The 72,089-nt window shown below is 36.1% G+C and overlaps 1 protein-coding gene and 1 long non-coding RNA gene across 8 annotated transcripts in view; both read right to left on the bottom strand.

Moving 5' to 3' along the window:
* Positions 1–39,158: 39,158 nt before the first annotated feature.
* On the bottom strand, positions 39,159–62,262 carry LOC117197133 (uncharacterized). 2 transcript variants are annotated; one of them, XR_004477658.2, is made up of 3 exons: positions 53,946–62,262; positions 53,050–53,267; positions 39,159–48,038 (listed from the first exon to the last, which is right to left on the bottom strand). It is a non-coding gene; the product is annotated as an uncharacterized LOC117197133 (long non-coding RNA). The 2 variants fall into 2 exon arrangements; XR_007470635.1 differs by having other exon boundaries at positions 39,159–53,267.
* A 494-nt stretch (positions 62,263–62,756) lies between these two features.
* TBC1D32 (TBC1 domain family member 32) overlaps positions 62,757–72,089 on the bottom strand; it is a 182,739-nt gene continuing 173,406 nt past the window's right edge. For all 6 annotated transcript variants that reach the window (XM_049695495.1, XM_033408076.2, XM_049695493.1 and 3 more), the window contains one exon: positions 62,757–63,116. In XM_049695495.1, the coding sequence (XP_049551452.1) occupies positions 62,997–63,116 (120 nt within the window). In that variant the 3' untranslated portion in view covers positions 62,757–62,996. The remainder of the gene's footprint in view (positions 63,117–72,089) is intronic.

The raw sequence follows: 72,089 nt of genomic DNA, 5'->3' as shown, positions 1-72,089 counted from the left end.
TGTGTTCACTCTTGAGGCCCCCGACTGCATTTGCATCTGTACATCTTAATATTGATTATATAATTTAACCGACACTCAACAAGACATCATTTTGCTTCTTGACACTCTCATTTAATACACATGTGTTGTTTATTATAAATATGTACTTTGGCAAGTTATAAAGAAAATTTGAGGTTGAGTAAAAAGAAATCCATCTACCAAAAGCATAGCCTTACATTCATTCCACTACTAAAATTGGATTAAATGTAAATAAAAATGAAATACATGTATTTGAGCTTCTTTATAAAAGAAGAAGAGCACATGTTCTGGTTTTACAATTTCTATCTTGCGTGACCCCTTTGCATCACTAAAGACTGTTGATAAGTCCTTTCTTAAATCTCCTCTCTGAGTTTCAATGACACAAAGCTTTTCCTCCTAATTCCCCTCCTTTTTCTCTTATTGTTCCCCATCACTCCATTTTCTGGCTTCTCTTCAACTATATGTTCCTTAATCAAGCATATATTAAAAGGTCATTATGTATCTCGTGCTGAGATTCATGCTGGAAATATGATGATGAGGAAGACAAATACGGTCCTTATCCTCATAAATCTTACTCTCTTTTCATCTCACTAAATTACTTGAAGAGTATCAACACAATTTTTGCAAACATCTCTATGTTGATAACTCCAAAATCTGTATCTAGCAAACTGCTCTCCTAAGCTCAAGGTTCACGTAACTACCTGTGTAATGGGTATAACTACCTATATGTCTCACAGGCACTTCAGACTCAGCATGCTCAAACTGAACTTGTCATTCTCCTCCTAAAACATATTCATACTCTAATTTCTAACTGCATAATGCTTCCTGTCTCCCAGTCTCCCAAACAAGGAACATGGAATTCATTTTGACTTTCCCTCTCCTTTATTCTTCAAATGCAACTGGTCCTCAAGCCCTATCTGTTTAACCTTTCCTTATAGCCTTTCTCACTGTCACTGTCCTAATCTAAACTCTCTTCACTTCTCTTCTGTATTACAATATTTACCTAATAGCTGGTCTTCTCTTTTTCATTTCTTTTTATCTCTAGTCCATTTATCACACTGCCACCTAAGTGGTATTTCTAAAAATTGAAATACAGCCCATGCTTAAACCAACTGATCACTTTTCATTCACTAAGCTTTGTAGCATGATATGTGTCCTTATCTGATCACAAGTTGCCTCTCCAGCTTCCAACTCTTTATCCATTATATCATATAAAGGTCTCTCAATGAGACATATTATTTTAGATTTCTGTACTTTTATAATGCCTTCCCTCTGTCAGAAATACCTTTCCCACCTTGTCCATCAGTCAAACTTAACCACTAGAATTCATATTAGACACCTTTTCTATGAAGCCTTCACTGAGCTCTTCAGAAAATGCTCTGCCACCAAAAATTTTTACAAATCGAGAACATAGTATTTTCTTCTGCAATTATACATTTACATATTTAGCTCCTCTAACTGTAAACATATTTAGACTTTAGGACCTAGCACCATGAACCATAGCACATAATGGCTTCTTAACAAATGGTTGTGAAATGAGTCAATTAATGACCATAAATAAAGTAATAAAAGAGTAGAGTTCTCCTCTGACAAAAAGTCCCTGCAAATGAAAAGTCAACTAGGGAAGTAAAATTGGTATCACTAAACCATATTTATGGTAATTCAATCTAATATTTTATTAACTATTATAAACTAGAAGAGAAGAAGCTGGGGAAAAGGTTTTCACTTGTGGTCAGGAGGGAAAGAGGTCATGGTTTGGTATTATCATATATTAAACTTTGGTATTTTGCTTCCGAAATGCCACCTACCTCCTACCCTTGTATGCCACCTACCTCCTACCTTGTATGCCACCTACCTCCTACCCTTCCCCTTTTATGGCTGTTATTATTTGCCTTATGTATTGAGGCGCTCCTATGTTGGGTGCATAAATATTTACAATAGTTATGTCTTCTTGGTGGATTGATCCCTTGACCGTTATGTAGTGTCCTTCTTTGTCTCTTGAAATAGTCTTTGTTTTATAGTCTATTTTGCCTGATATAACAATTGCCACTCCAGGTTTATTTTGATTTCCATTTGCATGGAATGTCTTTTTCCATCCCCTCACTTTCAGTCTGTATGTGTCCCTAGGTCTGAAGTGGGTCTCTTGTAGACAACATATATACAGATCTTGTTTTTGTATCCATTCAGCCAGTCTATGTCTTTTGGTTAGAGCAATTAATCCTTTTACATTTAAGGTAATTATGGATATGTATGTTCCTGTTACCATTTTCTTAATTGTTTGGGGTTTGTTATTGTAGGTCTTTTCCTTCTCTTGTGTTTCCTGCCTAGAGAAGTTCCTTTAGCATTTGCTGTAAACCTGGTTTGGTGGTGCTGAATTCTATTAGCTTTTGCTTGTCTGTAAAGGTTTTAATTTCTCCATCAAATCTGAATGAGATCCTTGCTGGGTATAGTAATCTTGGTTGTAGGTTTTTCCCTTTCATCACTTTAAATATGTCCTGCCACTCCTTCCGGCTTGTAGAGTTTCTGCTCTAAGATCAGCTGTTAACTGTGTGGGGATTCCCTTGTATGTTACTTGTTGTTTTTCCTTTGCTGCTTCTATTATTTTTTCTTTGTATTTAATTTTTGATAGCTTGATTGATACGTTTCTTTGCATGTTTCTCCTTGGATTATTCCTGTATGGGACACTCTGTGATTCCTGGACTTGAGTAAATATTTCCTTTCCCATATGAGGGAAGTTTTCAACTATAATCTCTTCAAATATTTTCTCAGTCCCTTTCTTTTTCTCTTCTTCTTCTGGGACCCCTATATTTCGAATGTTGGTGCGTTTAATGTTGTCCCAGACGTCTCTGAGACTGTCCTCAATTCTTTTCATTCTTTTTTCCTTATTCTGCTCTGCAGTAATTATTTCCACTATTTTATCTTCCAGGTCACTTATCCATTCTTCTGCCTCAGTTATTCTGCTATTGATTCCTTCTTGAGAATTCTTAATTTCATTTATTGTGCTGTTCATCACTGTTTGTTTGCTCTTTAGTTCTTCTAGATCCTTGTTAAACCTTTCTTTTATTTTCTCCATTCTTTTTCCAAGATTTTGGATCACCTTTACTATCATTATTCTGAATTCTTTTTCAGGTAGACTGCCTATTTCCTCTTCCTTTGTTTGGTCTGGTGGGTTTTTACCTTGCTCCTTCATCTGCTGTGTATTTATCTGTCTTCTCATTTTGCTTAACTTACTGTGTTTGGGGTCTCCTTTTCACAGGCTGCAGGTCTGTAGTTCCTGTTGCTTTTGGTGTCTGCCCCTAGTGGCTAAAGTTTGTTCAGTGGGCTCTGTAGGCTTCCTGGTGGATGGGACTAGTGCCTGTGTTCTGGTGGATGACGCTGGATCTTGTCTTTCTGGTGGTCACCCCCACATCCGGTGGTGTTTTCTGGGGTGTCGGTGACCTTATTATGATTTAAGGCAGCCTCTCTGCTAATGGGTGGTGTCGTGTTCCTGTCTTGCTATTTGTTTGGCATAGGATGTCCTGCACTGTAGCTTGCTGGTCGTTAAGTGGAGCTGGGTCTTAGCATTGAGATAGAGATCTCTGGGAGAGGTTTCACTACTTGATATTACGTGGAGCTAGGAGGCATCTGGTGGACCAATGTCCTGAACTCCGTCCGCTCTCCCACCTCAGAGGCACAGGCCTGATGCCTGGCCACAGCACCAAGACCCGGTCATCCACACGGCTCAGAATAAAAGGGAGAAAAAAATAAATAAATAAATAAAATTAAATAAAGTTATTAAAATAAAAAATAATTATTAAAAAAATTTAAAGTAATAAAAAGAAAGTAAGAAATAAAGTAGAGAGCAACCAAACCAAAAAACAAATCCACCAATGATAACAAGAGCTAAAAACTATACTAAAAAAAACAAAAAATGGACAGGCAGAACCCTAGGACAAATGGTAAAAGCAAAGTTATACATACAAAATCACACACAGAAGCATACACATACTCACCCACAAAAGATAAAAAGGAAAAAAATATATATATAGTTGCTCCCAAAGTCCACCTCCTCAACTTGGGATGATTCGTTTTCTATTCAGGTATTCCACAGATTCAACGTACATCAAGTTGATTGTGGAGATTTAATCCGCTGCTCCTGAGGCTGCTGGAGAGATTTCCCTTTCTCTTCTTTGTTTGCACAGCTCCCGAGTTTCAGCTTTGGATTTGGCCCCTCCTCTGCGTGTAGGTCGCCTGTGGGCGTCTGTTCCCGCTCAGACTGGATGGGGTTAAAGTAGCAGCTGATTCGGGGGCTCTGGCTCACTCAGGCCGCAGGGAGGGAGGGGTAGGGATGTGGGGCGAGCCTGCGGCGGCAGAGGACACCGTGACGTTGCACCAGCCTGAGGCGTGCCGTGCGTTCTCCCGCGGAAGTTGTCCCTGGGTCACGGGACCCTGGCATTGGCGGGCTGCACAGGCTCCCGGGAGGGGCGGTGTGGATAGTGACCTGTGCTCGCACACAGGCTTCTTGGTGGCGGCAGCAGCGGCCTTAGCTTCTCATGCCCGTCTCTGGGGTCCGCGCTGATAGCCGCAGCTCGCACCCGTCTCGGAGCTCGTTTAGGTGGCAGTCTGAATCCCCTCTCCTCCCACGCACCCTGAAGCAATAGTCTCTCACCTCTTCGGCAGCTCCAGACTTTTTCCCGGACTCCCTCCTGGGTAGCCGTGGTGCGCTCACCCCCTTCAGTCTGTGTTCACGCCGCCAGTCCTCTCCCGGCGCTCCGACCGAAGCCCGAGCCTCAGCTCCCAGCTCCCGCCCGCCGCGGCGGGTGAGCAGACAAGCCTCTCGGGCTGCTGAGTGCCAGTCGGCACTGGTCCTCTGTGCAGGAATCTCTCCGCTTTGCCCTCTGCACCCCTGTTGCTGCGCTCTCCTCCGCGACTCCGAAGCTTCCCCCCTCCACCCCCACCCCCATCTCCGCCCGAGAAGAGGCTTCCTAGTGTGTGGAAACTTTTCCTCCTTCACAGCTCCCTCCCACTGGTGCAGGTACCGTCCCTACTCTTTTGTCTTTGTTTTTTCTTTTGCCCTACCCAGGTACGTGGGGGAGTTTCTTACCTTTTGGGAAGTCTGAGGTCTTCTGCCAGCGTTCAGTAGGTGTTCTGTAGGAGTTGTTCCTCATGTAGATGTATTTCTAATGTATTTGTGGGGAGGAAAGTGATCTCCGCGTCTTACTCTTCCGCCATCTTGAAGCTCCTCCTATCAGTATTTACTCTAACTTTCATATATAGCACATAGCAGTGCCAATTATATTTATCATGTTGTACATTACATCCCTAGTACTTACTTATAACTGTAAGTTTGTACCTTTTGACTGCCTTTATCCAATTCCCCTTGCCCCTGCCCCCACGTCTGATTCTTGACTATTGCTTTACTTGACCTTAAATTATAGCAGAGGATATCATTGTTTGGCTACCCAAAGTCCATCCCTCTCCCTTCTTTCAAACATGTGGAAGCTTATGGAAGAGTTTCCTCAGTGGTAAAAGTAGATATCCAGAAATATTTGCTCCTTCTTCTTCTAATGGACATATATATGAATATTTTCATGTATGAGATAATTGTTTCTATCCGAACATTTTTTTCAAGATTGAATTTTCTGGAAGACATGAATCATTTTCTGTTATTGTTAATAACATTATAGTCTTTTCCTTAAAGATGATGATAGCACAATTTTAAGAATCTTTAACTACTATTTATAAAAGAATTGTGTGTTGGTTTTCTTGTCCAAAAGTTACAACTAGAATTTTTGCTTTTGCAGTTGATGTTATTTGTACAGAGAAAAAGTCATAGCTAGTAAGTTCTTAGTGATTTTCTACAAAAAAAGTGATTTTATTTCACTTTGGGAAAAGGAAAACTGGGAGTCATGCTGATCACATTTTGGTTTGGAATTTACTTCTCTTGGAAAATTCATTATTGTGAAGGCAATCTTATTCTGGTACATGTGACAGAAACAAAAATGCTAAGGTTCTCAATATTAGTTAAACTTTGTATCCCTAAGCAAGAAAATTATTTAATCCATAAATAATGAGGCCCACACATCTTTAAAAGATCTTCAGGGAATATGAGAAGTAAGATTTAGCTTCTGATGTCGCAGCCTTGCGGAGGTGAACCAGTGGGAAGCTGACCTTGCCCTAATGCACGGGAATAAGAGAATACTATAGGAGGACTGTTATGAAGTAGACTTGCTGCTACTGGTTAACACCACCTATCTATCTTGTTTGGATGCCTCTGCAGGCTCACACCTTTTCCTCTGTAGCCAGTGTCTTTTGCAGCCAGTCCAATCCACCTCTAGGGGAAGAGTTCCTAAAACCTGAGAACATCTTGCCCTAGGAAAACAGGATAGGCAGATTGCTAATGACACTTCCTTCCATGTCCAGTGTACTAACAAATCTGCCCTTTTTCCTTTTTCAAAGCCACAGTATAGAGTGTGCTCTATCTATTGAGAACATTTGAATGGGTTAGGAAGGATTAAAACAGGCTGTCCTTAATATTTCAATATAATTCAGAACTCTGTGCAACAATGAGGAAAGTGGTAGTGAATTCTAGGATACTGTTTCAATCCCAGGATAATGATTTAAAAATAGGTGAAACAATGAAAGATCCCTCGTGCCTCAACAAAGATACTGCGTACCGCAGCTAAAACCTGATGCAGCCAAAAAAAAAAAGTGAAAAATCCCACTATAATTTCTAAACGAAACGACCCCCAGGAATTCCCATGACCTTTTCAATATCTTCCAAACTTCTTAATGTTGTCTATTTATTTATTTTGATTAATTAAATAAATTAGCTTTAAATGTCTAAATTTCTGTAAGGAAATTTTAGTTCTAGTATTTTTTTAAGCATAAAAACTAAAATAGATAGAAAAATATACCAAATAATAAATAAAGATTTACTATAAAAATTAACTGGGTTATGAAGGAAACTTGCCATTAACAGAACTCTCCAAACCTAAGATTTAGTAATCCAGACAAGCATACTGTAGACTGGAAATCAAGGCACAGCTATTACAACATACAAAACTAAGTTTCATTATGTAAATCCGTACTAAGGATACCTTATCATAATATAAAGTCAAATCATTCTAATGTAAATGTACAGCATTAAAGAAGTTATAAAAGAGTTACTATGCATTCAGAAAGGATCTAAGTTCAGTAGAAATCCAATGAATTTTTGTAACTTTAAATTGCCTGAGTTTATTACTAAAACACTTGAAATCTTTGTAATTCTGCTCTCATTTCTCTAGATCCCCTAAGTGCTGTCAGGTGCATCCTTGGAAACATCATTGCTTTTGTTTTCATCAGTTCATATATTCCTGGCATTTTCCCATTGCTTGTCAAAATAATTAATATCTGGAGTGGAAGAAATAGGCATACTGCATTTTAATACAAACTTTTTGAGAGAAACATTGTTAAAGGAACAGTCTATTAAAAGTGAGCTTTCTGTCCTTGACCTTTTGTTGCATTGCAAAACACTTCTGATCTACTTAAAGAATTATGGACCCGGTTGTCATCTCTGAAGAATTAATGAAGGATTTTATTTTCAACAGAATATCTGCCAAAGTTTTGGAAAAGTTTAGCTATTAGTTAACTTAGGGTCCATTTCACAGTCAATGAGAATAAATATAACAAATCCATTCTATGGAATAAGAGTGAAAGCTTATAAGAACTCGAAGTGCCTATCTCTTTGAATATATAATTTTTGCTTGTTTATCAATAAACATATGTAAGAAATTGTTTATTCTTGCTAGCTACAAGTAGGCTATCGACCACCTCACTGTGTGACCATGGAGTCAAAACATATTGATAAATCAGCAGATCTAATTCTTTTCACAATCCACTATAAAGCACGATAGTTCACTTTCCCAGGGGTATGACAACTACCTGACATCTTGCATCCTCCCTTCCAGATGCTAAGTATTTAGCATTACATCATCCTCCATATAACACACCTGGAGTTTTTAGGCCCTGCTGCCTCTGCTTTTAGTCTATGGTTAGTAACCTTTGTCCTTTTTGTTAGGACACCCTCTGTAGTCACAAATCAACACAAGTGTACACAGTCCCATTAAATGGGTAGACATTGAAAGTACTAATGAAATTACAAATATTTGGAAAAAAGATAATACCAATAGTTTTCCTCCCAACATACTACATTTTTCAAATTCAATCTTGTACAAATTGTAAGCAATTAAATAATGAAAAGAGTTGCAAATGTCAAACAGATTCTTAGAGTATTTCATAACACATACTTTTCTCCATTGAAAGATCCAATGATGTAAGGGCAAAAAGTGTTTGATGCCTTTAAAAGGCTCTAAATTTATACAGTCTATAAGACTTTTGCTTCAGAATTTCAGATAACCAAAAAGAACGTATTAAAAAAAAACAACCTTGATCTCCAGAATCCTTAAATGTAATTCATGATATTTTTTAAAAAAGAAGTAATTATTAGAGTAAAAAAAAATTATATATGAAAGTGTCTATGAGAGTATCTAGCACAGAGCAGACACTTAGGAAAACCAACATTCTCATTCCTTATCCCTCTCTTACCAAAAGAATGGATAAAATTTCACAATACACAAGCAAAAGACTTCAGAGATGCTAAAATCTCCTCTTCAAATGGCAGCTTTCACACCCTGGAATTTAATTTAATTTAATTTAATTTAATTTTTTAAATTTTACTTATTGATGATCTTTAAAATCCCTAATTGGTATTACAAATGGCAATTACATCAGAGCAGATAATAGTTTTATATGCATTCATGAAACTTTAAGGTAAATCCATGTAGGATTCAAATCAGTTTTCTTTTTGAAGTATATAGTTTCATATTGCTGCACAACATCCCAGATAATAAACTTTGCACCAGTTGCCTGCTGATGCCTAAAACTCCTTTAACAGAAGACAAATCTTTTATTCCACAATTATAGTTTAGGCTTAAGTATGCCAATATAATTTGAAAAGAGTAACAATTTAACTTCTTTTCAACTCAGAGTTGAAGAAACTGATTTGTGAATCTCCCTGGAAGCCAGTGTTGACAGGGGTAGGAAAAGAGAAGATTAAAGAGTACTATGGGGCTTCCCTGGTGGTGCAGTGGTTGAGAATCTGCCTGCTAATGCAGGGGACACGTGTTCGAGCCCTGGTCTGGGAGGATCCCACATGCTGCAGAGCAACTAGGCCCGTAAGCCACAACTACTGAGCCTGTGCGTCTGGAGCCTGTGCTCCGCAACAAGAGAGGCCACAACAGTGAGAGGCCCACGCACCATGATGACGAGTGGCCCCCGCTTGCCACAACTGAGAAAACCCTCGCACAGAAATGAAGACACAACATAGCAAAAATAAATAAATAAACTCCTACCCCCAGCATCTTCTTTAAAAAAAAAAAAAAGAGTACTATGGGGGTCAGAAGAGAACCAAGGTAAGGAGCTGACAGGGAAATGAGTTAATCAAGTGCAAACTTTGTCTTTTACCAACAAGCCTCCTCTTCTGCCTTTCCATTTTCCTGTCTCTTTCTTTCCCTCTATCTTACATTTCAAACACTCCTTTCCTAGAGAACGTTGACAGCTGTATGCGTTTTCAGGATTGTGAAGGTCAAGAGGCACCAAGATAGTTCTCCATGCATTCTTCTCAGGTGTTCTAGGTAAAAGAATTTGTCTAAGGGTGGGATTTAAAAGATTGAAAGAAAAAGAACCATTGTAATGTCCCTTGAGTTTTCTCCTAGCCCTGGAATTATAGATAGTGATTCCTCCCCGTCCCCTTTTTAAAAGAAGCTTTACTACTACGGTAACATGTTTACAACTAGTCTAAATATACAGAATTCATGAAAAACTGAATTCATGGACATTTTCCAGGACCATAACATAGTTTTTTTGAACTTAAAAGCCAATTTCTTTTTATAATTTACTCCCTTCCCCAGTTAAAATAAGATAAAAAAAAATTACATCTATTCCCATCATTTACAAGACATGGTCACTATTTTATTTCCTCTCTAAATTCTCTTGCCCTTCTAGTCTTCTTGCAGTTTGCTGAAGGTCAAGTTACACGAATATTTGCTTCTACTGATTAGAATCGAATAACCAGTAGGTGGTAAAGTTGAGCAAAGTTCAGAAAACTGCACTGCAGACACAAGGCAGAGATGCAAGGTGCAATAAATTTACGGAACAGCATGGACCTATGTAATTTAGCATGACCTTTCTGGTTTTCTATACCGGAGTGTACTATTCACTGGCAATTAGAGGAGTTTAGTATGAACTGTGTGAGACTTACTGAGTTTGAAGTTTTTTTTTTTTTTTTTTTTGGCGGTACGCGGGCCTCTCACTGTTGTGGCCTCTCCCGTTGCAGAGCACAGGCTCCGGACGCGCAGGCTCAGGGGCCATGGCTCACGGGCCCAGCCGCTCCACGGCACGTGGGATCCTCCCGGACGGGGGCACGAACCCGTGTCCCCTGCATCGGCAGGCGGACTCTCAACCACTGCACCACCAGGGAAGCCCAGTTTGAAGTTTTATACTGAATTTCTTGGCCTGACTGCATAGCAACAAACTTTACTTACTTTTCTGCTCTTTTCCCTAATTCCAGCACTACCACCTCTGGAAGAGCCCATTTAAGAAAGCCCATTTCCTGAAGATTAAAACTCCTTCAAGGGCATCTTAGTATTTTATATTTATAATGAGAGAGTTCTCCCCTTTTGGTGTTAGAAAGATCATACATCCGTAAAGATCATGCATCCGTAGCCTGTGCTCCGCAACGGGAGAGGCCACAACAGTGAGAGCCCTGCGTACTGCAAAAAAAAAAAAAAAGAAAAAAAAGTGATAGTAACTAAGGGTAAACATAGAGATCAATGAATAAAAGATAAAGAGTTCGTAAATAGACGAACATATATGATGAACTGATTTTAAATAAAAGTGCCCAAGTAATTCAGTGGAAAAAGGATAGTCTTTTCAACAAATGGTGTTGGAAAAATTGGACATCTATATGTGAAAATGAACTTCAATTCAAACTTCCTAACAGATACCATCATTAACCCTAAATGTATCACAGACCCAATTGTGAGACCTCTAACTATAAAACTTCTGGAAGACAACGTAGAAGAAAACTTTTGTGACCTTTAGTTAGTCAAATATTTTTTAGGTAAGATACACAAAGCACAAACCAAAAAGAAAATATTGATAAATTTATCTTCATCAAATTTAACAAATTTACTTCTTCAAAAAACTCATTAAGTAAAGGAAAAAAACAAACCATAAACATGGAGAAAATATTTGCAAAATTGATATGTGATAAAGGGCTTGTATCCAAAATATGTAAAAAACAAAACGGCAACAAAAAACCTCTTACAACTCATTGATAAAATAATCTAATACAAAATTTATAAAAGCTCTAAAGTACAGAGCATAGTATAGTACCCATCATCCAGTTTTGAAAATTATCAACATTTTGCTAATCTTATTTCATCTCTCTTCCCATATTCTTAAAGCATATCTTAAGCAACATATCATTTCACCTAAAAATATTTCAGTATATATTTCCAAGTGATTAGGACTTTTTAGCATAACCATAATATCATTGTCACCTCAAACAAAATTTACATCAAGTCCTTAATATCATCAATAGCTAATAAGTTTTGTTTTGTTTTTTGATTTGGGGGAAATGATAGGGTGTTTCTATGGTAATGAAAATAATATAGTAGAGAGGAAAATGATGATGTAAGACAGACAAAATAATATTGTTGGAGCAACATCCTTGAGCAGACAATAGAGGCATGGAATCTAGTGCACAAGAAGAGGAATTAGCTTTAAATAAGAACATGAATAGTTCATCTGTGGTAACAAGTGAGAAGGCACAGTATTTGCTGTGGTAACAGATGCTCGGTACCTTGACAAATAGGGTGGTGAGAGTGTGTGAAATTTCACTTCCATTTGCATCTATTTTTAGTGAATAAGATTTGCGTCATTTGCTGAAATGCAGAATGGACTGAATGGTGCTGGGGATTGGCAAAGAGAAGACTGTCAAATAATATCCAAGAAATTAAGAGAGTGAATAACTAGGAGCAACCACTATGATTTTAAGAGTGCACTTGAAAGTTGTAGTTGTATATTTAGGGTGAGACTAATCAATGTAATTGGGCATGTTCTTCCCACTACACTCATTTCCAAAATGGTGGAGATATCCAAGGATATTACAGATTTATGTGGATCTCTAATCCCAGTAGTCAGAGAAAATGCATTTTGAATGATGCCAACACCCAATCTGACCCTAAAAGAATAAGTAGAGATTATCAGAAAAATAAATGTAGTAAGAGGGAGGGTGGGGATAAAAAAAGAGGCACTGAAAATACACAAAGGAATAGAGGTGAGAAAGAAGTGAGTTAATAAGGTACAGCATTTTGTGCTGAAAATTAAAATGTAAAGAATGGAATGGTAACACATCAAGCTAGAAAGGGATATAGATCATGGAAAGCTTTAAATAGAGCTTAGTTTTATCCTATAGGCAATGAAAGGTTTTATGCGGGGGAGTAAAACAGGTTTAGTTGTAGAGCTTGAATAAAATATTGAAATAGAATATAATACCTGTGAAGATTTGAGGAAGACACATGCAGAGTCAAGAAACCACAAACAGGGTCATTTGCAGCAGTCTAGGCAAATGGGGTCTGAACTAGAGTGTGAAAAGAGGTAAGAAATGAGAGGAGATCAATTAAACAAATACTTCAGCAGTAGAATTAGCAGGATTTAACATGACGATATGTTGGTTGTGGGCAATAAATATTAGAACTTTAATTTTTATCTTAAAACAGAAAAAATAGGCTTTCCTTACATTTAATATATGGATTGATGATACATGTAAATAATACCTAAATTAACTCATTTTGGAGTGGTTGCTTAGTATATTTTATTAAGTAAGAAGATCAAGAGTCTGGACACCATTAACTTATTAGATGTGGGTAGGAAATGGGAGGGAAAAGGAATACGGAAGACTATGGTTTCGACTTGAGTGACAAGATGCAATTTGTGCTGCTGTTGTTACTAAATGTAATTTAAAACGACAGATCAGAAGCTAGTTTTAGGGAGAAAAGAAAATAGATTTAATTTTGAATGTATGTTGAGGTATCTGAAGGACACCTTAGTAGAGCTTTCCAGCTGATGGTTGATTTTGGATGAACAGGGGAAGAAAAAGATTAATTCTACATGTACCCACTTTAACTCTCCATCTCCATGCCCGTAAATCCTAATCATCTTTAACTGGTCTATTACAATAATGCTGTTTCCTAGGAATGAAAAAAATGAAGAAAGAACAAAGAGAAACAATATCAATATTAATAGTAACAACTACAAGGAAAATATTTAACATTTAATTCTCATTGGAGCAACCCATTTAGGTAGGCCCTGTTTTTCTTTCATTTTCGTAGATGAACAAACAGAGACAGAGTAGTGAAGTTACTTGACGTAAGTCATACAGCTAGTACTACAGAAATGATTGCTGAACACCTTGAGATCAAATCATGTGTAACACAGAGTCAGCTTGGTTTACTTTACCTCCCAGAATCTAAATAAGACTGGACTGAAGGCCCAGGTATTTTCCCAGAGCCACCTCTGGCTGTAATTTTCTATGTCTATTGAATTTTTAGTCTTGATTCTATGTCATGAAGTTTTTTTCTGTCCACTCTGGACTAGCTAAAAATGAGGAACTCATCCCCTCCTCTTTAGGTTTCACAAAAAGAAACTCCATTTCATGTGTTGAAAGGCCATACCCTAGAGAAAGTTCAGCTAACTGGAGAGCAAGAAGTAATATCACAGCAAAGAGACAACTTCACATTCAGTATCACTGTTTATTAAAGTCCTTTGGACAGTTCTTCCATGTTGATTGATTCCATCTCTCTTCTCCTTTCATTACTACTCTCAAGACCCAAAATGCTGCCATCTGATATTTTTTTATACAGAGTAATTATGCTCTAGCATCAAAAAAAAACTCCTTCAGTCTCATTTCCCTGATGTCTTTCCTTCTAATCTCAAGTTACCAAATCACTTACCTTTGTTTTTCTAAGCAAAGATAATTCCTTTCCTAAAAGGAACTCTATTTCCAGTGAATAAAAATATACTTTTTCCCCATTCAGCTATACATATAAAAGGTTTGAGGCATGAATATTTTGATCTATGATCACAGTTGATTAAATCAGTTGTTTTTGCTGACTGTAGCCATATTTAAAGCTTAATAATTACAAATGTGACCTCAAAATAACTAAAGCAAAATTGGAAATCTGCCAAAACTCGTGGTTAACAATTTAATTATTTTCTAATTGAATATATGTTTGATGTTTTTCCCATGAATGATTTAGTACAAAAATGAACTTTGAAAGAACCCACAGATTCATAATTTGAATAGAAATATACTTAATATAAGCTGCATTGTAGGAAAACAAAAATTAAAATAATACCACTTTAAAAATTGTGAATCACTATTTTGTACACCTGAAACTTATATAATATTGTTCATCAACTATACCTCAATAAAAATAAACAATAAAATAAAAAAATAATAAACTTTGGAGGAAAAAATTATACTAAAAGAGAAAGGTACTCATTAAGCAAATAACAGTATTCTCTCAGTTGATTATTCCATTTGTCATCATATCACATAAGAAATAGATGTGGAAAAATTATAATTTACCTTCAAGGCTGAGTTAAATTGTAATCTACTTGAAGGCAGGCATTGTACTGACAAAGAAACAAAGTTTCAAGGAAGTTAAACAACTAAAAATGACTGAATCTTCTGATGAGTTACTGTTGTTCTAAATACCACACCTAACTTGGACATTAGTAACAGTATGAGAATTAGAATGGTCTACTAAAAATCTCATTTACCTATCCACTTAACAAACATTTATAGACCATCCACGATGTGCCTGGACCTGTGCTACATATCGGGTAGTCTTGCTTATTAAGCATCTCTACCTAACTTTCTACACAAATAATCCCTAAATAATTAGTCTCAATTTCTGTATAAAATAAATCTATTTTAATATTATTTTCTCTATATCCTAAATTTACACTCTGATATTGTAGTAATATTTCAGAAAAAAAAAGTTATACTGAAACCATATTTGGAAGTCAGGAAGAAGAGAGATGCAACATAAACAAGAAGACCATTCCGGACTTCTAGAGTAGCCTCTTAAGAGCATATGTACTCACCTTTTCAAATCCATAATTGTTTTAGTATGGGTTCCCCAGGGAACAGACTCTGAGACAGGAATTCACATGTAGATACTTTCTTGAAGAGTGCTCTTGGTAATGAGATTTGTAAGGAAGCAAAGGAAGTAGAATTGGGCAGAAAGGGAATTTATTGATAAATTGTGTCACAGTGACAACAGGGGACTCAGAAGGTCACACAGGATGTTCTAGAGCTACGATGACTTTTCATATGTGCCCAGAATTGAGGGAAAAATACTAAGGTCCTTGAAACCCCACAATGACTAGTCATTGGATAACAGGGGTGCTCCCAAGGAAGCAGCACAATCTTTTGCAAAGGAAGTCCTTTTGGTTGAAGGCAATTGCTAGAGAGGGACTCAACTGTGAGCCAAAAGCAGCCAATATACCTGACAGCTAGGGAAATAAGTGGCTAAGCCATGAAGGAGGGACCTGAGCAGTGTACCACAGTATCTACTACAGTACATCCTTTGCACAAACTGGATCCAATTACTTTGTAAAATAAGTTTGCCCAATTGAGAACAGCTCAAATGTTCTCTTTCACTGGCGAAACTTAAAATTGAAAAGTTAGTGGGGAAAAAATATAGCCTCCACTACTGCTTCTGATCTTATAGCCACCATCAATACGCATCCTCTCCCTCTTCTGTAATCCACTCTAGATTCCCCTCACCCTCAGCTAGAACACTGCTGATATAGGTGGTTTACCTGGTGGAGTGAACAAGAGTTTTACCCCTGAAGGGTCTGAGTCCCTGGTCACCATGCCCTTCTCAAACCATAACTGCTCCACTCGTACACATATCATCAAAGCTTGCCAATGTATACCAAAAGGTGTCCTCAAGGGACACCTGGAAGCCAAGTGTATTCTTCTGGCCACCATACAAAAACAGCCTTTCCTCTCCATGGTGATCAGGGTTAATTATCCTTGCCAGCAGACTAACTTATTTCCTTGCTTGCTGTTCTCTTACCACAAGACACTTGAAGGGACCAGGGAACATACACAGCTTGAAATTTAATAAGATTCATGCTGTGTCTCGTGGTAGATGCATCCTCCCCCTCTGGGAAACAAGAGCTCTAGCTCCTCAGAACCTAAAATGTGGGGTTGGGAGGCACAAATTCCCCAAATGGGTTACTGGGAATAGTGATAAGTTGGGCCATTCCTACTTTCACGTCTTGGTTCCTGGTCTCTTGAATCCACATCCCTGTAATGATATATACTCACCTTTGAGTGTATAGTATTCATTTTTTTAATAGGTCTTTATTGGAGTATAATTGCTTCACAATACTGTGTTACTTTCTGTTGTAAACCAGAGTCAATCAGCCATATGCATACATATGTCCCCATAGTCCCTCCCTCTTGAGCTCCCTCCCACTCTCCCTATCCCACCCCTCTAGGTGGTCACAAAGCACCGAGCTGATCTCCCTGTGCTATGCTACTGCTTCCCACTAGCTATCTGTTTTACATTTGGTAGTGTATATATGTCAATGCCACTCTCTCACTTCCTCCCAGCTTCCCCCTCCCACCCCATATCCTCAAGTCCATTCTCTATGTTTACATCTTTATTCCTGCCCTGCAACTAGGTTCATCAGTACCATTTTTTTAAATTCCATATATACATGTTAGCATACAGTATTTGTTTTTCTCTTTCTGACTTACTTCACTCTGTATGACAGACTCTAGGTCCATCCACCTCACTACAAATAACTCAATTTCATTTCTTTTTATGGCTGAATAATATTCCATTGTATATATGTGCCATGTCTTCTTTATCCATTCATCTGTCGATGGACATTTAGATTGGTTCCATGTCCTGGCTATTGTAAATAGTGCTGCAATGAACATTGTGACACGTCTCTTTTAATTATGGTTTTCTCAAGGTATATGTCCAGTAGTGGGATTGCTAGGTCATATGGTATTTCTATTTTTAGTTTTTTAAGGAACCTCCATACTGTTTTCCATAGTAGTTGGATCAATTTACATTCCCAACAGTAAAGGAGGGTTCCCTTTTCACCACATTCTTTCCAGCATTTATTGTTTCTAGATTTTTTGATAATGGCCATTCTGACAGGCGTGAGGTGATACCTCATTGTAGTTTTGATTTGCATTTCTCTAATACTTAGTGATGTTGAGAATCTTTTCATGTGCCTCTTGGCCATGTGTACGTCTTCCTTGGTGAAATGTCTGTTTAGGTCTTCCGCCCAGTTTTTAACCGGATTGTTTGTTTTTTTGATACTGAGCTCCATGAGCTATTTGTATATTTTGGAGATTAATCCTTTGTTGTTTCATTTGCAAATATTTTCTCCCATTCTGAGGGTTGTCTTTTTCTCTTGTTTATGGCTTCCTTTGCTGTGCAAAAGCTTTTAAGTTTAATTAAATCCCATTTGTTTATTTTTGCTTTTATTTTCATTGCTCTAGGGGGTGGGTCAAAAAAGATCTTTCTGTAGTTTATGTCAAAGAGTGTTTTTCCTATGTTTTCCTCTAAGAGTTTTATAGTGTCTGGTCTTACATTTAGGTCTTTAATCCATTTGGAGTTTATTTTTGTGTATAGTGTTAGGTAGTGTTCTAATTTCATTCTTTTACACGTAGCTGTCCAGTTTTCTCAGCACCACTTATTGAACAGGCTGTCTTTTCTCCACTGTATGTGTATTCATTTGAGTGCCTCAGCTGCCGCTTTAAAATGCTATTCCATTGCTCTGTAAGGTCAGCAGCTTCTTGGTAGACAACATGTGCAGTAATGTTGCACTTTCTTTGCTGCAAAGTGATGTCCCATGTGATGTTATGTGGAATATCGTGTCAGTGTATCATGACTAGTGATGTTGGCTAAGGTTCAGTGACAGGAAATATAAACACATACCCAGAATATGTTTTGATTCCATCCTGGACCCACTCTGTGCCTCAGTGAAAGCTAACATTTTCCAGTCACTTATGAATGGGCCAGAGCATTATGCCCAGGTTTTAAGAATTATGAGATGTAATAATTTGTCCTGTACTTTGGAGGGGTTGCCCCCAGCAGGCCACAGACCACTTTCTAGGTAAAAATTTCATTGACATACTGAACCAATGAATTGTTGTAGGATTTAAATTCACCTCTAGGGATGTCATGTTCTATAACCATTTGTAATGATCTCTGTGAGTCAGTACACAAACACAAACACACACACACACACACACACACACACACACACGCCTCAGACCTTGCCACTTGTTACTTTGCTTCAGATGGTTAAGTGCTATAACCTGATCTCTATTATTTCAGAATCCTATCATTTCCATTGCTATTAGGGAGCCCAGTTCTGTAACACCATCTATCATCAGCTGTGATCTACAGAGGAGCGCCACAAAGATTCTCAGTGATATTGGTTCCTTTCACCAGAACATTTCTTACTGCTTTGGGAAATGGAGAGGCCTCTGTACTCACAGAGTACATTTCTCTAGCATGCTCACTTCTCTGTGTCTTTTGATTTCTTCTTCCATTATCTGCCATGGCAACTCTGGCATTTCTATATCATTTAGTGTGGACCATTGCCTTCTCTAAGTTTCTAAGAGTCAGCTTAGCTGCATTTTAGTAGCATTTCCCAGGGTCCTTGACAGTGCTAAATCTTATATCAAAAGAGAGTACTTCCATGTCAATAAACTACGCATTTAACCTAATGTTCTATTCTCTCTTGATTCAGTTATCCCCAGAATCCAGGCCCACATATATTCTCCAGACTCCTGCTGGTACATGTTGGCTAAGTCCTTTCTCTTACAGAGTAAGCCCACAATTACCCTGCTTGAGTTATATTGATACTTGACAAGCAGAGAAATGGAGGATAATGTTTGTTGCCTATATCATCTTCAAAATGAGGTGGTGTGCTAGTCTTCAAAAAGGAAGAGTGGGCCACTTCCATAGGTTCAGAGAGTTCAGGGAACGCAAGGACTCAAGGTTTCCAATTGTGTTGACCCAGATATCCCCATCCCAAATCTCAAGATTCCATATCTTCCCAAAAGAGTCTTGACCTTGATATAGAAGACTTGCAGGGTTGAAAAGAAAGCATTCTCTGAAGCTCTACTTCCCTTATAATTAAGTCTTAGGCCTGATTCTCAGCATATTCTGTGCTCCATCTGCAGAAGATGTAGCTACTCCTATAGAGTTTACCATTCACCTTACTCGACAATGAGCAATAAACCTGGGAATCATTATTACCCTTAACACCTACACCCCTAAATTTTTGAAATATTGCAATTCCTTCTCTGACTCAACTTCCTCCTCCTACAGCTGGACCTACTAATCCTGCTCTAAACTCAACATAATTTAATGTTGAGACTATTATCCCTCTTTGATTTCATTTCCTTCCCTATCCAGTCTAAATTTCATTTCTTCTTTTAGAAATATTCACAAATCCCATGGCCTAACCAACTTTAATCATAACAAATTCTCTGATCAATCCTGGAGAACCACAATGTTTTTTTTTCTCATTTCTTTCCTCTGGACTATTGCACGTGCTGGAGAAAATTCACATAACAGTAGAGATCAGCTACAATAAAATTTGTGATTTTCACCTTCGATAACTCAGTGTTTTCTATCTACCTCTGTCCTCATCAATTTCTCATAATTATCTTGTCAACAGAATAAAGGTGCTTCAAGCCAAATCTAACATGATTAAGTCCTCATTCTTAATTAATTAAACTCCCTTCTTTGTTAAAAAAACAAAGAAGGGAGTTTCATATTTTCTGAAGAAAAATAAAATACCAGAAATGAACACAAAAAGAAATAAAAAACTTGAATAGACAAATGAATATTAAAGAAAAAGAAACTTAAAAAAAATTCATCCAAGACAAGACAGTTTTATTTTGGGAATTCTACCGATTTAAATTAAACTCCCTTCTTTGTTAAAAAACAAAAGCAAAACAAAACCTGAGTTCATGTGATGTTTCCTCCTTCAATTTCAGCTTACCTCCTAGGTATAGTCTATAACATCAATCCTATCTTCCTCAGTAGGAAAAAAATGTTTCTGTTCTTCTGCACACCAACATCTCCATCTATGATTTTTATTTAGGAGCTTCCTAACAATGACAATAATAGCTGTTACTATTGAATGTTAACTGGGTGCCAGTCATTAGAATAAGCACTTTAACTGTAACATTTAATCTTCACCATAATCCTAAATTATCCCCATTTAATAAGTGATAAAACCGAGGCTTGTATGTTCACACAGCTAATAAAACATAAATCTAAATTCAAACCCTAGTGGTCTAGTACCAAGATTAGCATTGACCAATACTGCCCCTTCTCTTGTTTATCCTCAATCTATTCTTGTCCTCTTATTCCTCTTGCTCTCTAAACATGCTCAAGTATTTTTATCCTAAAACTACCTTTCTTTAGTCTTGATTTCCCTTCAAACCACCCTCTAGCTTCTTCCATTCCTTTATGATCAAGCTCCTTAGCAAATTAAGATAATTTACCTTCTGCCTCTAGTTTCTCACCTCCAATTCATTCATATATCCTCTGCAGTCTGCCTTATTCTCTTATCATTCTAATAAAATTGCCATCAATCTCTTCCTTGAAAACCAGTAGCCTCCTGTCAATCCCATCCTACTCAACCTCTCTGTGGTGTTTGATTCTACTCTCATTCTAGAGTCTCCTTTTCTTGACTCATGATACCATTCTCTTTGGCTTTCCTCTTTCTTCCTAAGTCTCCTAATTCTCAGTCTTATTTATTGCTCTTTTTTTTTTTTTTTTGCTAAAATATTGGCCTCCTTGCTCTTCTTTCCCATTATCCCTCCCCTACATGCACCCCAGTACAAACACTTTAAAGAGCTGAGCACTGTCCTGAAGAAGCTTAATACCCAGTTCAATGAGCTGTACTATACATAATACTCCAAACACATTTACAGAACTTGTAGTGACCAGATATAAATTACTATACAAAGCATTATGGTACATTAAGTGTTTGAGGAAGCACAGGATAGAAGATTCAATTGTTAAGGTAATACATTAAGGTAGATTTCTCAGAGGAGCTATATGTTGAATAAGCTGAGGAAAATGAATTCTCTCTCTCATCTTCTTAGCTTGGAAAAGATGATCATGCATTTTCCCTCATCCTCAAAGAAAGCCAAAGAAAACAATTCAGCAAGCTGCTTAAGTAATCAATACTGTGTGCTTAATGATCCTTCAGCTATTTTAATTTAGTCATCCATGAAATCATGAAAAAACTGTCTGGTTAAGTTCAAATTCATAGTCTTTACCATCACTTCGTACATGATCCACATCAGGACCAATTAAATAAAATTGGCTTAGCTTTTATCAAATGCTGGAATGGATAGATTTGAAGATGCTGAATATTCTTTTTATAAATGACTTACTAATGTGCTCAAAGCCATTCTGTGGATTCCATATTCCCCTCCTACAGGCACCACAGCCATAGTATCATTACCATCCAGAGCTGGTTCAAATCCTTACATGACGTTTTATTAGCAATGCAACCTTCTGCTTACTACTTGAATTGAGTCTTCATTTGTTCATATACATGGTAGAGACAATTATATACACATACAACAATTAGGATATTGTTGTGAGAATTAATGAGATAATTTGTGTGAAAGTACCTAAGGAGAGTACTCACCAAAGGATGGTCCTCTTTCCTTTCTTCCGTTTCCATCGCAAATCTGGACTACTTTCTTTTTGCCTGTTTTATTCTTCACTTATAGCAAATAAAGCATTAGTTTTGAAAAAGAATTTTAAAATCAGGTTGTTTTCAGTTTGTTGGCATTATGAATGTGCAGCAATATGCCTTGCACCTCTCTCTAGCATACTGTGTTTGACATTCCCAAGAAGACTTAAATACATATATCTTCTGTTGAAGTCACTGTGTGCTATCACTGTAAGAGTTATGATAGAAATAATTATAAAGATATTGCCAATCTATCACTATGATGGCTCTGCACACTTTCCTGCTGCTTATTTTCTCCTTTCCATTCTATCTAAAGAAATATTATATGGTTTTTTTTACTATAGAGAAGGTAGTAAAAAATTAGAAATCCAAATAGGAAAATATGCAAGGAAAATTATGCATATTAGAATTCAATGGACATTAAAACTTGAAAAAAATGTGTTGTGGGAGTCCATAGAAAATACGGAAAAGACCTTCACAGATAAAATAGTAAAGTTAACAAAATGTCTCTAAAACCCAGTAAGAATAAGATGTTATGGAGAAGGCTTAAAATTTTAATAGCCACTGAGACTTTAAGGTAGACTAAGGTTAATTTAATGATAAAATACAGTGTTTCTTGGGGAAAGAAATAAGGAATGTACATTTTTCCTTGTCCACTAAAAATGGCTATATAGGCTACGCTGAAGAAATTGAGATGTCCATTTTTCTAGAAGAGAAAGAAATGGATTTGAAGGAGATCAATATTGCTTGAAGAGAAGAAACATGTAACTTATAAAATCAAGTCCATTTGGGATTCATTCCAAAGGTGAAGAAAGTGGCAAATATTAGGAAAAATCTCTACCAGCTATATTTCATATCTCCCTATGAATTGGAATGGAAGCTACAAAGTTACAAAAAAATGAACATAGTTCTATATAGAAAAGCACCTTTAAAAACAGTAATGAAGGTTAGATTACTTTTATTTTCAGAGAGCAGCAGTGTTATAGAATGTGCTAGAATTTTTTTCTGATCCATTTTGTCTCACGGTTTTCGTTTATTGGTTCTAAATGATATGTCTCCTTCAACAACTTCTAAATTTTTAAAGTTAAGATTACTTTGCGTTTAAGATGCTTTGGCAAGGACTCTAATGAGAATTTTAAATCTGTGCAAAATCTCTTGAAGTTCTAAATGAGGCCATCAAAGAGGACATTCACCAGATGGAACAAGTGATTGATCGAAAGCCTGGAGTGTTACTTTTAATCTCTTGTTTCCCAGCAAAGAGAAATTTTGCAGAATCTCCTCTCTTCTTATAGACTTAAACTAAAATACATAGTTAAAATAGAGGCACTATACTTTAAGTATATTTACAGAACGGAAAGTAGAAAAATCTTGTGCCACATCCCAATCAAGAGTTGGATACTCTAAAAACAATGTGGATACTTGCAGTTCTTTCTTTAAAAAATAAACTTATTTATTTATTTATTTATTTTTGGCTACATTGAGTCTTCGTTGCTGCGTGCGGGCTTTCTCCAGTTGCAGCGAGCGGGGGCCACTCTTCATAGCAGTGCATGGGCTTCTCATTGCAGTGGCTTCTCTTGTTGCAGAGCAGTGGCTCACTGGCTTCAGTAGTTGTGGCACGCTGTGGCATGTGGGCTCAGTGGTTGTGGCACACGGGCTTAGTTGCTCTGCGGCATATGGGATCTTCCCGGACCAGGGCTCGAACCCATGTCCCCTGCATTGGCAGGCAGATTCTTAACCACTGCGCCACCAAGGAAATCCCAGGGCTCCTGTTCTGCTGCTACTCCTAGGTTCATTTTCCACTGCTGGATGGAGGGCAGTCCCCAGAGTTCTCATGCCCCTAGGTGATGGCCTGTGTCTGAGCCTAAGATTGCTCACCAAGATCTACGATTACCTTTGATTCCTTGAGACAATGCTAGACTGCATTTCTCAGCTCCTTTCCACCTAGGCAGGACTTTTCCTCACTCTCTCCTTTCCCCATGTACAGCTAGAAGGAGTCTGAGTCCTTGATTTGTCTCATAGATATTAAGCTTTTGTGTAAAAGATAAATAAATTTTTTTGTGTGTTAAGTCTCTAAAATCTTGGGTTTGTTTATTATTGCAGTTAGCCTAACCTTTTCATACCATATTTCCTTGAGGATCTTGCACAAACACACAGAATAGTTCAATGGAGAGGAAATTGTGAAATACAGACAGTATCTGTCTGAGCTAATTTCACAAGTAAAATCTGCTTAAAGGTTTTTAACATTCCTAGTGAGAACAATGACTAACTCCATCATTAGTATCTGTGATGGTTAATTTTATATTAACCTGTCTATGCCACGGTACTCAGATGTGTGGTCAAACACACATCTGGATGTTTCTGTGAAGGTATTGTTTTTAGGTGAGATTCATATTTAAATCAGTAGATTGAGTAAATTACCCTCCATAATGTGGTTAGGCCTTGTCAAGTCAGTTGAAGGCCTTAAGAAAAAGAATAGCCTACCCTGAAGAAAAGGGAATTCTGTTATCAAACTGCCTTTCACCTCAATTTGCATCAACTTCTCTCTGGGGTCCTAGCCTGCTGGCCAACCTTACAAATCTTGAGCTTGCCAGCATCCACAATCACATAAGCCAATTCCTTAAAATTCTTCTCTCTCTGCCTCCCTTACTCCTCTGTGTGTGTGTGTGTGTGTGTGTGTTAATTAGCCAATGTCAAGTAAAATGGCATCTTATATTCATTTTAGAATTAATACACTTGTCATGGAAATATGTTTAGATTTTCTTCATGAGTCCTGCTACTGCCTTTTGTATCACAAGTGTATCTCATCTTTTCAATTATAATTATAAACAATAATGACTTAAAATTTTAGGGCTTCCCTGGTGGCGCAGTGGTTGAGAGTCCACCTGGCGATGCAGGGGACACGGGTTCGTGCCCCGGTCCGGGAAGATACCACATGCCGCGGAGCGGCTGGGCCTGTGAGCCATGGCCGCTGAGCCTGTGCGTCTGGAGCCTGTACTCCGCAGCGGGAGAGGCCACAACAGTGAGAGGCCCGCGTACCACAAAAAAAAAAAAAAAAAAGAAAGAAAATTTAAAAAGGCTGCCCCTAGAAGGTTCAAATGGAAAAACACATGCACATGAACTTGACAGTAATCACTCTATTTGAAAATTGCTTATTGGACATTTGTTCATATTGGTCACTGTGTTAGGCACAAGGAATATAAAACTTAAGGGGTTAAAAAAAGGGGGAAAACATAGTTCCTGCCTACGGCAAGTCATATTTTCCCAAAAAAGCAGTAACGATACCTTCTAGCCTTCATTCTCTTTTTACTGTGATTTTGATATTCCTCCCATTGGGAGGCAGAGTCTGTATCTCCTCCCCTTGAACCTGAGTCAGCTTTTGCCTCAACAAATATAGTATGTCAGAAGTGATATAATTTTCAAGGCAAGGTCATAACAATGCCATCCATGTTCTTCTGCCTTGTTCTTTTGAGACCTTTGCTGTGGGGAAAGCCAGATGCCGTGTAAGCAGTCCAACAACCCTGATTACTATGCCGAGCCCAAAATAGTTCTCATGGAGAGACCACATAGAAACATCCTAAGAAAATGTGGAGAGGAGAAACAGAGAGAAATTCAAACAGCTCCCACCTGCTCCAGCCCCCTGTATTTCAGCTCCATCCACTGACTGACTAAACTAATGAGAGACTGTGATGAACTGAATTGTGTGGCCCCCGCCCAATGTTTATATGTTGACGCCCTAAACCCTAAAGTGACTTATAAGGAGATAGGGCCTTTAAGAAGGTAATTAAGGTTAAATGAGGTCATAAGGGTGAGGCTATAATCCAATAGAACCAGTGTCCTTATAAGAAGAGGAAAAAACACCTGAGATATCTCTCTCTTTTCATGTGTGCACAGAAGAAAGACCATGTGAGAACACAGTGAGAAGTCAGTAATCTGCAAGCCAGTAAAAGAGGCCTGACAAGAAACCAACTCTGCAGGCACCTTGATCTTAAACTTCTTGTTGCAGCAGCCTGAGCAGACTAATACAGAAACTGTGAGCCAGAACCATACGGTCAAGTCCTCTCCAAATTCCTGACCCACAAAAACCATGCAAGGTAATAAAATGATGATCCTTATTTTAAGTCACTAAGTTTTGGTGTGATTTGTTATGCAGCCACAGATAATTGGGACGCTGTTCTTGAGGCACTCGTCAGTGAGATAAAACACATAACTAATTATACATCAAAATGCCATATTAGTTATGTATCAAATTCTATGAGCTAGGAAGTAAGCAAAGGCAGAGCAGAAGATATTTTTGAACTGGAAATTTTAAAATAGTAAATAGTTAACCAGAAGTAGACCTAGGATGATAAAAGCTTACATGGGTTTGAACTGGGAGATGGTAGGTATCACTGAAGGAGATATCACTGAGATATACTATGAACCGAATTATGTCCCCCAAATTTCATATGTTGAAGCTCTAACTCCCATGTGACTATATTATAGATAGGGGTCATTAAGGAGGTGATTAAGGTTAAATTAGGTCATGAGTGTGGAGCCCTGATCCAATAGAACTGGTACCCTTATAAGGAAGAGACACCAGAACTCTCTCATCTGCAAGCCAGGAAAAGGGACCTCACTAGAACCTGATCATTCTGGCACCTGATCTCAGGCTTCTAGCTTCCAGAACTGTGAGAAAACAAGTTTTTTTTGTTTAAGCCACCCAGTCTATGGAATTTTTTTATGGCAACTGAGCTAATACAGGTGTCTTCATATGTTTTTCAGGACTTAATTAGATTGGGCATCAAATCCTTAGTATATGTGGAGAAAAAATAAAAACATGTATCATTTGCTTGATCCACACATTAGTCTATGAACAACTTCAAAGCAAGAGTTATGTTCACTGAAGTATTTCTAGCACCTAGATCATGATCATGGCCTATATCTGAGCCATACAATTGCTAAAGGAAAGGAGAAGGGGAAGAAAGAGGAGTTAGAAAACTGAAATCTTTCAATGATATAGAACCTAATACCATCTGGTAGAATCTCTAGGATAACCCAGGGAAAGCAACCTTCCAGAGAGAAAAAGTGGAACATATCACTTAATGGAATGGAACCTGCCAAAATGGAGGAAGCCTCTATGAATCTTTGGGTTAACCAGTGATGGCAGTATGCAAAAGGATGATTGCCTGTGCTTTAGGCCACTCATTCTCAAAACTTTCTTCCTACTCATTATTCCTCAATAATTATTCAGTGCTGGTAGAATTATTTGTTGTGACCAGTCTAGGGTATGTGGCCTCCCGCTAGTCTATACCTTGCTTTCTGACCCCCAACAGCTCTCTCTGCTGACTCTAGTGTTACTCCATAGGCCTCCCTACACTCACTGTTCAATTCTTCAATGTTAATACACATCTAGATTTGAATACTTTTACATACAAAGAGTATAAATAAATGCACCTCATACAAATCATTTTAAAAGAAATTAAAACTTTTTAAAGGTTGAATGCATGTAAAGTAATCATTAGGAAAGAAAAGGCCATCAATTGTGTACTTAAGAATTCAAAAAGGAGTGTAGGGAGGAAGTGAAAGACAAGCAGAAAAAGAAGTTCGGGTCCAAGATCTCTTAGTACATTTTTCTTTGTCTTTGTGATTGTAAGCACTCATTTACAATAAATGGAATCGTTAGTGAACTTATTCTAGATCCAATTTTCACCTGGCCTTTTTACTGTAATCAAACATGAAAGTAGGAAGAAAGACCAGGCCAAACCTTAATGCCTGTGGGTTCTGCTCCTTTGATTCCATAACTTTAGGGCAGATTTGGATTTGCCTGTTTGATAATGTATAGGGTTTCCAAGGGGGGAATTTTTTGAACTGGAACTTCACTTTCCTTTAGACTGAATATTACTTTGTAGTGGTTTGCTGCCTAATTGTAGGTGTACCTTGACCAGTCATACTCTACAGTTTCCCCCAAAGGGAGTTACTTTTTATTGAGATGGGACTAGATGTCCAAATTTACTTTTTATATAGACACATATTTCCTACTGGATCTCTTACTGGGTCTCTGCAGCAGTGGAACCTATTGGAATGTGGATTATGTATGAAGGATACATATTTCTAATATGACCCAACTCTAAATGTGTGATGAGTTGAGTACTACACTGCAGAATAAACTAGCATATTATAGTGCCCTATAACAACTATAGTGCCTATAGTGCCACATAACAACTCTCTGGTACAGACAAACCCTGAGAGAAAATAGGATTGAATCATGGATGAGATCTATAAAGACATTACTGTCTAGCTAGAAGGCAAAACCCCTGTATTTCAGTTAAGATAGGTGACATCTATTTTATCTTCCATGACTACTTGCAGAACCATTCTGATTACAGACCATTGTCAAACACAACTTCAAACACTACTGGACAACCCAGGCCATAAATATTGACTGGTTGGTCTGAATTAAAAAGGTGTATAATTGGCTCAAGAGGAAAAGAACTTTTCTGGCACAACTGTAATAGATATAACCATAAAGTAATTTTTAAATTTCCACAAACCACACACTGAAATCAATATATTGCTTAGCAAGTGACATGTTGCATCATCTAATTCATATTTAGCGTTTAGGGTTTTCTAATGTTTACAGAGTACAACATAATCCATAGTACAATCTCATAGATGGAATTATGATCATTGCAAAGTTTGTCTCTGACAGAAATATTTTAATGTGCAACTTAGTGCTGCTTCAGGTTTATAATTATTTTTGTTCTTGAGAATTTTGCAAATAAAACTGGCACTAATTTTTGTTTATATTCCTAATGTAAGCAGATTTCAGCTTCTGAAAAAAAGAGTTTCTGGGCCCTGATGACTTCTCATGCATTTAATCTCTGTAGCACTGATTTATGCTAATCTGACAGTGAATGCTTTGCAAGTTTTTGGCCCCAGACTTCATGTTTAACCTGCTCCAGTTGGACTTCATACTGTACTTGGTTTTTGGACATGCTGCTCACTCATTCCACAGCCTCACTCCTTATCCCCTATTCCCTGACAATCTCTGAATAATGAGTGAGTCTTTAATGGGTGATTGCTTTGTGAAGAGAAATGAATAATTTACCTGATAATCATGGTCATCTATCAGACTATGCATTTTTTCCTAATAAGTGATTTTGCTATGTTTGCTTAAAACACGCTGAATTTTTCATGAATTGGATGAGTGCTTTCCAGCATCTGTTTACAATGTCAACTAACATTTTTTATGAGATGAAACGTTGGGAGATGGGAACAGGAAAACTGGGTGTTTAAAAAGATATATTACCTTTCAGAATGGGAGCTCTCTGTACCTGAAATATAAGAAAGTCCAGAGGTTTCAGAGTGGTTTTGCTGTTTTCAGATCTTTTGTTCATGCTGCTCAGCATACTGTGCAACATTTGCACACTTCTTGAAAGATCAGTTTGTACTTAATGCTTTGAAGAGAGGGAATCATGGGAGCTGAGTACTTATATTGAAGTATTCTTGTTGAGTAACATCTGAAGGTCTGAACATTAATCTCCTATTTGAAAACCTAGCTTAAAGCTTAAGAAAGAAGCTAATGTGTCTGAGGGTATTAAAGGCATAAAAGCACATTTTATTTGCTGTGATTACTACTGATGAAATGAAATATTAAATAGAATGCACAGTAAAGAAATTTTAAATAATTATAAGATACAATTTATATATTTCTAAGGAAGTATTAATATTGTAAAAAAATCTGCACAGTAAATTGTAGTTTCTAAAGTACTTTTAAATGATTATCATGTTTAATATATTTTTAAAAATTGTAAATTCAGAATTTTAACATATTTAAAAAACATATTCAACCTAGAGGACCTTCAAGATGGTGGAAGAGTAAGACATGGAGATCACATTCCACCCCACAAATACCTCAAAAACACATCTACATATGGAACAACTCCTACATAACACCTACTGAATGCTGGCAGAAGACCTCAGACTTCCCAAAAGGCAAGAAACTCCCCATTTACCTGGGTAGGGCAAAAGAAAAAAGGAAAAACAGAGACAAAAGGATAGATAGGGACAGGACCTGCACCTCTAGGAGGGAGCTGTGAAGGAGGAAAGGTTTCCACACACTAGGAAGCCCCTTTGCGGGCGGAGACTGTGGGTGGTGGAGGGGGGAAGCTTCGGAGCTGTGGGGGAGAGCAAAGCAACTGGGGTGCAGAGGGCAAAGCGGAGAGATTCCCGCAGTGCCGACCAGCACTCACCAGCCCGACAGGCTTGTCTGCTCACCTGCTGGGACGGGCGGGGGCTGGGAGCTGAGGCTCGGGCTTCGGAGGTCAGATCCCAGGGAGAGGGCTGGGGTTGGCTGCGTGAACACAGCCTAAAGGGGACTAGTGCACCACAGCTAGCCAGGAGGGAGTCCGGGAAAAAGTCTGGAGCTGCCTAAGAGGCAAGAGACCATTGTTTTGGGGTGTGCAAGGAGAGGGGATTCAGAGCACCACCTAAACGAGCTCCAGAGACGGGCGCAAGCCGCGGCTATCAGCGCGGACCCCAGAGACTGGCATGAGACGCTAAGGCTGCTACTGCCGCCACCAAGAAGCCTGTGTGCGAGCACAGGTCACTGTCCACACCTCTCCTCCGGGAGCTTATGCAGCCCGCCACTGCCAGGGTCCCGTGATCCAGGGACAACTTCCCCGGGAGAATGCACGGCACGCCTCAGGCTGGTGCAACGTCATGGTGGCCTCTGCTGCCGCAGGCTCGCCCCACATCTGTACCCCTCCCTCCCCCCGGCCTGAGTGAGCCAGAGCCCCCGAATCAGCTGCTCCCTTAACCCCATCCTGTCTGGGCAGGAACAGATGCCCTCAAGCGACCTACATGCAGAGGCAGGGCCAAATCCAAAGCTGAACCTCAGGAGCTGTACGAACAAAGAAGAGAAAGGGAAATCTCTCCCAGCAGCCTCAGGAGCAGTGGATTAAACCTCCACAATCAACTTGATGTACCCTGCATCTGTGGAATACCTGAATAGACAACGAATCATCCCAAAATTGAGGCAGTGGACTTTGGGAGCAACTGGAGACTTGAGGTTTGATGTATGTGACTGACTAGTTTCTGATTTTTATGTTTATCTTAGTTTAGTTTTCAGTATTTGTTATCATTGGTGGATTTGTTTATTGGTTTGGTTGCTCTCTTCTTTATTTTTTTATTTTAATAATATATTTTTAAATTTTTTATTTAAACATTTTAATTTATTTATTTTCTTTCTTTCTTTCTTTCTTTTTTATCCTCCCTTTTCTTCTGAGCTGTGTGGCTGACAGGGTCTTGGTGCTCCGGCCAGTGTCAGGCCTGAGCCTCTGATGTGGGAGAGCTGAGATCAGGACACTGGACCACCAGAGACCTCCCAGCCCCACATGTTATCAATCAGTGAGAGCTCTCTCAGAGAGCTCTGTCTCAATGCTAAGACTCAGCTCCACTCAAAGACCAGCCAGCTCCAAGGCTGGACCCCCCATGCCAAACAACTAGCAAGACAGGAACACAACACCACCCATTAGCAGAGAGGTTGCCTAAAATCATAAGATCACAGACACCCCAAAACACACCACTGGATGAAAACCTGTTCACCAGAAAGAAAAGATCCAGCCTCATACACCAGAACACAGGCACCAGTCCCCTTTACCAGGAAGCCTACACAACTCACTGAACCAATTTTACCCACTGGGGGCAGACACCAAAAACAGTGGGAACTATGAACCTGTAGCCTGTGAAAAGGAGACCCCAAACACAGTAAGATAAGCAAAATGAGAAGACAGAGAAACACACAGCAGATGAAGGAGCAAGGTAAAAACCCACCAGACCAAACACATGAAGAGGAAATAGGCAGTCTACCTGGAAAAGAATTCAGGGTAATCATAGTAAAGATGATCCAAAATATTGGAAATGGAATGGGGAAAATACAAGGAATATTTAACAAGGACCTAGAAGAACTAAAGAGCAAACAAACAATGATGAACAACACAATAAATGAAATTAAAAAATCTCTAGAAGGAATCAACAGCAGAATAACTGAGGCAGAAGAACGGATAAGTGACTTGGAAGGTAAAATAGTGGAAATAACTACCACAGAGCAGAATAAAGAAAAAAGAACGAAAAGAATTGAGGACAGTCTCAGAGACCTCTGGGACAACATTAAATGCACCAACATTCGAATATAGGGGACCCAGAAGAAGAAGAGAAAAAGGGACTGAGAAAATATTTGAAGAGATTATAGCTGAAAACTTCCCTAATATGGGAAAGGAAAGAGTCAATCAAGTGAAGGAAGCACAGAGAGTCCCATACAGGATAAATCCAAGGAGAAACACGCCAAGACACATATTAATCAAACTATCAAAAATTAAATACAAAGAAAAAATATTAAAAGCAGCAAGGGAAAGACAACAAATAACATACAGGGAATCCCCATAAGTTAACAGCTGATCTTTCAGCAGAAACTCTGCAAGCCAGAAGGAAGTGGCAGGACATATTTAAAGTTATGAAAGAGAAAAACCTAAATTAAGCATACTCTACCCAGCAAGGATCACATTCAGATTTGACAGAGAAATTAAAACCTTTACAGACAAGCAAAAGCTAAGAGAATTCAGCACCACCAAACCAGCTTTACAACAAATGCTAAAGGAACTTCTCCAGGCCAAAAACACAAGAGAGGGAAAAGACCTAAAATAACAAACCCAAAACAATTAAGAAAACGGTAATAGGAAAATACATATCAATAACTACCTTAAATGTAAATGGATTAAATGCTCCAAACAAAAGACATAGACTGGCAGAATGGATACAAAAACAAGACCTGTATATATGCTGTCTACAAGAGACCCACTTCAGACCTAGGGACACATACAGACTGAAAGTGAGCAGATGGAAAAAGATATTCCATGCAGATGGAAATCAAAAGAAACCTGGAGTAGCAATTCTGATATCAGACAAAATAGATTTTTTTTTAACATCTTTATTGGAGTACAATTGCTTCCCAATGGTGTGGTGGTTTCTGCTTTATAACAAAGTGAATCAGTTATACATATACATATGTCCCCATTTCTCTTCCCTCTTGCATCTCCCTCCCTCCAACCCCTCTAGGTGGTCACAAAGCACCAAGCTGATCTCCCTGTAGTATGCGGCTGCTTCCCACTAGCTATCTATTTTACGTTTGGTAGTGTATATATGTCAATGCCACTCTCTCACTTTGTCCCAGCTTACCCTTTTCCCTCCCCGTATCCTCAAGTCCATTCTCTAGTAGGTCTGTGTCTTTATTCCCTTCTTGCCCCTAGGTTCTTCATGAGCATTTTTTTTTTTTTAGATTCCGTATATATGTGTTAGCCTACGGTATTTGTTTTTCCTCTTTCTGACTTACTTCACTCTGTATGACAGACTCTAGGTCCATCCACCTCACTACAAATAACTCAATTTCGTTTCTTTTTAGGGCTGAGTAATATTCCATTGTATATATGTGCCACATCTTCTTTACCCATTCATCTGTTGATGGACACTTAGGTCGCTTCCATGTTCTGGCTATTGTAAAGGGAGCTGCAATGAACATTTTGGTACATGACTTGTTTTGAATTAGAGTTTCTCATGGTATATGCCCAGTAGTGGGATTGCTGGGCTGTATGGTAGTTCATTAGTCATTAGAGAAATGCAAATCAAAACTAAAATGAGATATCATCTCACACCGGTCAGAATGGCCGTCATCAAAATATCTACAAACAATAAATGCTGGAGAGGGTGTGGAGAAAAGGTGGGAATGTAAATTGATACAGCCACTATGGAGAACAGTATGGAGGTTCCTTAACAAGAGATTTTAAAATAAATACTATTACAAGAGAAAAAGAACGACACTACATAATGATCAAGGGATCAATCCAAGAAGAAAATATAACAATTGTACATATTTATGCACCCAACATAGGAGCACCTCAATACATAAGACAAATGCTAACAGCCATAAAAGGGGAAATCAACAGTAACACAATCACAGTAGGGGACTTAACAACCCACTTTCTCCAGTGGACAGATCATCCAAAATGAAAAGAAATAAGGAAACATGAGCTTTAAATGACACATAAACAAGATGGACTTAATTGATATTTATAGGACATTCCATCCAAAAACAACAGAATACACATTCTTCTCAAGTGTTCATGTAACATTCTCCAGGATAGATCATATCTTGGGTCACAAATCATGCCTTGGTAAATTTAAGAAAATTGAAGTCATATCAAGTATCTTTCTGACAACTATGCTATGAGACTAGATATCAATTACAGGAAAAAAATCTGTAAAAAATACAAGAACATGGAGGCTAAACAATACGTTACTAAATAATCAAGAGATCACGGAAGAAATCAAAAGGGAAATAAAAAAATACATAGAAACAAATGACAATGAAAACATGATGGACCAAAATATATGGGATGATGCAAAAGCAATTATAAGAAGGAAGTTTATACCAATACAATCTTACTTAAAGAAACAAGAAAAATCTAAAATAAACTACCTAACCTTACAGCTAAAGCAATTCGAGAAAGAAGAACAAAAAATCCCGAAGTTAGCAGAAGGAAAGAAATCACAAAGATCAGATCAGAAATAAATGAAAAAGAAATGAAAGAAACGATAGCAAAGATCAATAAAACTAAAAGCTGGTTCTTTGAGAAAATGAAATTGATAAACCGTTAGACAGAATAAGCAGGAAAAAAAGGAAGAAGACTCAAATCAACAGAAATAGTAATGAAAAAGGAGAAGTAACTGACACTGCAGAAATATGAAGGATCATGAAAGATTACTACAAGCAACTATATGCGAATAAAATGGACAACCTCGAAGAAAAGGACAAATTCCTAGAAAGGCACAACCTTCTGAGATTGAACAGGAAAAATTGAAAATATAAACAGACCAATCACAAGCACTGAAATTGAAACTGTGATTAACAATCTTCCAACAAACAAAAGCCCACCACCAGATGGCTTCACAGGTGAATTCTATCAAACATTTAGAGAAGAGCTAACATCTACCCTTCTCAAAATTTTCCAAAATATAGCAGAGGGAGGAACACTCCCAAACTCATTCTACGAGGCCACCATCACCCTGAAAACAAAACCAGACAAAGATGTCACAAAAAATATCACTGATGAATATAGATGCAAATATCCTCAACAAAATACTAGCAAACAGAATTCAATAGCACATTAAAAGGATTACACACCATAACCAAGTGGGGTTTATCCCAGGAATGCAAGGATTCTTCAATATACGCAAATCAATCAATTTGATACAATATTAACAAACTGAAGGAGAAAAACCATATGATCATCCCAATAGATGCAGAAAAATCTTTCAACAGAATTCAACACCTATTTGTGATAAAAACTCTCCAGAAAGCATGCATAGAGGGAACCTACCTCAACATAATAAAGGCCATATATGACAAACCCACAGCCAACATCATTCTCAAAGGTGAAAAACTGAAACTATTTCCTCTAAGATCAGGAAGAAGACAAGGCTGCCCACTCTCACCACTATTATTCAACATAGTTTTGGAAGTTTTAGCCACAGCCATCAGAGAAGAAGAAGAAATAAAAAGAATCCAAATCAGAAAGAAGATGTAAAACTGTCACTGTTTGCAGATGACATGATACTATACATAGAGAATCCTAATGATGCTACCAGAAAACTACTAGAGCTAATCAATGAATTTGGTAAAGTAGCAGGATACAACATTAATGCACAGAAATCTCTTGCATTCCTATACACTAATGATGAAAAATCTCAGAGAGAAATTAAGGAAACACCTCCATTAACCATTACAACAAAAAGAATAATATACTTAAGAATAAACCTACCTAAGGAGACAAAAGACCTGTATGCAGAAAAGTATAAGACACTGAAGAAAGAAATTAAAGATGATATAAACAGATGAAGAGATATAGCATGTTCTTGATTGGAAGAATCAACACTGTAAAAATGATTATACTACCCAAAGCAATCTACAAATTCAATGCAATCCCTATCAAACGACCACTGGCATTTTTCACAGAACTAGAACAAAATATTTCACAATTTGTATGGAAACACAAAATACCCCAAATAGCAAAAGTAATCTTGAAAAAGAAAAACAGAGCTGGAGGAATCGGGCTACCTGTCTTCAGTTTATACTATACAGCTACAGCAATCAAGACAATATGGTACTGGCACAAAAACAGAAATATAGATCAATGGAACAGGATGGAAAGCCCAGAGATAAACCCATGCACATATGGTCACCTTATCTTTGATAAAGAAGGCAAGAATATACAATGGAGAAAAGCCAGCCTCTTCAATAAGTGGTGCTGGGAAAACTGGACAGCTACATGTAAAAGAATGAAATTAGGACACTCCTTAACACCGTATACAAAAATAAACTCAAAATGGATTAAAGATCTAAATGTAAGGTCAGACACTGTAAAACTCTTAGAGGAAAACATAGGCAAACACTGTATGACATAAATCACAGCAAGATCCTTTTTGACCCACCTCCCAGAGAAAGGGAAATAAAAACAAAAATAAACAAATGGGACCTAATGAAACTTAAAAGCTTTTGCACAGGAAGGAAACCATAAACAAAACTAAAAGACAATCCTCAGACTGAGAGAAAATATTTGCAAATGAAGCAACTGACAAAGGATTAATCTCCAAAATATACTAGCAGCTCATGCAGTTCAATATCAAAAAAACAAACAACCCAATCCAAAAATGGCCAGAAGACCTAAATAGACATTTCTCTGAAGAAGATATACAGATTGCCAACAAACACATGAAAGAATGCTCAACATCACTAATCATTAGAGAAAGGCAAATCAAAACTACAATGTGGTTTCACCTCACACCAGTCAGAATGGCCATCATCAAAAAGTCTACAAACAATAAATGCTGGAGAGGGTGTGGAGAAAAGGGAACCTTCTTGCACCATTGGTGGGAATGCAAATTGATACAGCCACTATAGAGAACAGTATGGAGGTTCCTTCAAAAACTAAAAATTGAATTACCATATGACCCAGCAATCCCACTCCTCGGCATATACCATGAGAAAACCATAATTCAAAAAGAGTCGTGTACCACAATGTTCATTGCAGCACTATTCACAATAGCCAGGACATGGAAGCAACCTAAGTGTCCATCGACAGATGAATGGCTAAAGAAGATGTGGCATATATACACTATGGAATATTACTCAGCCATAAAAAGAAATGAAATTGAGTTATTTGTAGTGAGGTGGATGGACATAGAGTCTGTCCAACAGAGTGAAGTAAGTCAGAAAAAGAAAAACAAATACTGTATGCTAACACATGTATATGGAATCTAAAAGAAAAACATGGTTCTGAAGAACATAGGGGCAGGAGAGGAATAAAGATGCAGACGTAGAGAATGGACTTAAGAACACGTGGAGGGGGAAGGGTAAGCTGGGACGAAGTGAGAGAGTGGCATGGACATATATACACTGCCAAATGTAAAATAGATAGCTACTGGGAAGCAGCTGCATGGCACAGGGAGATCAGCTCAGTGCTTTGTGATCACCTATATGTCAGCTCAGTGGGATAAGGAGGGTGGGAGGGAGATGCAAGATGGAGGGGATATGGGGATATATATATGCATATGGCTGATTCTCTTTGTTGTACAGCAGAAGCTAACACAACATTGTAACGCAATTATTCTCTAATAAAGATGTTAAAAAAATAAATAAAAAATAAAAACACAACCATTAGAACTGAGAGCCTGGGTACTCTCTCTTCTGCCTCTCCACATTTAAGCTCCTAGGCTTTTAGATTACAAAGTGGAAGGTCAACCTCCTCCCAATGTCGTTTATTCCAAAGAAAAGCCCTCACTTCAAAAGAGGCTTATTAGAAAGATAAATGGCAAAGATTACCCATTGTCTCGGGGAACCTAGTGCTTGTGTCTTAAGGCTTCTCACCTCCTTTATTCTCAGTTTAACTAAAGGGGAAGCACATTAGGTCTGGCCTTTGCACTTCCCCAATACATCTTACCATATACAGAAGCCAGTATCTCCAGGTGATACAAATGCACAGGCCAAAACTGTACTGAGCACAATTATCTCAAAAATATTACAATCTGAAAAAATACACTATCTGAAATAGAACTAGTAGAACAGATGGACTTGGTGTCTTAAATCAACTTCCTCAGAAGCAGAACCTGAGATAAAGAGTCTTGTGCAAATGATTCTCAGGAAAAAAACTGGTAAAAGAGTTGGGGAAGTGGGACTTCCCTGGTGGTGCAGTAGTTAAGAATCTGCCTGCCAATGCAGGGGACACGGTTTCTAAGCCCTGGTCCAGGAAGATCCCACATTCCGAAGAGCATCTGAGCCCCTGTGCCACAACCATAAGCCTGTGCTCTAGAGCCCGCGAGCCACAACTACTGAAGCCTGCAGGCCTAGAGCCCGTGCTCCACAACTAGAGAATCCACCGCAATGAGAAGCCTGCCCACCACAATGAAGAGTAGCCCCTGCTTGCTGCAACTAGAGAAAGCCTGCACGGAAGACCCAATGCAACCAAAAACAAATAAATTAAAAAAAAAATAGTTGGGGAAGTAATAAGGTGTGGTGTCAGGCAAAACACTGTAGATTGTAGCTTCAGTCTGATCCTTTGAAAGTTACCACACCTCAGAGTCCTCCTGACTCAAGACAAGGCAGAAGGACCTTTTATAGTCACATTTTTATGGGGAAGGAGAGAGAGGGAAAAGGCAATTTGTACCTCATCTGGCTCTCCATAGGCAATGGACTCGGTATCTAATAGCAGTCCTCTGAAAAAGAACTGTGGATGCTGCCTGTTAGAAAACTTGCCAAATACGAGGGGATCTGAGTGGAGCGCTAACATTATGTACTTAAATTCTCCTCTTGGACCATTCAGATACCCTTGCATCACACATTACATTTACTCCATCCTGTCATGGATTGAATGTTTTTTTAATTTTTATTTTATATTGATGTATAGTTGATTAACAATGTTAAGTTTCAGGTGTAAAGTGATTCAATTATACATATATATGTATCTACTCTTTTTCAAATTCTTTTCCCATAGAGGTTGTTAAGAATATTGAGCAGAGTTTCCTGTTCTATACAGTAGGTCCTTGTTGTTTTTCTATTTTATAGATAGTAGTGTGTATCTGTTAATCCCAAACTCCCAGTTTATCCCTACCCCCCACCTTTCCCCTTTGGTAACCATAAGTTTGTTTTCTAAGTCTGTGAGTCTGTTTCTGTTTTGTAAATAAGTTCGTGTCTTTTTTTTTTTTTTAGATTCTGCATATAAGCAGTATCATATGATATTTCTTTCTCTGTATGACTTACTTCACTTAGTATGATAATCTCCAGGTTCATCCACGTTGCTGCAAATGGCATTACTGCATTCTTTTTAATGACTAATAGTCCATTGTACATATGTACCACTCTTCTTTATCCATTCATCAGTTGATGGACATTTAGGTTGCTGCCATGCCTTGGCTATTGTAAACAGCACTGCAGTGAACACTGGGGTACATGTATTCTTTCAAACCATGGTTTTCTCCAGATATATGCCCAGGAGTGGGACTGCTGGATCATATGGTAGCTCTATTTTTAGTTTTTTAAGGAACCTCCATACTGTCTCCACAGTGGCTGTACCAATTTACATTCCCGCCAGCAGCGTAGGAGGGTTCCCTTTGTTCCACACCCTCTCCAGTATTTATTGTTTGTAGAATTTTTGATGATGGCTATTCTGACTGGTGTGAGGTGATATCGCATTGTAGCTGTGATTTGCTTTCTCTAATAATTAGCAATGTTGAGCATCTTTTCATGTCCCTCCTGTCTATCTGTATGTCTTCTTTGGAGAAATGTCTATTTAGGTCTTCTACCCATTTTTTGATTGGGTTGTCTGTTTTTTTTGATATTGAGCTGCATGAGCTGTTCAGGGTCCAACCACATAGTAATTTGAATAGGGTGAGACAAGAATTATTCATTGTAATAGGGGATTGGGATAACAAAGGATTGGCTAGTGGAAGCAAAGAGAATACTAAATAATATAGGAATGCCAAAAATAAGGAATAGCTACTACCACCAAGGCTGAGATAGAGCCCCAAGGAAAATCCTACTTAATATAAATTCATGAGCATTTGGGAGAGGATAAGGAAGAACTAGACACACTTAGAAAATAATAAACTGCTTTGTTAAAAGAGATATAAATATTAATTTTTAAATAGGCAAAAAAGTAGAAAAAACAGGAAGAATGGGATAAATTAAAATAAAAATGTAAGATTACAAATATGCAAATACATAATCATTGTCAGTTTACACTGATTTAATTAAAAAGCTCATGCTGTCAGATGGTATTTTAAAAAATCTAGCTACATGCTCTTTATAAAAGATACATCTAAAACATAGATTATACAAAAGTTGAAAGTTAAAAAATGGAAAAGTATGTATCAGGAACAAATGAACAAATCATGCTGCCCTACTAACATAAGAGAAAACAACTTTAGATCAAAAAACTTCATTAGAGTCTCTAAATAATACTAAAATATTTAATTCACTGAGAATATATAAAACTTTTTAAATATGCAGGCATAAAATAAAATACCCTCAAAATATAATAAGCAAAAATTGAATTATAGGAAGAAATTAACAAATCTACCATCATGGTGGGTGATTTCAACATAGCTCTAAATTACTGATGTGTCCTAAGAAGATATATAAGGAGATTAAAAATATATTTGTAAACTACTAACAAGCATAATTTTATACACACACATTCACAAGTATGAATCACATTCTCTAGTGACAACAATTGAAGTGGAAGTTAATAACAAGGTAAGTTTTTAAAAGCTCTATGTATATTTAAGATTATAAAAACTTAAAAACTCAGTAATCAAACTATTATAATGTAAATTTAAAAATCCACAGAAATAAACGATAATGAAATACTAACATACCACATCTTTAAAGGTACAGTGATAGCAGACCTACAGGGGAAAGTTTTATCCTTAAATGTACATTTTAAATAAGAAATTCTGAAAATTAACAAACTAAGTATCTCACTTATAACTTAATAAAATAAAAAAAGCATAAATCTGAATAAAAGAGAAGGAAAGAAACAATATAGTTAAGAGCAGAATTTTTTTTTTTTTTTATATTTTAGAACAGGTTTAGATTTACAGAAAAACCACAAAGATAATACAGAGAATCCCTATATACTCCATGCCCAGAAGAGCAGCATTTTTTAAAAAATTGAAAACAAAGACACATTGCAGATGATCAACAAAGTCAAAAGTTGGTTCTTTGAAAAGGATAATACACTAGACAAACATCTGGTAAAATCTTATAAAAAAAAAAAAGAGAAGAGAGAGGAGGCACAGATAGCATTTTAATGCAAAAAGAGAGATAACTATAGAAACAGAAGAATATTCTTTTTTAAATAAGAGAAAACTACTAACTATGCTAGTACAGTTAAATGCTTAGTAAAATGGATATATCTCTTTAAAATATAACTTAACAACTTACAAAAGAAATAATAGAAAGCAGTCATTACAAAATTTCCCCAAAGAAACCACCTAACAATTACAGAGGCAAATTTTACCAAATTTTCAGGGAAAGAGCATTTCAATTTTGTACACTTCCAAAAAACAGATAAAAATAAGTTTCAGTTATTTAATTAATCCAGAATAATCTAACAATCTTAATTCAAAACTGAAAAAACACATTATAAGAAAGAAAAAGTCCTGACCAATCTTTCACATAAATATAAATGCAAAATCACAAACAATATTTTGGCAAACCAAGTACATATATTTATTGAAAGAATAATATGTATGCCCAGTAGGATTTATTCCAGGAATTCAAGAATGGTTTAATATTAAAAAATAAAACAAAGTAGTTCTCCAGATTTACAGTATTAGGGGAAAAAAATCCATCAATTGATGAAGTAGAACTTAATAAAATTAAACCTTATTCATGATTTTTAAAAAAAATTGCCCACTAGGGGAAAACATGAACTTCTTTTAAACTGAAAAAAAATATATCTATAAAATCCTACTGTAAATATTATACTAAATAGTGAACATTTAAAAGATTTACTTTTATAATCTGAAGCAAGACAAGGATCTCCACTGTTGCATGTTTTATTCAGCATGATACTAGGTGCTCTAGCAAATTATACTAGATATCCTAGCAAGAGTGTAAAAAGAAAATAAATAAAAAGTCTGAAGATTGGAAAGTTAAAAATGAAATTTCAGTTCTAATCATATCAAAGATGATTGTGTATAAAGGAAATCACCCCCCCCAAATACACAGATAAATTATTAGGATAGATTGCTGGATAGAAGATTGTTTTGCACAAATCATTTGCATTTTTACATACTGGCAGGAAACAGAAAACTAAATTCAAAAAAGATTTCGGGTAATGTGAAACTATTAAATACCTAGAAATAAACAGATCAAAAGTTGTGTGAAATCTTGATGCAGAAATTTATAAAAACTATTGAGATTAAGAGAAAAAACTCCTAAAGAAATGAAGGGATTAGAAGATTCAATATTATGAATATGTCTCTTCCCCCCAGATTGATCTATCCATTCAGTGCAATGCCAAACACAACCTTATCGGATTTTCATGTTGGGACTGGGATAGAACTGGTAAGTTGATCCTGAAATTTGTATGTAATGCAAAGAACTAAAAATATCCAAGAAACGCTTGAAGAACAAAGTCAGATAAAATTACTTGCTCTACTCCATATCACACTTTTTTTTTTTTGATGATGAGAAACAATGCCGTATTTTATTTTATTTTATTTTATTTTTTGCGGTGCTGGCCCCTCACTGTTGTGGCCTCTCCCGTTGCAGAGCACAGGCTCCGGACGCGCAGGCTCAGCGGCCATGGCTTACGAGCCTAGCCACTCCGTGGCATGTGGGATCTTCCCGGACCTGGGCACGAACCCGCGTACCCTGCATCGGCAGGCGGACTCTCAACCACTGCGCCACCAGGGAAGCCCCATATCAAACTTATTAAAGTATAATAACTAAATCACTGTGGTATTGGTGCAAAAATGGGCAAATATTCAAGAAGCAAATAGGGAGCCCAGGAACAGACCATAAACATACAGAGCACTTGATAATTTATGAAAATGTCACTTTAGAGCAAAACAATTTCTATAAATCAATAATAAGATATGCAACCCAGTTGTAAACAAAAAAAAGGGCAAGAGGCTTTAACACACAATTTACAAACAAAAATATACACACAGCCAGTAAATACATGAGAAGTTTTCCAACCTCAACAGTAAACAGAGAAATAAAAATTAAAACCTTAATATACAATTCCAGTTTTGGGGTTAAGTAAATTAAGCACACTCCACTCTGTCTCTCTCAATGAATACAGCTATAAAAGGTTGGTAGACTATGTGGAACAGCAAGACACATAAAATTAAATATCAGAGGAGGATTGCAGAAGAAGACCAAAATTAAAAGTGCTACTGAATTGTCAGTGAGTTTGACATTTTGTTCTTCCAGTATTCCCTGACTTGAACTCAAAGCACTGACAACCCCCAAAATGGGCACCTGTTGAGAATCTCTCTGGTTCTGGCTCAAGGAGCTGGAAAAGGAACTCCTAATGCTCAGAGACAGAGCACAGCACTGTTTTGTTCTGTTTTTTTTTCTCTTTTATCTCAACCGTTGTTTGGTATTTCAGCCCCCAAGCACTACCATGGTGATGGTGTTGGTGTCAGTGACTGGTAAAGAGAATTCATAGGAAACAAAATTTGATAATAGGTAACTTCCTGTCCAGTTGGTGAAGCTGGGGTTCCAAGAAAATGGAGCCAAACCCCATTGTGTATTTTCTCTCTCTGTCCTCCCTCGATCAATCACTTGGCCCTAGATGTGAACACAGTTGTGAAATTACCCACTGGAGGGGATTGTTAGTTAAACCCCAGACTCCTAGCCAGAAGACCAAAAACAGTACTTGACTACCAATAGCAAAAGTAGTAGCAATGTAGTAAAATGTGTGGCAACATTCTAAGAAGGATGGGAGGAATTGGGAATATATGGTCATAAATTCTTATACTATATGTGAAGCAGTATATTATTGGAAGGTAGGTTGTGATTAAAGTAAAAGATACATAAAACTACTATATATATAGTTATATATAATATAGTTATATATGTATATATACTGATATATATAAAACTAATATGACAATAGTTATATATTGATAGTTATATATGTATATATATATATAACTATATATACTGCTATGTAAATAACTAATAATGTGACAATAGTGGAGATAAATAAAACATGAAAAATATTCAATTAACCAAAAATAGGCAGAAAAACAGGTAAGTTAAAGAATAGAATAGAAAAAACTAGCAAGATGGTAGGTTTTCATCTGATTATATCAATAATTAGATTAAATATAAAAGAGCTAACCACCAACTGAAAGAAAGTTTGGATCGAAAGCAGGACTCACCTACATGCTGTCTACTAAAACCTCCCATTAAATACAAAGACACAGATAGGTTAAAAGTAAAAAGAGAGAATAAGATATACCATGCAAAACTAATCTAAAGGGAGCTGGTATTTCTATACTAGTAAAAGGCAAGGTAGACGTGAGAACAAAGAATGTTATCAGGGATAAAGCAGGATATTTCATATATATAATGGGGCTAGTTCACCAAAAAGACATAAAAATCCTAAATGTGTATGCATCTAACAACAGAGCTTCAAAATTCATGATAGAATTAAAAGCAGAAATAGGCAATGTAGAAGTATAGTTGTAGATTTTATCATTCTAGCTCAGTAATTCATAAAACAAGTAGATAGAAAATCAGATAGTATATAAAGACCTAAACAAGACTATGAACCAAATTGACCTAATTAATATTTACAGGATACCTCATCCAGCAGCATCAGAGTATACAATCTTAAAAATTGTACATGAAACAATCACCAAATAGTCCATATACTAGGCCTTTAAAAAGGCTTAACAGATTTTAAATGATTAACATAAAAGATGTTCTCTGATCATAATGAAATTAAACTAGAAACTAATAACTGTAAAATATCTGGAAAAATCCCCAAATATTTGGAAATTAAATAGCACAGTTCTAATTAATTCAAGGGTCAGAGGAAGGCAAATGGAAATTAGAAAATACTAATTTTATTTCTTGAGCTGGGTTATGGTTACCTGGAGTTTCTCTTTATGAAAACTCATAAGCTGTACATTTTGTTTTGTGCACTTTTCTGTATGTGTGTTATATTTCTCAATAAAATGAAATAAAAAATGGGCAGGGCTTCCCTGGTGGTGCAGTTGTTGAGAGTCCGCCTGCCGATGCAGGGGACACAGGTTCGTGCCCCAGTCTGGGAAGATCCCACATGCCACGGATCGGCTGGGCCCGTGAGCCATGGCCGCTGAGCCTGTGTGTCCGGAGCCTGTGCTCTGCAACGGGAGAGTCCACAACAGTGAGAGGCCCGAGTACCGCAAAAAAACCCAAAAAGGACAAATTCGTAGAAAAATATTATTTAGCAAAACAACGTCAGGAAGAAATAAAAAGGGAAGTTGGAGCAAGACTGAAAGCTATAGTGGGCAGCCTCGTTGGGTAAATTCCCAAACCTCCTCAGAATCCAAGTAAATAAGATAGCAAAGAAAAAAATCCACAAACAAAAGCTAAATACAACAAACTAAATGACTTGTTATCATGTTATCACCACAGACTCCAAAATATAAGTAGATGCAGCAAAACAGCTACAGCAAGACAAGTGTGGTATTAGTGAAATGCCCAAAAAAAAACAAAGGTAAAGCAAAAAGACTTCTAAGAATCCCAGAAACTAAATTGTTAGCATGTATTCACTTCTAAAGCAGTGTCTCTCCTCCACAGAGAAAGCTCAGCTGACTGATCTGAGAGGAGCAGACAAATCTACAGTAGAGCTAATGGGTAAGAGCCAGGGGAACACAACATTAAATTCAGGTGGTGGCGGAGTGATATGGGTTGTAAGAACTTTCGAAATTAGCCAAGTGAAGCTCTCTTCTAGGACAAAGCCCTACAAACAGGAGAGCTTACTCAGAGAATCTAAATTGAGCAAGACAGAGACAAAATGGCTAAGAAAAGGGACGTTACAGAAAATGGGGAAGGAGAGGAGACACATCTCAGAAAGGTCATACTTTTGAACACCTCAGAATAACCACAGGAGAGGAAGCCGGAGAGAGCCGTGAAGCTAGGAGTGTCTCCTTGCCCACACTTCACTACTGAGTACAGGGAAATCATCTTGCTTATACTTGAACAACAGAAAAAGATGACGGCCAAATCCTGAACAGAGCTATGTAACAAAGTTATGTAAAAGTCTCCCTTTTAAGAAGACTAGAAAATTATCAAACCAAGGCCTTTATTAAGTGGTAACAATTTATTGTGTTATAAGATCATATGACACGAGAGAATGATGATGTGTTGTGTGGAGCTTATTAGCATCCACTGTTCTCAAGTTTTGGCAAAAAAAAAATACTAATATAACTACCATAATATACATAAAACTTAGAGAGGTAGAATTTTTGCTCGGTGATTTCTCATAGTTAAAACGCATCACTGGGTCCGTGAAATATCTTAAAACTTAAAGAAACTTTTCATGATAGTAGAGAAGATAGAAGATGTTTGCACAGTGATGGATGACAGCATAAACCTAGATATATTAAATTCAGGAACGTGCATCACTAATGACAGTAATTATTTCAAGCAGAGGAAAAGTGATCTGAGCCACTACAGAAAACAACATAGCAATAGCTTCTGGCCATTATACAGATTTACAACTCTACACACACTCATTAGTTTCGGCTTTTCTGTTTTCTTCAAACACCTATGGTGAGTATAATGAAATTGGACTAAACAGCCAAAAGAAATAGGCACACACTTGTAGGGGCAGTTATAGGCAGAGTTCAGGTTTTGATTGAATATGAAGCCTTTGACTGTGTTTCCAGCCATGCCCTATTGAACTTCCATTTTTCCAGGCTCAACTTCTGAAATTTTCAGCTTACTTTTTGCTTTCCTCTTAAATTTTGTTGGTTGGTGCACCTTTATTAAAAAAAGGTATTCCTTTTTGTTAATTGCATGAATATGAGTCTATCTGGTGTGACTGCAGCACTTATGTAACTGCCAAAGACAGTCTTATCAAAATAGATGTTTGAGATAATTATATAAACTTAGATATCAAAAATATATTTAAAATATTTAATATGCTAATAAAAGCATAGCATCAGCAGTAACATTTTCAACTGAGAACAGATGATATCTGTTTTATATCTGATATAAAAAATGATTAAATCCAGTGATAAAAATTCTGAAATAATGACTCACTGTTAAGGTTTTGATAAGGTATTAAGTTACTCTTTGTAACTTTTTTTTACCGTTTTACTTTTTCCAATTCCAATTTTCCTTTGATATATTAAAATAAAAACTTTTTATTTCAAATAAAAAAACAGAAAAGCAAAATCTTTTGGCTTGGACTACTGAAGTAGCCTATTTAATCTCCTCACCTCCGTTTCTGCCTCTGCTCTACACTGGACCACCATCTATTCTGTTACCAATATAAGGTATCTTCCTGTCATATTTATTATCCCTCCCTCCAAAATCGCATCAAAATAATAGCAAATGGGTAAAAAAAAAAAAAATTTAGTCCGTAACAGTTTTGTGGATTGGATTTGGGAATATCAGAAAACCAAAGGATCAAGATGATTTCTGCAAGATGAAAAGAAGGGACTATTGAGAGATAAGCCAGGGTTGTAGGTAAATCTCAGATACAGAGAAAGATGGATTCATCGAAAAAGCTATTCCTGATCCAGTCATCAGGTATGGAGGGCAAGTTAGGCAACTGGAACATTGTACTCAGGAAGAGCTAGGGCTCCTGGGTTGGGGGCCAGGTGTTAATGCATAGTCAGTCTACCTGCTTGGTTCATACTTGCACAAAGTAAAATCTGCCAGTGGACAATCTTAATACATATTTGTTAAACAAATAAACAAATGCAGAAATATTACTTCTATTATACACTAGCCATAAGGAAAATCACTGACCTGAATTGCAATCCTGGAAGCACTCAGCTCCAGACCCACCGTTAGAGAAATTTCAACTCCACTCACTCCTTAAATGAGACTGGAAAAATCAGGAGAAAATCCTCATCAACAACCTTTTCCGAGGGTTCATATTATCTCAGCCCCCAATATCAATTCACTATTGCTCCTAACCTTCTACTCCCCCACCTCAGCCATTACCGCTGTAGTAGTTTATGACTCCTCTCCAGTTGTTCCTAATTGTTCATTGTTGTAGGTGCTACCATCCTTCTCCAACTCATGCCCTGGGAACCATAGCTCCTTCCACTCCAACAGAGAAATTTCTCTCAATGTGACACTGATTTCAGTCACCTTAGGCAATTGGATTTCTAAGTGATGAAACTCTTTTTTCCACCCCAAGTAGCTATATTCTTTTAGGAAGTTATGTCACATGCCTCAAGAACCAGGCTTGAGCCGTGTAGAGTACTTTGCCCTGGTCTTGGCCAAACTTTATTACCCAAGACCCTTAATCCTGATATTTGCACACATGATCATCAGTTTTAGTCTTTCCTTCACTGTTTCTTCAAACTGCCTAGTGAATCTTACGCACAGAGAATTCCAGTGACCTGCTAAGATGATGCAGATTTCCTGAAATGAATGGTCCCTCTAAGGTAAATTAAATAGTTATCATTACCATTGTCTACTCAAGGTGTTTGGAAGTCTTCCATTTGAGTAGCCTGCTAACTATATTATTTTCTCAGTGACTAAAACTATTTTAGTATCTGATAGAAGAAGTTTTCACATATTGAGGCATAGGGAAGTTATTCTGGCTTATACATGATATAACTTAAAATTTATGCTTATTAGAACAGCCTGTTTTGTGGCTTATTAAACATTCATTGTACATCTGCTTTAACCATTAAATAAAACAATGCATTTAAAAATCAAAATGGAGTAACTGTGGTTCAGGCATTCAAAATGGATCTAGGTGGCCATTGTGGATGTGATTTGAGACATATTCCTGTATCACTGAGAATCTGAACTTTCTGAACTACATCATACTCAAGGACACCACCAGCCATTCTCAAAATAATATCTGCTAGTATAGCTGCCAGCTGCAACATTATGGTCTCAAGTTCTCCCCTAGGAACTACATAACCATTTCAAACCCCGACCAATCATTGCTTAACATGCACTCTTAATTCTTGCCAGATCCAATCTTAATTCTTGACACACAATTTATGTAATTTTGTGGGTTTTGCCTTTATAAGACTCCCCCATTTTGTAGTCTGGTGGAACACAATTCAGGTGCTTCTTGAATCTGTGTCTCCAGGGCTACAGTCCTCAGTTTGGCTCAAATAAAACTCTTTTCTATTCCTATTACAGATTGGTTTATCGATTATTTTCATCGACATATCAATTACTTCTTTACTCTTGAAAAACAATTATATATTATGAATGTAATTAGTCTGGCTTATTCACTTGAAGATATTGGTTCCCTTTCTTTTTAGTCATACCATGGTTATTTTGACCTCAGATCTCCCATTGCCTTCCTTTATCTCACTTATCTAATTTTTTTCACCATGTTCCAAAGGCTAACATTTGTCAAGCCAAACTGATCGTGGCCGATAATTCTCAGTGGTTTAACATTGGTCAGTCAAAACAGGAACTTTTATAACTTAAAAACTTGCAAGAATATCCGTGAGAGAAACTTGAGCCAAAAAATACGAGTTGATGCTATGAATTTTGTGTTTCTTGATTTTTTATTCCGCTGCTAGAGACTTTTTCATCTTTTTGTTTTTCCCTTCCATGCATATCAGAATCCCTGCACCCTCCACCACATTGATGCTAACAACGTAGTTTGTATTTTTCTTTGTGTTCATATAACAATGTACACACACATACATGTATACGCATACAGGTTTTGTTTAAAAACAAAATAGGCTCATACACATATTTTCGTGCATCTTGTTTTTTTGCATTCAAGAATACTTTATGAAAATCCTTTAGGTTAGCTGACAGAGCTCTAAGTCATTCATTTTAATGGTACAGTGTGTAGTTGCACTGTGATTTAGTTAGCCCTTCTTCTGTTGATAGGCATCTGCTTTGTTTCCAGTTTTTCATCATTAGAAACAATGCTGCCATAAATATCCTTGTACTAGTGTCTTTCATATGGGCACCTTTATTTCTGTGAGAATCAACTCCTAGGAGAGGAATTGCTGGGTCTATAGGTATAGGTATTTCTAATTTTAATAGACGTTGCCAGATTGCTTTCCAACACTTTGCTTCTCTGCCAACTATACACAAAAAGTATTGCTCTAAAGGTTTTCCTTCTTTCAAAGTACAAAATTTAAAATTTCTATCTCATTAAACTTCAAATGTTCAATATTTTTAAAGGATGAATTGTTACTGATATTGCTTTTCATTAAACATGGTTTAATATAAAATTTATGAATCTAAGTACTATAGTTTCTCTTAATTTTCCAACCTTATCTGCATTAGCAATTTTGCCATCAAATTTAGAAAAGCAAAGGGGACTACACGGATGCTCTTTTCTACTACTTTCCTGGGCACTCAATATCCTTAAAATTCAGTTTACTGCCAAAGCTACTCTAATGGTTTAAAATCTTGCCTTGCAGGATTCAAGTAAAGAATTAGCTCCCCTCCCTACCTCTATGCTAAAAATGGTTTTCCTGTTGATTAGAGATTTTATTTAAACTGAAATTAAGGAGAATGGGAATAAGATGAGGCCACATAATAACATCTCAGTCACAATGTATTCTCAATATAAGGGATTCTAACTGGCAGAAGTTTTTCACTGTTGTCTGTACCCAAAGGCAAACTGTTTTAAGACAGTCTTTCTTGCTTAATACCCGGGTATCATTTTTGAAGTGTCAAATGCCCATTAAGTACTGGTTAATTATAATTATAGACCAGATTCAAAGAGAATACAGATTTGTTTCACTGATATATCTGTAGAAAAAGAGTAGCTCAGAACTATCATATTCTCACAAATTATCTTAAAATGTTTTAGTTAAACTAAAAAATATATAAGTATTTATGTAATAGGTCAAGTTTCCATGACTGCACAATAAAGATATCATCTCTGTCAGTATTCTACATTACTTATAACTCTCGAGTTTTTTTTAAAAAAGAAACAACTGAGGAAATTCATATTTTAGTACCTAGTATGTCCATGACCCCTACTGTTTTATAATCTCACTTAATGTTCTTTTTTTTTAAATGTCAGTGGAATCTGGGAATGAGACCACTTGAAACTTTGATCAGCAATCTGTGCCTCACTATTAACTAAGCTTCAGTAACATGGCACAGAATATTAGAACCAAAAGTTAGACTAGGATGACCCCAAGAAGTCATGTACCCTCGTTCTACACCAGAAGAAATGAGGTCCACAAACATTAAGGTGCTGAGATGACCTGGTTAGTTGTTTATGGTTCCAAGATTAGAATACATGCTTAGTGATATTTTGTCCTAGTGTTCTTCATTGCACAATGTAATATGATTAAATATGAAGAGGTTAAAGTTAGGTAAAGCTCTAGACTGTGAAATATAGAACAGAGGTGACTTAGAAGGAGAACTGATAGGATCAAATTAGTTGGTTCCCTTAGGAAAATTACTGGCAAAGAGGTGGAAGGGTGATGGAAAGAGGTATTGATAACAAATTTCCTAAGTGACAGCTTTGTCCAGGGCCAATGCTGCAGACATATAGCATTTTAAATCAGCATTAAACCTACTATAAAGACTCTCACAAGTAAAAAATAGTATGGATGGTGGTCTTTCAAGGTTACATCCTTCATCTACTCTCTATGGCTGTTTTACAACACTCCAGAGGATTCTGTACAGTGCTTTATTTTAGATTTGCTCTCATTAAGGACTCATAAACTTAATTACTTAATATTCCTTAAGAAACACAGCTTGAAATAATTACTTCATTAGAGAAATTTAGCAGTGTTCAGACTCTCTTGAATAGATTCTTGCTCTAGAGCTGCTGAAGGTTTTATTTGTTCTTTCGTTTTGACTGCAAACTTTTTAATCTTCACATCGCCTGTACAATTGCATTTCAAATACCATTTAAGGAGAAATTTTTTAAAAACCTGCAGTAAGTCATTTTGAAGGATGTTCCTTATTAGCATAAACCACAGCTTAAAAAGTTCTAGAGATGTGAACTATTGGTAACTACTATGAGCTATATGGTATATGGTAAAAGAATAAAGAAAAAAATTGGTTTTAAATAAATGGTTTTAAGCATAGCATTTCATTTATAATGGATTGATATATTTAATGAAATTTGTGGAATAAGTAAAATACTACATCATGTTACTCTACTGCTGAAAAATCTTCAGTATTACTTACAACCTACAGGAGAAAGTCTGAATTATTTGGCCAAGCTTACCTTCCCGTATTTTTCCTTAAACAAAACCTCCACTCTAGCCAGAGGGCTCTACTGAAACTCCACTGCTCCTTAAGGCTCTCGCTGCTCAGGCTACTCTCAATATGCCCTCTGCAGCTCCATTCTGCGTGCTCCCTGCTGTTTTGCTTTATTCCTATCCCTTCCAGATGAAAATCCTGCCCCTCCCATGATCAGCTCAAGGTATTGCCTCCTCCCTCTGAGTCTTTCTACCACCTATTGTTCTTGATATTGCTCAGGATTTAAAAAATAGGAACCTGTACACTTGCCTTTTCTGTTGTATGAGTTTTAACGACTCTCAGTCATAAGCACTTGAAGGAAGAGACTGTCTTATACTTGATGTCTGAGAGTAGACTCTCAAATACTCATCAGTTTGAAATTTATTTCATTATCAAACAATCCTATAATATGGAAGTAAATAATTTCCATGTACAGCAGGTATGAGTTTAAATATTGATCACTGCTTATATTGTACTATTAATAAAAATAAACAAGGAATTTTAAATGATCTATATAATATGATCACAATTTTGTCCATATATAAAGATTACATTTCACTTCATGAGAAATATTGGAGATATGTATATATAATGTTAAAAGAGATATATTTGGGTGGTAGAGTTGTTATAAAGATGAAATATGCATACAGGTACCTTGAAAACAATAAATCACTATACAAACTTACAGAGTTTTTGACACTTTTTTCTTGGAGTTATTCTGTCTTTTCAGTGATGATATTAGATGTATTCTGTATACTCTTCTAAACTTGTCACTTCTGTTTCCTCTGTTTTTTTTCTTTTTTGCGTTTAGCTCTTTGGGGAGAATTGGGCTTTCTGAAATCCTGGTGAGCCTAAGGCTGTGATGCTGCTCAAGTATGTCTGAGCCCTGATTCAGCTTTCTTCCCTAGGATGAGGATGTAGCCTGGATGTAGATAGAGTTTGGATCAAGGACCAGCAGAACCAAAGACTGTAAACAATTTCTTTAACCAGAAGAACATGTATAGTTTGAGCAAGCTCTTTCTGAATAATGATATGAGCTCCAAGAATAAAATAATGGTAACAAAAGAAATTGAGCTTTTTGGAATCTTAGACCACATTTTGCAGATTTGCTGGCAGATAAGCTTCTCTTGTTATTGACTTAGGGGTAAAGAAAGTAGAATTAGGTTATATATGCTAAAAAGTTATCATATAGAATAAGATTCAAAATACCTAACTCTGGTCAAATTTGAGTTCACTGATGAGATTGATACCCTAATGGCTATCTTTAGATGTCCCAGCCTTCATCTATAGAAACAAGGCTTCCTTGATAGTACACATATCTACTAGTCAAATGGTATCTATTATGTCTGCAAAACTGTTTGCTGAAAATATCAATGAAGGGTATGATGAAACTTCCTTAATTGCTTTTGTGCTAGACAATACACTTAGATTTTCAATATGAAATCCCATAAAACACTATGAAATTAAGAATATACCTATCTAGGATCATCAAAAATTATTCCGAAAGGGGAGCAGAAATGGGGAAACTCAAAGAAGCTGACAGGGTATTTAATGCTAGATACCATTAAAAACAAACAAACACACAAACAAAAGCATGTGATTTCAGTCACTTAACGCAAGGTTGATTTTTTCCTCCGGTCACAGTCCAATGAGGGTTGATAGGGAGGTTTTGTTCTTCACAAATTTAAGCATCCAGGCTCTAGGGGCAAAGAGAAAGAGAGCTCATAGAGAAGGCACACCTGCCCTTTATGCTTTGGTCTGCTCACTTAACATTGGTTAAGCTGATTAAATGACCTGAAATATACTTAACCTAGGAAGAGGAAACCGATTGGTGAACATTAACTAGTCTCTGCTGTACCCATCATCCATTCTAATGAATTTTTTTTAAAGTCAAAATAATTTGATAGCAAAATGATGGTAAGCAAAATACTAATTTGAAAATTTTTCTCTGAGGAAAATAATAAGAAAAACGTAGGCAGTTATGGAGATAATTTTGGTTTGGAGCATTTTGGTTTTCATTATCTGATGATTTACAGTGAAACTGTAGTTAATTTTATTTGATGTTGTAAGAGGAATGATTACATTTTAGAGGTGCTCTGAAAAGGATGAACTTTAGCATTTTAGGAAAAGGCTAAATGTAAATGTTATTCAATAAAGAACAGCTGACACATATTATAATGAGAGCAGATAAATGCTTAAATCCTGGATTAGATGATCAAACGTTAACAGCCAACATTTTAATAACTGTCTCCCCCAATGTATCTCAAAAGCACTCTATTAGCAAACATGACAGTCCAATTATTTCCATGGTGCTCAGTATTTCATGGTGGCCTATTGCCAATGGTAGAATATGGGGTGGGAAGTGTGTCAAAGAAGTGACTTTAAAAGCTAAAATATTGCTAGTGCTGAAAATTCAGGGTTTATGTGAGGCTAACCGTCCTGACCCTGTTTAAACTCATCAGATAAGTAAATACATCAGCACCTACTTAAGTAATAACTCTTTTAATATTCTGTGGAAAAAAATGTAGGTAAGTCAATTTTGCTACAAAAAACATGTCAGTAAAATTTTATGTCACAAAAAAAGGAAACATTTGTTTTACCTGAAGATAAAACAATTCAAAAATACATTGATAATCCCTTATACATTGATCTGGTCTATACTGCTACATCTAGAGTATAAAAAATTTAACCTTTCAAAACAGGAAAGAAATATAGGAAAATGGAATAAACTACAAAAATGTGTCATCTTGGATTGTATAGAACTTTTATTTCTTTCTTGCCATTTTATAACTAATAAGGAAAACATAAATAGGAAAATATAATGTTACTCTTGGAAAAGTTTGAATGAGGGAAAAGATTAGAACCATACCTAACAGAGTGCCTGATCTACAGTAGGAATTTAAGAAAGGTATACTGAATGACTAAATGAATGAACAAATTATAAGAATTGAAAGAGAACTGAACTTGAAGTCTGAAGAATTAGGCTCAGGCTATGCTACCACCAGCTAGCCACACAAGACCATATAATAATAGCTATAACTTATTGAATGCTTACTAAGGAGTTCTTACAAACACATGCATTACATCATAATCCTATAAGGCAGGTACTACAGCTATGCTCATTTTACCAAGTAAACTGAGGCACAGAGGAGTTAAATAACTTGATGATGAAGACAGACATGGGATCTAAATTCAAGCAGTCTGCCTCCTGAACTTTCATTTTACCCACTGCATTATATTTCCCTTCTATATGATCTTGGGAATTCCTCATCACTTTCTGAGTTACAGCTTCATCATCCATGAAGCTAAATAGGTTATACCATCTAACATGGATTTGGAATTATATGTGTAATTAGTACTCTAAACCAGAGTTGGCAAAAGTTCCCTGTAAAGGGTTAGATAATAATAAATATTTTAGGTTTTTCAGGCCATACAGTCTCTGTCCCAACTCTTCAACTCTATCATTGTAGCACAAAAGCAATAGATAATACATAAACAAATGAGCACTCTGTCCCAACAAAACTTTATTTATAAAAATAGGCTGTAGTTAGTCTCATGTCTAAAGTATCATATGTAATAAAAGAATAGTAAGGCAAGATTTAGCAAGAACCTAGCATTGTGCTAGGAGAGATCTTGACATCTCAGATATTTAAGTCTTCTGCCTTTAGAACTATGTCATTTAGGCATATAACTATCTGTCCCTCTGATGGTTTCTAGGAAGAGAGACTATACAGATTCAAACACCAAATTCATCTGTCAGTTTTTGTAAATACAAGATAAGAACACATTTGCAAATATGGTGTATTTCAAAAAGGTGTAGTCTGGTTTCCAAATCATGGTTAGATTCTCAGGCTAGGTCTCAGAAGCTTATCAGACACAAGTTATAGCCAAAACAATACCCATAGGCAATAATACCCTCAAACACATGCAAACACTCATGTGCACACATACAGAAGGAAAACTCTTACACATAACACATTTTAGTTACAACCTTTGCTAAATAGAATTTAGTGAACTATTATTTCTACTAAATACACATTCCACAGTAAACAGAAAACATATTTGCACCAAGAATGTTGTATGTTATTTCCTCCCTGCTGTACTGAATCAAGGATCTGTGGGGGAAATTTGGTTTAATATCTCTAACTCTGATTTTTCTGTATCAATGTCATAATTCAAAATAACTTTTATATTTCATTCAGCAAATAGTCTGAAACTCTGCTCTGTGCCTAGCACTAGGCTACAATTTCTGGGAGATAGGAATTAATCAACTTTGTCTCTATCTGTAAGATGCTTACACTACATACATGCACCCATATGTTCATAGCAGCACTATTTACAATAGCCAAGACATGGAAACAACCTAAATGTCCATCGACAGATGAATGGATAAAGATGTGGTATATATATATATATATATGTGTGTATATATATATACACACACATATACACATATGTATATATACACACATATATACATATATATATATACACAAAATGGAATCTTAGCCATAAAAAAAGAATGAAATAATGACATTTGTAGCAACATGGATGGACCTAGAGATTATCATACTAAGTGAAGTAAGTCAGAAAGAGAAAGACAAATACCATATGATATCATTTACATGTGGAATCTAAAATATGACACAAGTGAACTTATCTATGAAACAGAAACAGACTCACAGATATAGAGAACAGACTTGTGGTTGCCAAGTGGGAGGGGGGCGGTTGGGGAAGGATGGATTGGGAGTTTGGGATTGGCAGATGCTAGTTTTTATACATAGAATGGATAAATAAAAGAATCCTAAAGTCCTACTGTATAGCACAGGGAACTATATTCAATATCCTGTAATAAACCATAATGGAAAAGAATATGAAAAAGTATATATATATATATGAAACTGAATCACTTTGTTGTACAGCAGAAATTAACACAATATTGTAAATCAACTATACTTCAATAAACTAAATTTTAAAAAATCAATGAAGGGACTTTCCTGGTGGTCCAGTGGTTAAGAATCCAACCGGCAATACAGGGCACGCGGGTTCAATCCCTCTTCAGGGAACTAAGATCCCACATGCTGTGGGGCAACTAAAGCCCGTGCGCCACAACTAGAGAGCCCGTGCACCACAACTAGAGAGCCCGTGCACAACTAACGAGCCTGCGTGCTCTGGAACCCACGTGCCACAACTGCAACGAAGAGCCCATGTGTGCAATGAAAGATCCCGCATGCCACAACTAAGACCCAATGCAGCCAAAAACATAAATAAATAAATAAATATTTTAAAAAATCAAGGAAAAGGAAAACTTCAAAAACAGGAAAAAAAGTTTATACTTAATTTTGATATGGCATTCCCAAAGAAAAGTGTTTATTAATGATACATTTTTGGAATAATAATGCTGGCATTAAATAACAATGAGAGTTAAAGCTTTTTCAAATTATTATTTTCAAAAAAAGAGAAGAAAGAAATACATCTAATAAACTAATGAAGGACATAATATGAAATCAACTAAAACATTCAATTAATCCAAACGAATGCAGAATAAAAAACAGGGAACAAAAGCATCTGGGACAAATAGAAAACAAATAGCAAGATGATAAATGTAAATATAAAATATGAACCCCCAAATATCAATAATTACATGAAATGTAAATGGTCTAAACATCCTAATTAGAAGGCATGATTTGCCAAATTTTGGGGGGGTGTGGGCGGGGTGGGTAAGGGAAACCCAGAACTAATTCCTTGCTGTTTACAATAAAAATCACCTTAAATATAAAAATACATAAGGGTAAAGTAAAATAATGGAAAAAGGTCATGCAAATCCTGAACAAAAAACCAAAAACCTAAATATCAAGTAGATTTTAGAGCAAAAAAATATTACTAGAGATAAACAGTCATTTCATAAGGATAAAGCAGCCAATTCATCAAAAGGATATAATAATCATAAAAGTTTATACATCTAATATTGTAAATTTGAAATTGAGCTTCAAAGTACATGAAGTAAAAACTGATAGAAAAGGAGAAACAGACAAATGCACAATTATGGTTAATCTCAACATTACTCACAATACTTGCTAAAACAGCCAGAAAGATCAGTAAAAATATACAAGCAACAGTATCAAACAATTTGATCTAATTGAGATTCATAGACCACTCCACACAAAAACAGCAAAATATATATACTCGTTTTAAGTATACATAAACCTTTTACAAGGTAGATAATATTCTGGGACACAAAACAAGTTTCAATAAATTTGAAAGGAATAAAATCATATAAGGAATGTGTGACCACAATGAGACTACATTAAAAATCGATAACAGAAGTAAACTTGGAAAATTCCCAAATATTTGGAAACTAAATTACATACTTCTAAATAATCCACAGATCAAACATAAAGTCAAAAGGTAAATTATAAAGTATTTCTAACTAAATGAAAATGTATAAACAACATAACAAAATTTGTGGATGCAGCTAAGGCAAGTACTTTACAGGGAGTTTTATAGCAATGAACACCTATACTAGAAAAGAAGGATTTCACATAAGTGACTTTAAGAAACTAGAAAAACGAGCAAATGAAACTGAAAGTAGAAGAAAGGGAATAATAAAGTTCCGAGTGGAAATCAATGCAACAGAAAAATAGAGAAACTGATGAAACTAAAAGCTAGTTCTTTGAGAACATCAATAAAACTCATAAACTTCTAGCCAGACTGAAAAGGAAAAAAAGAGAAAATACAAATAAACAAAACCAAAAATGAGAGTGGTGACATCACTACAAATTCTACACGTATTAAAAAGGGTAGTAAGTTTCTATTACGAATAAGATGATGACAATAAATTTGACAACTTAATGAAACGAACAAATTCCTTGAAAGAAACAAACAAAAGCTTACTTAACAAAAAGAAACTTTGAATAGCCATGTATCTATTAGGGAAATTAATTTTGTTAGAAATCTTATCACAAAGAAAATTCCAAGCTTCACTGGAAAATGCTACCAAAGCTTTAAGGGAAAAATATCATTTATATACAAACTTCTAGATAATAAAAGATAAATACTTCTCAACTCATTTTATGAAGCCAGCATTCCCTGATATCAAATCAGAAAAAGAAAACTACAAATCGGTATCCCTCATACACATATATACAGGGCTTTGCTGATGACACAGTGTTTAAGAATCCACCTGCCAATGCAGGAGACACGGGTTTGAGCCCTGGTCTGGGAAGATCCCACATGCCACGGAGCAACTAAGCCCTTGCGCCACAACTACTAAGACTGCACTCTAGAGCCTGCAAGCCACAACTACCGAGCCCGTGTGTCCTAGAGCCCATGCTCTGCAACAAGAGAAGCCACCACAATGAGAAGCCCACGCACCACAACAAAGAGTAGCCCCTGCTTGCTGCAACTAGAGAAAGCCTGTGTGCAGCAACAAAGACCCAACTCAGCCAAAAATTAATAAACTTAAAAAAAGATATAAAAATTCCTAATAGAATATTAACAAATCGAATCTGACAACAGGTAAAATTGATAAAATATCATGACCAAGTAGAGTTAATCTTAGGAATGCAAGGTTGGTTTAACATTTGAAAATGTCGGTAAGTCATCATATTAACAAACCAAAAAAAAAAAAAAAGAAAACTCATGATTGTTTTAATATAAAGTATCTGATAAAAATTATTTTACAGTGGAAATTCTATTCCTGAAACTCCCACAAAAATAATAGAAAGGATCTTCACCTACCTGATTAAGGCATCCACAAAAAACCTACAGATAACATAATTGTTAATGCTGAAACTCTTCCATTTTAAATTGTCTCCTCTTCTGTTACTTTTAATGAAGGGTCCATGTTCCAGGCAAAGGCTAATTCCAAAAGTTATTAACTAGATACCATTCCCCTACCACTTATCATGACATTCACTCTAGCATTTCTCTTTTCAGCATCATCAGTTTTTCCTTCCTTACTACATCATTTCTACCCACATATGTTTCCCTTTCCCATCTTTAAAAAGTCTTTTGATCCCATGCCTACTCTAGCTACCACATGCATTCTCTTTCCCTGTAACAGCAATACTCCTAGAAAGAGCAGTTTCCAAAATCTTTCCTCTCAGCATCATTTAAACCAGCTCCAAACTTTTGCCCTCACTACTCCATCAAAACTACTCTTATCAAGTCAACAAATTCAAAGGTCAATTCTCATTTATCTTTATAACTGTATTTTCAGTTTTAAAATTATTCACCTTCCCACAGACAGTGGACTCTCTGAATGGGGGTGCTGTATCTCATTTATCCTACCTTGAATATTAAAAATATTTCATTATATGTGTAACACTCACAATATGTCTGTATAATGAATGACCAAAGAAATTTCCTTAACATCTTGGAACTGGAAAATCAAACTAGAGCACACCATAATTTAATAATCATAAATTTAGGTAGAATCCTGTTAGCAAGTTTAGATGAATTTCTGAGACTTACTTTACTTTCACAGATTCTTTAGATGCCTAAACATGCAGAGGCAGAACTACAAAGATGCAATTTTGAAAACAGATATTTGAAGACGTATATATGAACACTTAAATTTTTCACAAATTTGTTTACATTGTATTATAAAATATAACTATAATAAATCCTGTAAAATGTATAAAGTCCTCCTTCACAAATTAGAAATAAGTCCTAAGAACTTACACTTTAAATAATTAAAAATAAAATGGAGAAGCAAGACAGGGCTGTATTTATTTCTACTCTAAAGAGTATTCTTAAAATAAAAATAGGTACAAAAATAATTCACAATGGTAGCTACAAGAACTACCATATTTTATAATGTTATTTCACCAAATTGCTAAGTCATTGTTCATAACATATTTACCAAATGAAAATGAAAGCCTTCTGGCTCCAGCTGAAGTCACTTTTCCACAATGTAATTATTATCTAGATCTTGCTTCAGTTTTCAATCAAAATCACCAATGAATATTATAAAATTAAGTTATAGTTCCTTCTCCATTTGTATTTCCAATTACCATGTAAGACCTTTTAAAAAGAAATAAAGCTGCAAGTTTCTCAGGACCAATAACAACGTCTCAGGAACAGAATGGGAAAAAACAGAAACAGGTACTACAGGTTCTGTGGAACAAGCTTTTCAAAATTAACTTTGAAAGTAGACAAAACTTGGTGTTTTGAGTAACCTGGGGCTTTCTTACTTAACTCACATCAGCCAGAGCTAAAGTGGGCAATATGTCAAATTAACTTGCTCAATTTTCTTAACTTTTTCAGTGCCCTTTAGGAACACCATTACTGAGAAGCTGCTGTTGGCATTTACAGCACAAAAACTGATTTTGGAAGGTTGATACTACAATCGCCTAAATATCACAAAACTGAAAATTGTATGGTACCAGTTATTTCATCATACTAAAAGGAAAAATAGAGTCTGTAGATAAGCCATTTTTGGTTGGGGGAAAAAAAGGCTCCAGAATGGTTTTAATAGTTGATTTATATTTAAATATAAGCAATGAATACAAAATGACCTCTACCTATAATTTTTAAAACTTGTTGAAATTGCTGACTGAAAAATTAATATTTTTGTGTCTTATCTTTCATATATTAAATGTGATGGTTACAAGAAAATAGAGCCTAGCATATTAATCTCACTGGAGCAGAGCCTTCTATTTAAATAAAACACTGTGTTGGTCATTTAAAATAATTTACAAATCTATTCTCTTTAATGTTTTCAAGTTCAGTACAAATCAAATCTATCACTGAGTAAACCACATAACAAACGAGAGTCAAATGCGTATCAGTATGAAATAACCAATCTATCTTTTAGATGAACCATGTAGAGACTACATTTCATATGAAAAATTATAAATTGATATAGGTATCAAAAGCAATTCCTAGGGCCTCCCTGGTGGCGCAGTGGTTGAGAGTCCGCCTGCCGATGCAGGGGACACGGCTTCGTGCCCCAGTCCGGGAGGATCCCGCGTGCCGCGGAGCGGCTGAGCCCGTGAGCCGTGGCCGCTGGGCCTGCGCGTCCGGAGCCTGTGCTCCGCAACGGGAGAGGCCACAGCAGTGGGAGGCCCGCGTACCGCAAAAAAAAAAAAAAAAAATCAATTCCTAGAAAAACAATTATGTCTGACGACGACAATTTTCCTACCACTTGCCATAATATCATTTGTTCCTCCATATGTAAAATAAGCAGTTATGGTTTTGCCTATTTTCCTTTATATGTAAAGACATAAAAATGAAGAAAACAATTGTCTTCCTTGTCTCTATGGAATCTCTCTGGCTGGTCAATTATTTACAATACTGCTGCTACTTTCCAAACTCATTGGAAAAAATATTTTAATCATCCTGGGAAGAAGGAAATGTAGGTTAAGACTAACTCTTAAACATAAAGAACTATAAATAAGCTAGATTTGATTCTAAAACAACCTTACACAACAACAAATTTACAAAAATGAATTCACTTCAATTGAGCCAATAGCTACTGGAATATATTATTATATTCAAAAACTCTCAGTACTGATTTACAATACTGTGTATTCACAAAGCATATGTTGTTATAGACACAGAAAAGTCAAGTCCCTCTGTCTCCTTTAAAAATAAATAAAACATAAAATTAAATTGCGTGTTCCATGATCTATGTGCTTTGCACTCTAATGTTCCACATGTCTCTCAGCAGCACTGGTCGGTAGTTTTGTTCCAAAATTTCCATGTATTCAAAGTAATCACTCACTCGAAACCCATGCAGTGCTTTTTCCTGTCAAAAAATAGAAAGAGATGTTCATTCGCTTGGGTAAAGACACACAATTCTAAGTTAATGAGTTTTAAACAGTTAATGTATCATTTTTTTTCAGCTATAGATGGGGGTTTTATGTTTCTAATAAATGTGTAACTGCTTTTTTATTTAGTAGGCTATACGTATATGATGGCAAGAAACCATGTCCCTATGAAACAAGGTTGCCTGTTTTCAAAACCAAAAATGCTTTACCGCTAACAAAAAAACAAGATAATGAAATCTTCCTAATATTTAAGATATAATAGTTTCAATTATAGAATGATTGTTCACATTTGTAATTAGTAAAGACTCTAAAGCTTATCAAAGGATACTTATAATGTAAGAAATATCAGTTCTACAGCTACTGTTCATAAAATCTCCAACAGTCTGCAATTCATAATGTTGGTACTATGCATGTCTATACTAATTTGGAATTTAATGGTTAGTGTCCCAAATGAGGCACTCAAGAATGAAAAATAGTAGGAGCATCCATTTAGAATCTTAGACACTTTTAGGAAATTTTATGACTATTTCTTTTAGTATCTCCAAATACTCGCTATGCAATGCCTACCCTTCAAGGTAACAACAAAAAAATTCTGCAAAAGAAACATGATCCCTTAAAAAAAAAAGAAAAAAGAAACATGATCTTTGATTCAATGTAATGTATTATGTTAGAAGTTTTGGAGGTTATAAAAAATTTGGAGCAATTCATGCCTTTCTGGAGAAAATAGCTTAAAGGCAAAAGCTACTAACAATAAACAATTCAAAAGAATAAAATATAAGATATTATCATATACCAAATATTGTGTTAGAGACAGTCTGTAGATGAGAGACATCAGTGTAGGGCAGTTAGGAAAACACCACAAATTCTCAGTAAGAATGGATGTTTTTAAAGGCCTCAGATGTCGCTAGTCACTACTAGATTAGTAATAGTTCACAGCTTGCACATAATGGGAGAACAGTACACTTACTTGCCACATACCACCTAAAATCTGGGTAATTTGGGGGAAAAGTTAATTGGTACTTAAAAAAAAAAGTATTATTACTGATCTACAAGGCTGATATTATAATTAAGAAAACTAAATGATGTTAAGTTATATGCATAAGATTACACCTTTAAGACTAGGGCTAATACCCTCGAACATAAAAATTTGAACTTTACTCTTAATTTTAAAATACTTGTGACGTTACCCATTTCTTCATTTCTTCATTCATTAATCTCATTCATTCCCTTATTGTATGTAAAGTTCTTGGTTATACAGTGAAGACCCAAAGATGAATGAGACGGGTCTCTGTCCTAAAACATTAACAACTGAAGTATATATCATATTTCCAGTTTTACGTATAAGCAACTGAATCAAAAGGAAGATGTTCATCTTATGAATAGCAGAAATACTATGTAAATTTCTATCAAACATATTTCACTTTGTTCTTTGGGCAAAAAACAGGATTGAAGTAAGACCAATCTTACTGTTCAAGAATTCACTTTAAACGGTTAGAGTTGTAGTCACGGAACTATTTATGAAGTTATCCATTCTCTTCATTCAAATTATGTGTGATTTGACATTAATCACCCTTTCACTAAAACTATACCTAACTTGGAAAAGAATTATAGTAATGTGTTATTCTAACCAGAAGAAAAAAAACCTAATGACAGAAAAATTGTCTTAGTACATATTCATGATTTTTAAAAGAATGCTTATTGTTCATTAAATGTGAATTACAATAGGAGATGACAGCATTTGAACAATACCTCTAATAATTCTTTCTGGGCAAAAATAAGCAAAACCTATTTTAACATCTTTTAATTATTGCTCCACTTTAACTTAAAAATAAAAACTACCTATGGAGAACCATAGCTATTACTTGGTTTAAAAATACTTTTTTCCTTAAAACATGTTTTTTGAATTATGGCTTCCATTTTGGACATTAATTTTAAAATAAAGAGAAAATACTCTGATAATTATACTGAAGACACACCCATTAAATGGCAAGTAAAGTTGAGGTCTTATTTCATAAGAGAAAGATAAGGCTATTAAGGTCTTATTTCATAATGAATTAAATATTTATTTTAAAAGGAATGTTTTTAAATTATACAGATTATTTAAAATTCACAGGCAATTTTAACTCTGAATAAAATTTTAGAATCTCTGAATTCCACTTTGTCTTCAAAGTGGAATATGTTTCATTTTATCTGAAATGTTCTTATAGCCTTTTCAGTGAATTAATTTTCTTTGTAATTATGACCATTTAGACTGCCAGCTTATCATTCAAGTTATAAAGGACCATTTCCTCAGAATACTGCTTTATTATCATTTCATTTATAGACATAAGTATATTGGACTCTAAAAAAATATGAATTCCCTTATTCTTTAAATAAGTAGGCATATGTAATTATATAAGGTAACATTATTCCATTTTATATAAACAGTGCACTATTTGTTCAAGTTTTGTTTTAATAAGTAGTTTGTCTTGGTTGGGAAGTCCATAATGAGTATACTGCATTTTCTTTTCTTCCTAGTGGCTTTTCAACCAGTGTGCCTTCAATGATTTGCTTTTTTTCATTAATGTTGGGTTTCAAATGTTAAACCATCAGAAAAGCATTAAAAATCACCATCTTAAACCACAATGTTGTGTGTGTATTCAATTATATAATATGACATATACACAGTTTCCCTCTCTCCTTTGTACATAGAATCTAGTTTCAAGTATGTATCCACTGGTTTTCTTTTACTACTGAGAGCACTTAATTAGAAGTTCCACTGAATTTAGGATTTTTTTTTTTTTAAAGTAAACAGACTGGTCAATAATACACTAGAAAGATCACAGGATTTGGATTCAGACCAAAAAAGGGTAAAAACTCACCTATATTAGTTACTAGATGTATGAACCTGGGAAAGTTTACAGATTCTCTAAGCCTCAATTTTACAAAGGCTGAATAACAGCATAAATTATGTTGTCTGAACTCTACCATGAATTATAAAGCCTTATGTGATCTGACTCCTGTCTCATCTCCAACCATTCTTACTCCCTCACCTCGTTTTGGCCACAATGGTCATCTTGACACTTCCTAAGTGGGCCAAGCTCATTCCAACCTCTGAGCCTTTGCACTTGTCTTTCTTCTCATGTAGAAGGATTTTGTACAGAAATCTGTGCATTGCTTTTTTTCCTTTGCTTTATTCAGGTTTCTGATTAGCCTCACTGGGCTAATTAGCCTCAGAGTAGCCTTCACTGGGCTCTTTATCTAAACAGCAGCTATGAATCTCCCTCTCTGACTCCCTTACTGTGTTTGATTTCTTTATAATAAGATCTATCAATACCTGAAATATTATATATTTATTCACATATTATTTATCTACTGGTAGAATGTTAAGGTCAATTTGGCAAGGCCATGGCCTATTCTTGTGACTACAACGATGCCTGGAACACAGATGCTGGACGATGGTCAATGAGTAAATGAGCAGTACCTGTTACTCCCTTTGCCGAGTGCTTGGCATTCAATAAGCACTCACAGTATTAACCGTGGTCATAATAACGTTTTTATTAACCTTTCTCTGAAATGGTTGAGCTAGATTTTCTTGATTGAACTGCCAATTTGTAACGTTAAGTGTGGACAGGCCCATTAAAGATCATTGACTCTAGTCTCTGCTCTTCAACCCCTTACCAAAAATGTAAGAGAACAATTCACTTAAAATATTAAGCTATTACTGTCCTTTCTTGCAACTTCTCAAGAATATGCCTATTATGGAAATCAAGCTATACCTATAATTTCAATCATCATTTTTATCAAAGTTTTCAAAAATAGTTTCCAGCAGAAATGTTTTTAGACCTACTGCAAGCCCTGTAAATTTGGAATTTGAATTGAAGATAAGGACTTTCAGGGTGGTAAATAGATACAAAGCATGAAAAGATGAAGTGTGCTACCATGACATGCCTTAGTTTTAAGATTTTAGGACCAAGTTTAGGTATTTTCTGATATACCGTTTCCCTAATATTTAATTATTAATGTATTCAAAAGGTGATTTTAAAAAAAGATAATAGCTCTTTATAGCGTATGGAGGAAAAAAAGTAAGATACATCACTTTGGGTTAAATTGGAACAAAGAGTCAACTAATTAATAATCACCAGGAGGCATATAAAATAATTTTGCCACAAAAGGTATATAGAACTTACTATCCACTAACTTAACAAAGGATCCATATTAATGTCATCTCTCACATAGGAAGCACCAAATTATACAGTTAGAGTTACATAAGAGAAGGGGTTTTGTGAACTTAGTTCTGCTCTTTACCCTTGCTGGAGATGACCTCTTGTGTGTTATGTCTGAACTATGATATAAAAAAGGATCTTCCTTCCTGGTCAAAGCAGTAGAAACACAAACAACCTGTAAGTCACGTTTCTTCTAGTATATTCTTCCTAGAGTGTTTGGTATAATTAGAAATTCCTGGACCCAATATTTCCCAAACTTCTGAATCCCTCGTGTTCAACCTCCAAAGGTAACATTTTCACATATTCTAAAGGTTGCAAGCTACTTGAGATTTTATACTAAAATCTGACAACGTAGTTCTCTGTCATGAAAACTCTGTCTTAGTAGGTCTGGGAGGAATCTAGGTATATCAGTTTTAATAAGGACCCTAGTGATTTTTAAGATCAGGAAAGTTTAGACAGAAAGTGTAGTTCTGGAGAGAACACGATGTTCTTAAATATTTAGGATAAAGTATGCATTCGTAAAGACTTTAACTCAGCTGAGGGGTACATGGCATATGTGATGACTACAGAGATGATTAAATTTTGGCTGGGTAAATGAGGGAATAGGCCTTGATCAGATACAACGTAAGAGAATGTTCCTGACATAGATCTGCAGTACATGCCTGGTATTACTACATAATATAATACCAAGATGTCTCAGGAGCTGGAGAAGAAAATGGGAGCAAAAGTATATAGTCTAGCAATGGATTCAGGAGAAAATCCTGTTTCCTTTGCTGTGTTGTTTGCACATTTTTTAAGTAAAAAAAAAAAAAAAATACAAGAGAAGGATGAACAGGGATGTAGAAACTCAAATAACTGCTACTTTTTTTTAAAAGCACTTGCAATGTGTCAGATAATGTTCTAGAAGTATTTTACAGATATCATCTCATTTAGTTCCTCAACAACTCTATGTGATAGGTATTATTTCATGCCCAATTAGACAGATGAGAAAACTGAAGCATGGAGAGGTAAGCAACATGCCCAAGCTTACACAGAGTGGCAGAATTTAACTTGAGGTGGACTCAAGTGATATAAGGTCAATGCAGAAAACATAACTGAAAACCACAGTTGAATAATACTGAGCTTGTTGTGTCTGATCCTTTGGATGGTGAATTATTTTTAATACTATAAACACTTTTGTCTTTTGAGAGCTTAGAATACAATTATTATTATTATTTTCAGTCTGATCTCCATTTCTTACCCTGTCAACATGCTCAGGTAACCACAGCTGCAATATTAACAACAACAAAAAAACCCTCTTGACAATTTACTGATGGGTTGAAATTAATCTTATTTTTACATAATTATAAATTGATTTTGCCATAATATGCAGGATTTAGTTGAAGCATTTTAATTAAGTATTTTGAGTCTTCACAGCCTGATTTTCACTGGAAGGCAATCTTCTCCTAGCCTGGCATTTCAGTGATGTTTGTCCCCAGGTTGAATTAATAAAGTAAAACCTAGATTACTGTCAGCCTATTACCATGCAGAGGAATGCAATACAGCCAGTCTGGTAAAACAGTGGGTCTTCTGAAGTACTATCAAAGTAATTCTCCCTACACTTGTTGCGTGTGTGTGTGTGTGTGTGTGTGTGTGTGTGTGTGTGTGTGTGTGTGAGAGAGAGAGAGAGAGAGAGAGAGAGAGAGAGAGAGAGAGAGAGAGAAGAGAGGAGAGAGAGAGAGAGAGAGAGAGAGAGGGAGGGAGAGAGAGAGAGAGAGGGAGGGGGAGAGAGAGAGAGAGAGAGAGAGAGAGAGAGAGAGAGAGAGAGAGAGAGATCCATCCATTAAAAATAAACCAACCCAACTTTAGACTTTCAAGTCTGAGATATTTGAGAATATTTATTTTGTCGGATGATGTTTTTGTTTCTGGATGTTTGATGCCTACAGATTTTCTGAACCATCATCTGTCACAGAAAAACATTAGGTCCAAGGACTAAGCTCTTCAGCACACCTTTAGAAGTTGCCTTCTAGGTCAGCACTAATCTATCAGTCACCACAGTGTGGGAATAATGCACTTAGCTGCTCTATTATCCAACCCACATTCTTGTTGTGCCTAAAAAGATATTGTGAAAAACTCAGATAACACCTTGCTGATAAACTTATACCCATGGCATTCATCTAATCTTTTAGTGGTTTAATCAAATGAGGAAACATAAACAAGTTTTATTGCTTGCTTTTTTTTTTTTTTTTTTTTTTTAGTAAACCTGAGTTAAGAAATTTCAAGTCATCTTTTTAATATACTGATCAGGAAGAATTGTTCAGTGGCCTACCAGAAATGCAAACACTGAGTCTAGATTCAATTACCTGATTTAAAATCTTGAGCCTAAACCAAAATGAATACAGAATGGGTTGGTATTTTGTCTATACTACATGCTTCAGACAGATTTTTATTCCTAAAGTAATATTTCCAACATGCCCCTTCTGTCAGTACATGAAACTTAAAACCGGCAAAAGAACTCCGTATTTTCAATTCTGGAATCATCTCATTATCTCAAGTTTCTCGGGATAACTGATAATACTGTAACTGAAAACATGCTTGTGGTTTTTCAGTATTTTGGAAACTAATTCAATTGGGCCTGATTATTTGAACTTATTTACCACAGTCAGATGCTTGTTCTATCCATTTTTATATAATGATTAACATCTTCCTTTTAAAAAGTAGTTTTATTACAAAAGAAGCACGGTCCCATTATTCAAAACAAAAAAAAAGTCCACACAAATATACTCAATAAAAAGTAAAAGTCCCCTGTTCTACTCTACCTCCTCTTTCCTCTCAGAAGCAGTCATTATGAAATATGTAGAGTCAGGGCACAACATGTAATCTATGTAAGAATATTATTATGGCTGTGGTATGTAGTTATATGGAGAATTATTGATAAGTTTTTTTCCTTTTGAACAAGTCTGAGATTTTGGATCAGATATAAAACATAATTTCCAAGGTTTAATCTCCCTAACTGTAGTTTAATGAGGACTTTTAAAATCAAATATCTTTCTGACTAGGGGGATCTTTTGAGGGGAGGAAGAATAAAAATCACTTCCTTAATCAAAATTTCATGATTGGGTAATATGTGAATAAGTGAAAAACAGTATACATATGTTTACATACTGTGCAAAGAAGAGATTATAACAGGGCTTAATGGAGTACTTAAAGGGGTATGTAAATGCATATTTCAAAATTAACTACACTGGAATTTATCTCACAAGAAAAATACCCACCAAAAGAAATCAGTGACCGTGAGACCTACCTGCTGAAAATAAAACAAAAAATACAGTGAAGTCACGGTATTAGAAAGGTATTAGAAAGGCATTTTTCCTAATACCTCAGATGAATGCAAATAGCAGGAGTAAGAATTAAGGTTAGTTCCAGGACAAGTGCTAAAATTAATTCTTTGCCAACATGTTCTTAGTTTGGATTTAAACCAATTCAACTAATATTTTAGTAATTTAAATAGGACTTAGGTAGTAAAGATAATCTTTTTACCCTCACTTTAAAATTCTTTAAATTTAAGTTTTAAATTGACAGCATTATGCTCAGAACACAACAGAGTTTGGGAAATATTTAAAGAGGTCACCATTTGTAAACCCTATTATAATTTTTCCTGGCAGTAATCAAGAAAGGGATGAAACTGCAATAATCACCAACATCAATCAGATTTAAAGGTCATGAAATATAAGGATATCCTTCTGGTAGAAAGGAAGATGTTAGTAATGTTTGTTATTCAATGTGAATAAAAACTAAGTTCATTCATCTTTCCCTTTATATTTATTTACATTCTTTGTTTACTCTATCCACAAGTATTTATTGAGCACTTGCTCTGTGCCAGGTGCTGTTCAAGGCACTGAAAAATACATTAGTAAACGAGATAGACAAAATCACAATCCTTGTGGAGGATTACACATTATACTGGGGAAGATTGACAAAAACATACCTAAAATAATTTCAGCCAGTGACAAACACTATAAGAGAAACTAAAGTAGGATAAGAGGTTAGATAGTTATAAGTTAGGAGATATAAAAACATAAGAGTTTGGGGAAATTTCAGACTGAAATCTCTATAACTGACCACTGCAACTAATGAAAATGTCCCTTACTGAAAAGGAACCCACATTTTGTCCTCAACATAATTCTCATTTACTTAACCATCCCTGTTCTCCAAATTACCTCTTACAGACCACTTTTTTCTTTTTCTACTTAAGTTTTCCTTCTACATGTATGACCATTGTCTTGTTATACTTTATTTCATTAAAAATGTTTCTAAGATCATAATTCTATTGATATATGTAGAAAGTTTGAGACCTTTTGAATTCAGTATTTATGAAGTAAAAATGCTTGATAGTTTCGCAATCTTAAATGATCAATAACATGTACTTACAAAAATCATCATTAAATGAAAAATAACTGATAAGTATCTAATGGTAAAGAATAAAGATAAAATTAATTCACGTAGCAATTATCTGTCCACCTAGAAAAAACCTAATGTTGGTTTTGGTGTATGTATGCATATGCGTGCATATGTGTGTCTGAGGGTAGCAGGGGGAGGGAAACATATTTTAAATTCAAGGAAAGATTTTAACTTAAAACAAAAAGTTGGATTTCCAGGAAGAATCACACACAGAGATATATTTATATATCTTGCATTTTCTAAAGTCCAGAGCTTCAAAAGTCCCATTATTGTGAGAAAGAAAGCAGCTATATCTTGCTTTAAAAT

Source organism: Orcinus orca, chromosome 12 (genome assembly GCF_937001465.1).
Source record: "Orcinus orca chromosome 12, mOrcOrc1.1, whole genome shotgun sequence".
Lineage (NCBI taxonomy): Eukaryota > Metazoa > Chordata > Mammalia > Artiodactyla > Delphinidae > Orcinus > Orcinus orca.
The sequence above is the reverse complement of the archived record's forward strand: the minus strand, read 5'-3'. Positions and strand labels throughout refer to the sequence as shown.